The sequence below is a fragment of the Theropithecus gelada genome, chromosome 19 (genome assembly GCF_003255815.1).
Source record: "Theropithecus gelada isolate Dixy chromosome 19, Tgel_1.0, whole genome shotgun sequence".
In the NCBI taxonomy this organism is placed as follows: Eukaryota; Metazoa; Chordata; class Mammalia; order Primates; family Cercopithecidae; genus Theropithecus; species Theropithecus gelada.
In genome coordinates, this window is record NC_037687.1 from 25,443,352 (window position 1) to 25,512,268 (window position 68,917).

At 51.6% G+C, this 68,917-nt stretch overlaps 4 protein-coding genes across 14 annotated transcripts in view; 2 read left to right on the forward strand and 2 right to left on the reverse strand.

The window, feature by feature from the left end:
* Positions 1-7,778, forward strand: part of ZNF114 (zinc finger protein 114) — a 22,414-nt gene extending 14,636 nt beyond the window's left edge. For 2 of the 3 annotated variants that reach the window (XM_025368310.1, XM_025368311.1), the window contains 2 exons: positions 2,115-2,241; positions 5,927-7,778. In XM_025368310.1, coding sequence (XP_025224095.1) covers positions 2,115-2,241; positions 5,927-7,044 — 1,245 coding nt within the window. In that variant the 3' untranslated portion in view covers positions 7,045-7,778. Of the gene's footprint in view, positions 1-1,282; positions 1,421-2,114; positions 2,242-5,926 lie in introns of all 3 variants that reach the window. The other variant, XM_025368309.1, reaches the window with a different exon arrangement.
* An 8,631-nt stretch (positions 7,779-16,409) lies between these two features.
* CCDC114 (coiled-coil domain containing 114) lies at positions 16,410-42,329 on the reverse strand. Of its 4 annotated transcripts, none has more exons than XM_025367918.1 (16): positions 41,981-42,274; positions 40,948-40,987; positions 40,476-40,568; positions 38,891-38,990; positions 38,542-38,731; positions 33,283-33,405; positions 32,842-32,955; positions 26,533-26,600; positions 24,202-24,389; positions 23,899-24,033; positions 23,262-23,344; positions 22,939-23,107; positions 18,138-18,301; positions 17,961-18,058; positions 17,548-17,626; positions 16,410-17,476 (listed from the first exon to the last, which is right to left on the reverse strand). In XM_025367918.1, the coding sequence occupies exons 3-16, from the start codon at positions 40,543-40,545 to the stop codon at positions 16,934-16,936; spliced, it is 2,124 nt and encodes a 707-aa protein (XP_025223703.1). In that variant the 5' UTR covers positions 40,546-40,568; positions 40,948-40,987; positions 41,981-42,274; the 3' UTR covers positions 16,410-16,933. The 4 variants fall into 4 exon arrangements, with proteins under 4 accessions (XP_025223703.1, XP_025223706.1, XP_025223705.1 ...); XM_025367920.1 differs by having other exon boundaries at positions 16,422-17,476; positions 40,931-40,987; positions 41,981-42,329; XM_025367921.1 differs by lacking the exons at positions 40,476-40,568; positions 40,948-40,987; positions 41,981-42,274 and adding an exon at positions 39,608-39,672.
* A 3,146-nt stretch (positions 42,330-45,475) lies between these two features.
* Positions 45,476-51,488, forward strand: EMP3 (epithelial membrane protein 3). 3 transcript variants are annotated; one of them, XM_025369021.1, is made up of 5 exons: positions 45,476-45,569; positions 47,085-47,177; positions 48,094-48,196; positions 49,959-50,099; positions 51,233-51,488. In XM_025369021.1, the coding sequence occupies exons 2-5, from the start codon at positions 47,100-47,102 to the stop codon at positions 51,400-51,402; spliced, it is 492 nt and encodes a 163-aa protein (XP_025224806.1). In that variant the 5' UTR covers positions 45,476-45,569; positions 47,085-47,099; the 3' UTR covers positions 51,403-51,488. The 3 variants fall into 3 exon arrangements, with proteins under 3 accessions (XP_025224806.1, XP_025224805.1, XP_025224807.1); XM_025369020.1 differs by lacking the exon at positions 45,476-45,569 and adding an exon at positions 45,606-45,859; XM_025369022.1 differs by lacking the exon at positions 45,476-45,569 and adding an exon at positions 46,245-46,301.
* Positions 51,489-53,281: 1,793 nt separating this feature from the next.
* TMEM143 (transmembrane protein 143) overlaps positions 53,282-68,917 on the reverse strand; it is a 26,259-nt gene continuing 10,623 nt past the window's right edge. For 2 of the 4 annotated variants that reach the window (XM_025368587.1, XM_025368585.1), the window contains 5 exons: positions 60,496-60,690; positions 58,693-58,823; positions 57,895-58,174; positions 54,929-55,118; positions 53,282-54,353 (listed from right to left, as the gene is read on the reverse strand). In XM_025368587.1, the coding sequence (XP_025224372.1) occupies positions 54,139-54,353; positions 54,929-55,118; positions 57,895-58,174; positions 58,693-58,823; positions 60,496-60,690 (1,011 nt within the window). In that variant the 3' untranslated portion in view covers positions 53,282-54,138. The remainder of the gene's footprint in view (positions 54,354-54,928; positions 55,119-57,894; positions 58,175-58,692; positions 58,824-60,495; positions 60,691-68,917) is intronic. The other 2 variants (XM_025368589.1, XM_025368588.1) reach the window with 1 other exon arrangement.

Genomic DNA, 68,917 nt, shown 5'->3' on the forward strand with positions numbered 1-68,917 from the left:
CAGTTGCCCAGGCTGGAGTTGGGTGGCGCCATCTCGGCTCACTGCAAGCTCTGCCTCCTGGGTTCATGCCATTCTCCTGCCTCAGCCTCCCGAGTAGCGGGGACTAGAGGCATCCACCACCACGCCCAGCTAATTGTTTGTTATTTTCAGTAGAGACGGGGTTTCACCATGTTATCCAGGATGGTCTCGACCTCCTAACCTCGTGATCCTCCCGCCTCAGCCTCCCAAAGTGCTGGGATTACAGGCGTGAGCCACCACGCCCGGCCTACCCCACTCCAAAAATTTTTTTTTTTTTTTTTTTTGAGACAGTTTCTCTTGTTGCCCAGGCTGGAGTGCAATGGCGTGATCTCGGCTCACTGCAACCTCCGCCTTCCAAGTTCAAGTGATTCTCCTGCCTTAGCCTCCCGAGTAGCTGGGATTACAGGCGCCTGCCATCACGCCTGGCTAATTTTTGTATTTTTAGTTGAGATGGGCTTTCTCCACGTTGGCCAGGCTGGTTTTGAACTCCTGACCTCAGGTGATCCGCCCGCCTCGGCCTCCCAAAGTGCTGGGATTACAGACATGAGCCACCACACCTGGCCAGGGTTTAAGGATTTTTAAGCCACCCCTCTGTGATCGTTTGTTATGACAGCCTGAACAGGCTAATGCATCAGAAAGACACACAGCCGGTCAACTGGTGGAGACTGAAGTCCAGTCGTGGGACTCAGGTACTCTTTTTCCTGAGACGGGGCCAAAAACGATGGTGTGTGCCGGTTGTCCCAGCCACTTGGGAGGCTGAGGTGGGAGGATCACTTGAGCCCAGCAGTTAGAGGCTGCCGTGAGCTGCGTTTGCACCACCGCACGCCAGCCTGTGTGACAGCTCAAGACCCTGTCTCAGAAGAAAGAGCACCTGAGTCATACGACCGGACGTCAGTCTCTACCAATTGAGCGTATGCTCTTCCCGTTGCATTAGGCTCTTCAGGCTGCCGTAACTATCACAGATGGGGTAGCTTAAGCAACAGACATTGATTTTCTCACAATTCTGCAGGCTGGAAGTCCAAGATCAAAATGGCGGCAGGGTTGGTTCCTTCTGGAGGCTCCAAGAAAGAATTTGTTCCATGTTCTTACCTAGCTGCCGGTAGTCACTGGCATCCTTGGCATTCCCTGGCTTGTGGACCCATCACTCCAGTCTCTGCCTCCCTCACCAAATGGCATTCTTTCCTCTGTGTCCCTCCCTCTGTCCACATTTCCCCTTCTTTTATATATATATATATATTTTGTTTGTTTGTTTGTTTTGAGACAGGGTCTTGCTCTGTTGCCCAGGCTGGACTGCAGTGGCAGGATCATAGCTCATTGCAACCTCCACCTCCCAGGCTCAGGCAATCCTCCCTCCTCAGCCTCCCGGGTAGCTGGGACTATAGGTGCCCACCCACATTCACGGGTAATGGTTATTTTTTGTAGAGACGGGTTATCACTTTGTTGCCCAGGCTGGACTTGAACTCCTGGCCTCAAGCAATTGTCCCGCCTCAAACTCCCAAAGTGCTGGGATTACAGGTGTAAGCCACCGCACCTGGCCAGATTTCCTCTTCTTATAAGGACACCAGTCATTGGATTAGGGCCCACCCAACCCCAGTACAACGTCACCTTTTTTTTTTTTTTTCTTTTTTCTTTTTTTTATTTTTGAGACAGAGTCTCACTTTGTAGCCCAGGCTGGAGTGCAGTGGCATGATCTCGGCTCACTACAACCTCCACCTCCTGGGTTCAAGCAGTTCTCTGCCTCAGCCTCCTGAGTAGCTGGGACTACAGGCACCTGCCACCATGCCTGGCTAATTTTTTGTATTTTTAGTAGAGATGGGGTTTCACCATGTTGGCCAGGCTGGTCTCGAACTCCTGACCTTGTGATCCACCTGCCTCAACCTCCCAAAGTGCTGGGATTACAGGTGTGAGCCACTGCGCCCGGCCACAGCCTCATCTTAATTCATTGACATCTGCAAAGACTCTAGTTCTCAAATCAGGTCACCTTTGCAGGTACCAAGGGTTAAGACCTCAATGTACCTTTTTTTGTGGAGAACGGGGTCACAGTTCAAACTGATAACAGGACACCCCACTGAGCCAAACTGCATGTGCTGTTTTAGGACTCAGTGACCTTCGCAGACGTGGCTGTGAACTTCACCAAAGAGGAGTGGACCCTGCTGGACCCAGCTCAGAGGAATCTCTACAGAGACGTGATGCTGGAGAACTCTAGGAACCTGGCATTCATAGGTAAGGAGGCCCCCTTCCTGCACTTAGTCAGTGATGGGACCAGTGCTACTTTGGAACCGTGTTCTGGGAAGTGCATTGGAAAATGGGAACTGGGTTAAATTCCAGAGACAGAACTGTTGTCCCCCAGGTAGTAGATGTAGGGTTCACCATGAAACTGGAAATAGTTTGTTGCATTATTTTATTTTATTTTATTTTATTTTTTGAGACAGGGTCTCACTCTATCTCCCAGGCTGGAGTGCAGTGGCATCATCTCAGCTCACTGCAACTTCTGCCTCCTGGGTTCACACAATTCTCTTGCCTTAGCCTCTCTAGTAGCTGGGAATACAGGTGCACACCACCACACCTGGCTAATTTTTGTTTGTATTTTTAGTAGAGGCAGATTTCACCACGTTGGCTGGGCTGGTCTTGAACTCCTGACCTCAAGTGATCCTCCCACCTTGACCTCCCGAAGTGCTGGGATTACAGGCATGAGCCACCACACCCAACCTTTATTTTTCTTTTCATGAAGATGGGGTCTCACCCTGTCACCCAGGCTGGAGTGAAGTGGCACCATCACGACTCACTGCAACCTCCGCCTCCTGGGCTCAAGCAATTCTCCTGCCTCAGCCTCCTGAGTATCTGGGATTACAGGCATGCTCTACCATGCCCAACTAATGCATTACATTTTTATTCTCTTGGTGATCGAACAGACTTTGGGGGATCCTTATGTAGGTGAACATGGTACACAGGAAAAGGGTCGTTCTGAGCCCTTTTGGCAGAGTTTTAGTGCATTGATGAGAAAAGTAGAGGGACCACTGTTGCTCTTCTATTCACACATCGTCAGCTTCGGAACCCCCAGCAAACCACAGCTTGTGTCCCATTTCACAGAAAGTCTTGGCATAGTTCCTTTACACCACGTGCTTGCCCAGTGAACGGGATCTCCACTAGGCAAACCCAGTCTGCCCTCTCATTTGGAGCAAGAAGTGGTCTGAAAACAGTGCAGGGCAGTTTTGTCCAGGCATTCATGCATCTCAGTGCCAGGCAGATGTGAACATTACAGGACTGACAGGTTTGTAAACCAGCAGCATAGTAACAGAGCAACAGGCTCATGCCACTGAGACAGCAAGGTTTGCAACAGAGAAAGTTTCATGATTATCTGGTGCCGACCGAGGAGATGGGAGGAGATGCTCAAATTCTTCTCCCTGAGGGGTTTTGGGGTTCTTGTTTTTTTGTTTTTTGAGACTGTGTTTCACTCTTGTTGCCCAGGCTGGAGTGCAATGGTGCGATCTCCGCTCACTGCAACCTCTGCCTCCCGGGTTCAAGCAATTCTCCTGCCTCAGCCTCCCGAGTAGCTGGGACTACAGGCACACACCACCATACCCGGCTAATTTTTGTATTTTTAGTAGAGATGGGGTTTCATCACGTTGGCAAGGCTGGTCTCGATCTCCTGACCTCAAGAGATCCGCCCACCTTGGCCTCCCAAAATGTTGGCACTACAGGCGTGAGCCACTGCTCTCGTTTTCAAGGGGATCATGAAGGGCAAGGGACCGGAGAATTGGAGATGTTGATTGGTCAGAGGAAGGGGGATGAAATCGTCGGGATGAGGAAAGTACATTCTTTGGTGCGTCAGTTTCTCACGGCATTCCTCAGACCAGTTGGCATAGTCATTTCATCAGAATGCAGGACCTGAAGGAATATCTCAAAGTGGAAACTTAATGCTTTATAATTTTCAAGTTGTTATCTACAGAGCAGCTAAGGAGACCTATAGGCCAGGCACAGTGGTTCACACCTATAATCCTAGCACTTTGGGAGGCTGAGGCAGGAGGAGGATTACTTGAGGCCAGGAGGTCGAGACCACCCCAGCCAACATGGCAAAACCCTGTTCTTTTTTGTCTTAAAAAAGTTTTTTTAATTTAAAAAGAAAGAAAAAAACAGGTACCCTCTTGCCCAGGCTGGAGTGCAGTGGTGCGATCTCCGCTCACTGTAATCTCTGCCTCCTGGGTTCAAGTGATTCTCCTGCCTCAGCCTCCCAAGTAGCTGGAATTACAGGCACACACCACAATGCCCGGCTTATTTTTGTATTTTTAGTAGAGATGGGGCTTCACCATGTTGGTCAGGCTGGTCTCAAACTCCTGACCTCCGGTGATCCACCCACCTCAGCCTCTCAAAGTGCTGGGATTACAGGCGTGAGCCACTGCGCCTGGCTGAGCTTATGTTTTTTGACTTTTATCCATCCTCTCATATATTCATTTTTCCCAGAGAAAGGCCTGTTCCTTTTCTCCTTAAAACTGCACATGGAGGCCGGGCACAATGGCTCAAGCCTGTAATCCCAGCACTTTGGGAGGCCAAGACGGGCGGATGACGAGGTCTGGAGATCGAGACCATCCTGGCTAACACGGTGAAACCCCGTCTCTACTAAAAAATACAAAAAACTAGCTGGGCGAGGTGGCAAGAGCCTGTAGTCCCAGCTACTCAGGAGGCTGAGGCAGGAGAATGGTGTAAAGCCAGGAGGCGGAGCTTGCAGTGAGCTGAGATCCGGCCACTGCACTCCAGCCTGGACAACAGAGCGAGACTCCGTCTCAAAAAAAAAAAAAAAAAATTGCACATGGAGCCAGCTACTCGGGAGACTGAGGCAAGAGGATCACTTGACCCCAAGAGCTCAAGGCTACAGTGTGTTATGATTAAGCCTATGAATAGCCACTGCGCCCAGTGCCTGGGCAACCTAGTGAGACCCTCATCTCAAAAAAATAAAAATTTCACATGGACTTTCTGTACAATTCTCTTCCACTTAAAATTCCTGATCGTTTCCTTGATCTCTGCAGAACCATTCCTCAGTAACATGACGCTCTCCATGTTGAACCCCTGACCTTACCATCCTCACATTCCTGACACTGCGGAATCCCTGAGGTCTTTCTCTGCTTCCTTCCTCTTGCTTTCTTCCCCTTCACGTTTTTATCATATATGTTGGGGGAACATCTAGAAAGAAATCCACACAGAGGCCGGGCGCGTTGGCTCACGCCTGTAATCCCAACACTTTGGGAGGCTGAGGCAGGTGGATCACATGAGGCCAGGAATTCAAGACCAGCCTGGCCAACATGGCGAAACCCCATCTCAACTGAAAATACAAAAACTAGCCAGGCATGCTGGCACACACTTGTAATCTCAGATACTCGGGAAGCTGAGGCCAGAGAATTGCTTGAACCTGGGAGGCAGAGGTTGTAATAAGCAAAGATCATGCCACTGTACTCCAGCCTGGGCCACACAGCAAGACTCTGTTGAAAGAAAAGAGAGAAAGAAAGAGAATGAGAGAGAGAGAGAGGAAGGAAGGAAGGAAGGAAGGAAGGAGAAGGAAGAAAGAAGGAAGGAAAGGAAGGAAGGAAGAAAGAAAGAAAGAAAAGAAAAGGAAGGAAGGAAGGACAGAAAAAAGTAAGGACAGGAAGGAAGGAAGGGGAAGGAAGAAAGGAAGCAGAGGAAGGAGGAAGGAAGGAAGGAAAAGAAAGAAGAAAGGAAGGAAGGAAGGGGAAGGAAGAAAGGAAGCAGAGGAAGGAAGAAGAAAGGAAGGGAGGGAAGAAAGGAAGGAAGGAAGGAAGGAAAGAAGGAAGGGGGAAAGAAAGAAAGAAATCCGCACAGACATTGCCTATGTTATCATCTCTAACCCACCTTTACTTTCAACAAAGAATTTAACTTTTGTGCCACTGTATTTCAGACTGGGCGACTCCGTGCAAAACCAAAGATGCAACCCCTCAGCCGGATATTCTTCCTAAAAGAACATTTCCTGAAGCCAACAGAGTGTGTCTCACAAGCATCAGTTCCCAGCTCTCCACATTGAGAGAAGACTGGAGATGCCCCAAAACAGAGGGACCACACAGGCAGGGGGTGAATAATGTGAAGCCACCTGCAGTTGCCCCTGAGAAAGATGAATCTTCTGTTAGCGTCTGTGAAGATCACGAAATGAGGAACCGCTCTAAACCTACCTGCAGGCGTGTGCCTTCACAGGGAGATTCCACAAGACGATGTATCCTGACATGTGACTCAAGTATTTTCAAGTATAATCCTTTCTTAAACGATAGTCAAAAAACACATGAAAACAACGGACACGATGAAGTCTTGGGGCAGAACATTCAGTGGGTTCCGTGTGGGAGAAAAACAGAGCTGAAATCAAGCACATGGACTGGCAGTCAGAACGCCGTGCATCATATACGTGATGAAATTGATACGGGAGCAAACAGGCACCAACAGAATCCATTTGGAAAAGCTTTCCATGAAGACGGATCCCTTAGGGCACACAACACTCGTGTTCGAGAGAAAATGTATGATTTTACTCAGGGCGAGAACACTTCCAGAAATAACTCAGTTCATGCCGTGCAGATGCAGTCGTATACCTCAGAGACAAATAAGAAGGATTGTCAGACTGGAGCAACCTCTGCCAACGCCCCAAAGTCCGGTTCACACAGGAGTCACTGCACTGGAGAGAAAAGCCACAAATGTCCCGAATGTGGGAGAGCCTTTTTTTATCAGTCATTCCTTATGAGACATATGAAAATTCACACTGGAGAGAAACCGTACGAATGTGGGAAATGTGGAAAAGCCTTCAGATATTCCTTACACCTTCATAAGCATTTAAGAAAGCACGTCGTGCAGAAGAAGCCCTACGAATGTGAAGAATGTGGGAAAGTCATCAGGGAGTCCTCAAAATACACACATCTAAGGAGCCACACTGGAGAGAAACCCTATAAATGTAAGACATGTGGCAAAGACTTTACAAAGTCGTCAGGACTTAAAAAACATCTGAAGACTCACAATGATGAGAAGCGCTGTGAATGAAAGGAAGGTGGGAAAATCTTCATCAATTTTCGAACTGTACTGAACATGGGAGGAGGACATATTGGAAGGGAGCTCAAGGGGCTAGCATGCATGAGAACATCTTCCCTGAACTCTCCTATCTTACAGAAATGTGAAAAAAAAAAAAAAAAAAAAAAAACCCTGCCAAGGTAAAGTCTAGGGAAAGCCTTTCCTCTTCATTCATCTTGAGTAGACATTTGTTCTCACCCTGGAGAGAAACTGTGAATCTAAAAGGAACATGACAAAACCTTCAGCGTGGTCTCAAATTCATGGTTCATACAAGAACTCACACTGCAGAGCCTCCTTACGGAAGTAAAAACTGTAGGAAAGACCTGCTGGGCGCGGTGGCTCACCTGTAATCCCAGCACTTTGGGAGGACGAGGCGGGTGGATCATGAGGTCAGGAGATCGAGACCATCCTGACTAATATGGTGAAACTCTGTCTCTACTAAAAATGCAAAAAATTAGCCAGGCATGGTGGCGGGAGCCTGTAGTCCCAGCTACTCTGAAGGCTGAGGCAGGAGAATGGCATGAACCTGGGAGGCAGAGCTTGCAGTGAGCCGAGATTGCACCACTGCACTCCAGCCTGGGCAACAGAGCGAGACTCCATTTCAAAAAAAAAAATGTGGGAAAGTCCCCTTTAAACACTTACCACTCATGTTACATGTGAATCCACATCCTGGAGGGAGGCTACAATTGGAATAAAAATAAAGCTTTCAAGGCCGGGTGCGGTAACTCACACCTGTAATTCTAGCACTTTGGGAGGCCAAGGTGGGAGGATTGCTTGAGTCCAGGAGTTTGAGACCAGCCTGGGCAACATGGAGAAACCCCATCTCAACAACAACAACAACAAAATGCAAAAATTAACCAGGCATGGTAGCACATGCCTGTAGTCCCAGCTACCTGGGGAGCTGAGGCAGGAGGATCGTTTGAGCCTGGGAGCCTGAGGCAGCAGTGAGCTATGTTTGCACCACTGCACTCCGGCCTGGGTGACAAAGTGAAGGAAGGAAGGAAGGAAGGAAGGAAGGAAGGAGGGAGGGAGGGAGGGAGGGAGGGAAGAAAAGAAGAAAAAAGGAAAGGAAAGGAAAGGAAAGGAAAGGGGAGAGGGAAGGGAAGGGGAAGGGAAGGGGAAGGAAAGGGGAAGGAAAGGAAAGGCGAAAGGCAAGGCCAGGCGAGGCAACTTGCGGGTCCAGCTCTTCACTTAGGCACAATGACTGCACAGTAGGACTGAAACACTGTAAATGTTAATGATTTTCCAGTTTTTCCGTTCTAAAAAAAAAAATGCTACAAGATGAAGGATATCCCTCTTTGCACCCTCCCAGCTCTGCCACATAAATGTTGATATATAGCAGGTTCATTACAACTCACTCACATACACATGTTCTCATTTTCAATGTGAAGCCTTCTTTGAGCCTCATTCAGTTTAGACTTGGGATTCATATGCTCCATGAGACCATTTTTGTCTTATCGGTCACTGCGCAACTGCATTATGGTCAGAGTATGTAGTCTTTTTGGTACCAACTTGGGGTACTTGTTATGACTTTGTCAGTCTGATGTGTCATATTCTGTCAGTTTCCCTGCCATCTCCATTCTTCTCATCTTCTTTACTAAGGGCACATAGATTCACTTTCCACAATGAGCACTGTTTAATGTCTTCTTTTTATGTTTACTTTATTTATTTATGTATTTATTTTGAGACAAGAGTCTTGCTCTATCATCCAGGCTGGAGAGCAGTGGGGCAATCTCGGCTCACTGCAACCTCCGCCTCCCAGGCTCAAGTGGTTCTCCTGCCTCACCCTCCCGAGTAGCTGGGACTACAGACATCCACCACCACACCCAGCTAATTTTTGTATTTTTAGTAGAGACGAGGTTTCACCATGTTGGCCAGGCTGGTCGCAAACTCCTGACCTCAAGTGACCTGCCTGCCTTGGCTTCTCAAAGTGCCAGGATTACAGGCATGAGCCACTGTGCCCGGCCTCTTTTTAATTTTTTAAAAGTTGGGAAATGACCAGGCATGTTGGCTCACGCCTGTAACCCCAGCACTTTGGGAGGCCAAAGTGGGCAGAATGCCTGAGGTCAGGAGTTCGAGACCAGCCTGACCAACATGGAGAAACCCTGTCACTACTAAAAATATATAATTAGGTATGGTGGCTCATGCATATAATCCCAACTACTCAGGAGGCTGAGGCAGGAAAATTGCTTGAATCCGGGAGGCAGAGGTTGCGGTGAGCTGAAATTGTGCCATTGCACTCCAGCCTGGGCAACAAGAGTGAAACTCCACCTCAAAAAACAAATAAAAATAAATAAAAGTTGGGAAATATGACTACCTGAAAATGTATGAAAATGTACACATACATTTTTTTTTTTTTGAGATGCAGTTTTGCTCTTGTTGCCTGGGTAGGAGTGCAGTGGTGCGATCTCAGCTCACTGCAACCTCTGCCTCCCAGGTTCAAGTGATTCTCCTACCTCAGCCTCCTGAGTAGCTGGGATTACAGGCACCTGACACCACAACATTTCAAAGTTAATAAAGTGATTGCCCTTATACCCACAATCCAAGCCCATAAACAGCTCATCATTAAACACCAGGCAATTCATGTCTGTGCCTCACAGATATCTCCAGCCCCCAGAGGAAACCACTGTGGTTCATTTTGTTATCATTCGCCCCCCTCCCTCATCTTTACATTTGCACCTATGCAGAAATCCCCAAATACCCTGTTTTCTAGTTTTGCTGATGTTTATGCTACATATGATGGCATGGCATAGAATATTTCTTTGTGCCTTCTTTCAGGAAAAGAAAGGCTAAGCAGGTAGGGTGCAGGTGGCATTCATTCTTTCTTAATTATATTCATTCCAGAGACCTTGGTTCTGTATCTCACTTTAGAGATTAGAAACACGGCTGCTGATATCAATTTTGCAAAGCCCTCCCAATGAGCATTTTACAAAAGTCATTGTTGGCTGGGTGCGGTGGCTCACGCCTGTAATCCCAGCACTTTGGGAGGCCGAGGCGGGTGGATCACTTGAGGTCAGGAGTTCAAGACCAGCCTCGCCAACGTGGTGAAACCCCATCTCTAATAAAAATACAAAAATTAGTCAGGCATGGTGGCATGCACCTGTAGTCCCAGCTACTCGGGAGGCTGAGGCAGGAGAATTACTTGAGCCCAGGAGGCGGAGGTTGCAGTGAGCTGAGATCGCACCACTGCACTCCAGTCTGGGCGACAGAACAAGACTCGGTCACAAAAAAAAAAAAAAAAAAAAAAAAGAAAACGGGAGAGAGAAAAGAGAAATGCCACTGGTAAGAGCAGAGGTCCTCCTAGGCGCCCATTCTGCATGACCCAGCGCTGCTAAGTTCACCTTTCAGTGTTTGGGGAGGGCCCGCAGGTCGGGGACCCCCACTGTGACTGAGCAGGCTCCAGCTTGGCCCTTTCTCCCGGACCCCTGCTGCCTGCATTTCCCAGGAATCTGCCGCTTTATCATAGAATCTGGATGACTCGTGGCCCTCCCCATCCTGGAAGGAATAAAGAGGAGGAGGGGAGGCTGCTCCGCCAGGGCAGCCCCAGACCTTGCCAAGGGGCCTGGGTCCACTCCCACCCCCAGGGAGCGCTGTCAGGAGGAGGACTATGACTGAAATCAGAATGCCTGGATTCAGCTGGGGGTGGAGGGGGCCGGCGCGGGAGGCGGGAAACTATCTGTAGGTGAGGGAACACCCCTCCCGCCTCCAGTCGCTGAGGCTGAACTTAGCCGACTTTGGGGGTTCCCCACCCCCACCCCCAACTGGTCCTCAGTTCTCACAGATGTAAATTGAGAATTTTCAACAATCGGTTTAGCAAATATACGCCAGACCCCCTTCTGAGCCCTTTGCATCTATTAACTCATGTAACGCCTGCAACCCTATGAAGTGGCTGCTGTTATCACTATCACTACAGTGGGGGAAACCAAGGCAGAGCGAGGCCAAGCACGATGCCCAAGATCCCACAGCCAGCAGGTGGCCGGGAGGGGCTCGACCCCGTGCTGTCAGGCACGAGAGACTCGGCTCTTCAGCCCCAGGCCGGAGCCTCCCTGCACTGACGGGGTCGCGAATGGGGGCAGGAGGGTTCGTGTGTGTCCTTACCCCTGGGACGCCAGCTTCGGGGACGGGGACCTCGTCTGGCGTGGGAGGCATTTAATGAGCGCCGTGGACCGAAGCCAGGACGGTCTTAGGAGAGCCACTTCCCTTCTTGGCCGCCTGAAACCCCCTGCAGGGTTCTGCTTCTGGAACTGCATTCGAGGTCAGAGCTTCTGAACGAGTAAAGCGGATCCTCCGGAAGAGACCCGAACAGAAGGAAATCACTGTCTTGGAAGATCTAAGTCCGGGATGGGACAAAACCCACTCCGGGCGGGGGGCGCGCGCCACCTGGCGGCGGATCCTGCTAAGGCGGCGCCGCCGGGAGACCAGAAACGTTCGATTTTGGCAGTGGGGCGAGGTGGTTGGAATTGACGAATAGGCAGTTGTCTGAAAATCATTGTGTGAAACTAAGGACCGTCTACCAGTGGCTTCCAAAATTCTGACACCCAGTAAGAAATCATTTTGTATCAGCACTTTTTTTTTTTTTTTTTTTTTTTTTTTTGAGACAAGGTCTTGCTCTGTTGCCCGGGTTGGAATGCAGTGGCACGATCTGGGCTCACAGAAACCTCCGCTTCCAGGATTCAAGCAATTCTCCTGCCTCAGGCTCCTGAGTAGCTGAGATTACAGGCGCCCGCCACCGCGCCTGGCTAATTTTTTATTTTTAGTAGAGATGGGGCTTTACCATGTCAGCCAGGCTGGTCTCGAATTCCCGGCCTCAAGTGATCCGCCCGAAGTGCTGAGATTGCGGGCATGAGCCACCGCGCCCGGTCGCATCAGCACACTGTTACAAAAGAATACCACCCTCTATAGTCAACAATAATGGATTGTATACTTCAGAATAGCTAGAACATTTTGCATGTTCTCACCACAAAGATATAACAAGCGTCTGGGATGATGGATTTGCTAATAACCTTGATTTGATCACTACATAATTTATATATGTATCGAAACATCACACCGCATCCCATAAATATGTACAATTAAAAACAAAATTTAGGCCAGCCACAGTGGCTCACGCCTGTAATCCCAGCACTTTGGGAGGCCGAGGCGGGTGGATCACGAGGTCAGGAGTTCCAGACCAGCCTGGCCAAGATGGTGAACCCCATCTCTACTAAAAATACAAAAAAAAAAAACAAAAAAAAAAAAACCGGGTGTGGTGGTGGGCACCTGTAATCCAAGCTACTAAGGAGGCTGAGGCAGAGAATTGCTTTAACCCGGGGGGCAGAGGTTACAGTGAGCTGAGATCACGCCACTGCACTCCAGCCTGAGTAACAGGGTGAGACTCTGTCTAAAAAAAAAAAAAGTTTTAAAAATACCACCCTGTATTACACGATGCTTTATATTCCACTCTTTTTTTTTTTTTTAAGACAAGAGTGTCACTGTCACCCAGGCATGATCTTGGCTCACTGCAACCTCTCTCCCCCAAAGTTCAAGCGATCCCCCTGCCTCAGCCTCCTGAGTACCTGGGATTACAGTCATGCACCACCACGCCCAGCTAATTTTTGTATTTTTAGTAAAGATGGGGTTTCATCATGTTGGCCAGTCTGGTCTTGAACTCCTGACCTCAGGTGATCCACCCGCCTCAGCTCCCCAAGGTGCTGCGATTACAGGCGTGAGCCACCTTTCCTGGCTCACTCCTATTTTTAAATGCTGGTCAGTTTCCCTTAAAATGGTTTCCTAACTCTCTAAGGAGCTGGGATATGGTTTTCCACTGTTCTAGACTATCCCCATGTTTTTTCACTTGACAGAGATTATGATGAAGAACAGGTTCACACCCACACTTGCCTCCCAGTGAGCCTTCCTCACCACACAAAGCTGCGTCTGGGATTCACTGCCAGCTCTGGTTTCAGGATGAGTCACAGCTCAGAGTGCTGAAGACACTGGCCCAAGACCACGCAGCCTGGATGTGGCAGTGCCCATTTCTGCCTCACTCCTGGAGGAGGAAAATGATTAAATATCCCTAATTTTACTGCTATTGAGTACAATTTAATTCAGTCCTTCCTCCACTTTTGCTGATAAGATTGAGCTGCACTCACCTGCTATTCTCTTAGACTATACCACATAAATTAAAGGCATTCCAGAGGTCAAACTTTAAAATGTCTTTTTCACTTTGGGAGGCCAAGGCGGGAGGATCACTTGAGGCCAGGAGTTCCAGACCAGCCTGGCCAACATGGGGAAACCTCCATCTCTACGAAAAATACAAAAATTAGCCGGGCGTGGTGGCACACACCTGTAGTCCCAGCTGCTCAGGAGGTTGAGGCATGAGAATCACTTGAACCTGGGAGGTGGAGGCTGGAGCAAGCCGAGATTGCACCACTGCACTCCAGCCTGGGCATCAGAGCAAGACCCTGTCTCAAAAAAACAAAAAGTAAAAAATCTAGGTTGAATTCTCAGGCGTCTCTAAAGTGGCCTTCGATGTATTCGGAGCTGGGTGCTGCAGGGTTGACCATCTATAAGTGGCGAGCCCAGCCCCGGTCCACGGGAAGGTAGAGGAGGTGAACCTGCTCGGTGTAGGACTAGGATCCTTGAGATGACAGACAGCTGTGGTTAGCCTGAGTCGGTCAAACTGTGGTGGTCTATGAGGCCGTTTTGCATGGGGAGCAAATCAGAAGCCTCAGTCTGCTGTGCTGGCTCTGCTGTCTTTGGAAGGAAAGAGGAGGAAATCGCTCCGAAATGGTAGTTAGGGCTGGTGGTCACGGACTCAGCTCCACACCAAGATGAGACTTTCTGGGCCCCCAGGGAGGAAGAACAGCAGCTCCACTGCCAGGAGCCACGGCTCAGAGGAGCTCCTTTCCACCTCCCTCCTGAAATGCCATTTTCAACTTTCTCCTTTACTCTCCCATCCCCAGAACCTAGTACGATATATGGCACACAGTACATGCTCAATAAATATTTATCAAATGAACAAGGAAAGCTGTGTGGATGTCCCCTCCTGTGCAGCTGTAAGCGGAGAAATCGAGTCTTTTTTTTAAAAAAAAACTTTCCTACACCAGTTTTATTTAAAACACAAAAATAAGTATTTCTCTTTCTGTAAGGAAAACTGGCTCAAATATTGCTGAACACAGGCCAGACTCAGTGGCTCACGCCTGTATTCTGAGCACTTTGAGAGGCTGAGATGGGAGCATCACTTGAGGTCAGGGGTTTGAGACCAGCCTGGCCAACATGGTAAAACTCCCTCTTAAATACAAAAAAAAAAAAAAATTAGCCAGGCATAGTGGCAGGTGCCTGTAATCCCAGCTACTTGGGAGGCTGAGGCAGGAGAATTGCTTGAACCTGGGAGGCAGAGGTTACAGTGAACCGAGATTACACCACTGCACTCCAGCCTGGGTGACAGAGTGAGACTCAAAAATGAATGAATGAATAAATAAATAAATAGAAAACACTACACTTTCATCTTTATCACTGTTCTACTAATAGTCACATATATTTCTGAGCTTTTACTACATGCCAGGTACTGTTCTAAGGCTGTGTATCAGTTCATTTTATTCTCACACAAAACAGTATGTACTATTATCAAGACAATTTATTTTTATTTATTGATTTATTTTTTGAGATGGAGTTTCACTCTTGTCGCCCAGGCTGGAGTGCAGTATCACGGTCTCGGCTCCCTGCAACCTCCGCCTCCCGGGTTCAAGTGATTCTCCTGCCTCAGCCTCCCAAGTAGTTGAGGTTACAGGCATGTGCCACCACACCTGGCTAATTTTTATATTTTCAGTAGAGACAGGGTTTCACCATGTTGGCCAGGCCGATCTCAAACTCCCAACCTCAGATGATCTGCCCACCTCAGCCTCCCAAAGTGCTGGGATTCCAGGTGTGAGCCACCGCGCCCAGCCACTGTTCTAAGGCTGTGTGTATAAATTCATTGTATTCTCACACAAAAAAGGATGTACTATTATCAAGCCATTTTAAGGGGAGGCTCAGGGTGCTACATTCCTGGATTAGGAAGGCGGATGATGGATTATCTGTTTGGATTTGAACTTTTTTTTTTTTTTTTTTTTTTTTTTTGAGACAGTCTCACTCTATTACCCAGGCTGGAGTGCAGTACTGTGATCTCAGCTCACTGCAACCTCCGCTTCCCAGATTCAAGCAATTCTCATGCCTCAGCCTCCGGAGTAGTTTGGAAGACAGGTGCACATCACCATGCTCTGCTAATTTTTGTATTTTCAGTCAAGGCAGGGTTTCACATGTTCACCAGGCTGGTCTTGAACTCCTGGGCTCGAGTGATCCACCCACCTCAGCCTCCCAAAGTGCTGGGATTACAGGCGTGAGCCACCACGCCCAGCCTGATTTTTTAAAAAAGTTTTTATATAGCTTTGATACCAACGGATTAAATTTTGACAGGGAATTTGGCATGACTCAACCACAGGAAAGAGTTACCATGGTGTTGTAAGCCCTCTCACTCCTACACCCACCCCCGCTGCAGGAAAGGGTCAAGGTCAGCTTTTTCTCTGTGACCCTGCGACTGGAGTTAGGGCTGTCCATAAACAATCCTTCCTTTCTCTCCTTCCAGACACATGAAAAGACTACGCTTCCCGGTGCCCCTGTGAAGTTCGGGGTGACCAGGGGACCCACTCTGGCTGAGTGTAAGCTAAGAAGACAGGTGTCATATCAGGTCCAAGCCTCGCAAGTCACTGCCTGCTGTGCCATCCTCTCTTCTTCCCGTGCCAAAGGACTGGCAGCATTCCAGATGATGGCTGTGCCATGGGCCTGGGGGACACGGGTGATATGGAGGACAGCGCTTGGCTGGCCCACAAAGGAGAGAAACCTCTGCTGCCTGAGGACCACGGAGAATCTGCAGCTGTGACTGCCCTGACCAACACAGCTCCAGGAGAGGTCTCAGAAAACTGGATGAACAGGCCCGGCGCGGTGGCTCAAGCCTGTAATCCCAGCATTTTGGGAGGCTGAAGTGGGCAGATCACCTGAGGTCAGGAGTTCAAGACCAGCCTGCCCAACATGGTGAAACCCCATCTCTACTAAAAATACAAAAATTAGCCAGGCGTGGTGGTGGGCACCTGTAATCCCAGCTACTTGGCAGGCTGAGGCAGGAGAATGGCGTGAACCTGGGAGGCAGAGGTTGCAGTGAGCTGAGATCGTGACACTGCACTCCAGCCTGGGCAACAAGAGGGAAACTTCATCTCAATAAATAAATAAGAATGCTGAATAAGTGAGTGAATGAATGAATGGCAGGGAATTGGGACAGGGTCACAGATTACCCCCAGGCCGGAGGTAGAGGAAGCAGCCATGCCTGAAGCCGGCTCTCCACACATAGGCTTTATTTCCACAGTCCCATTTTCCCATGCTGAACCTGGCATCTTCGCCCTGACTTTTCCCATGCCCGTCAGCACTAGAGGGCTCTTGGGGAGTGAGGAGCTGCAGAGAGAGGGACACAGGATGTATGCAGAGCCTGGGAGATGGAGACGAAGAGAGAGAGCCAGCAACAGAAGGTGGGGAATCCACAGGGGGTCAGGGCTCAGCAGACAGGGAAGGGGCAGATATGGAGACAAGAAGGACGGACACTGACTGGGAAGCCGAGAGAACAGGAGATCGGGAGGCAGAGGGAAAAGCAGGGTCAGGAGCAGAGAGAAAGGAACCAGGAGACAGAGGTGAGGCGGTGATGAAGGGCAGATGAAAACAGTTAGAGGGGCAAAAAGACAGAGGCCTGGGACTGGGAGAAAAAGACAGGGACCCACAAGGCAAACAGGGAAGTAGAGACAAAAAAAAAGACCCCTACAGAAAGCCAGGGCAGGGTGGGGGCTGCAGGCCCCTCGTGTTAGCCTCGGGAGTCTTTGCTGGTGGAGGAGCCGGGGCCAGTGCTGGAGGCAGGGCCGGTGCTGGAGACGTGGCCTCTGCTGGACCCGGGGCCTCCGCTGGAATCAGACGCTGTGCCTCCGCTCTCCACACCACCCTCTGTGTTTTCTCCGCCCCTGCTGGACCCCACGTATCCAGTGGAGCCCAGGTAGCTGCTGGTGCTGACAGGTCTGAAGGTCACGTGGCCCCCACTCGAGGCACTGGTGGAGCCAAAGGTCACGTGGCCAGTGTTGGGGTCACCGTGCGTGACGTGACTGGGCAAATGCCCCGGGCTGGATTTGAGGGGACCAAAAGTGACGCGGCCAAGAGAGCCACGGTCTCTGCTAGTCTTGTGGCTCAAGATGGACCCGGGGATGGTACGGGGTTGCCTGGTGGGCACCAGGACGGTACTGGAGCCAGCCCTCTGGGTGCTGGCCAGGTCCGCGCTCAGGGTGCCGTCCAGCGTCGCGGCGGCGTCGGCCAGGTCCTTCTGTTGCTGCGCCTCCGCCTGCTCCTGGAGCTGCACCTGCAGGGAAGGTGAGCTGGGCCCCGACGCACACTGAGGCCTGGCCCCACCCCCGAGGGCCCCAATCTCACCAGCTTCTCCACTTGGCTCAGCAGCTCCTCCCTGCTCATGGGGTAGTCATCGCTGGCCTCAAAACCTGGGGGGTCTTCTCTGGGGAGGGGAAGGAAAACCGGAAAAGACTAGACTCCCAGCCCTCAAAAAGGCCAGTGGCCCTTCCTGCTCAACCCCAGGAACCTCAGTCATTCTCCCACCAGCCCTGAGTGCCCTCCCCTTCTGGGGTACCCGGGGCCCCGTCTTCCCACACAAAGGTGCCAAGCCCCTACTCCTTCTGGCTGCCTCAAAGCACACACCTCATATTCTAAACCCCCAGGGCCACATCCACCAGCCAGTCCCCAAAAGCCCCCCAAAACCCTCTATCCTGTGTGTTCCCTCTGCCCCCATGGAAGCCCCGCCCCCCCTGCGTCCCTCCTGCCCTGCGCCTCACAGATTGTCAGGGGGCTGAAGTGGGGCCATCTTCTTCGGAAGGTCCTCCAGGCTCTGGCCCAGCGCCAGGAGGGCAGCGTCGGCCAGGGAGGTGAGGCTCTGGAGGGTGTGGAAGCCTGTGGTCAGCTGGGCCACCCCTGAGACCTGCCTCCCATCCCGGCTCCCTGCCGCCTCCCACCTGGGCATCCAGGAAGGCCTGCACTGTCAGGAGCTCCACCAGCCGCTTCTCGATGAGGCTCAGGAAGAGGCCCATGTCCCGGTCCGCCATGCCGGTCTTGACCCCAAGGAGGTCATCGATCATGCTGCCGTCGCAATGGGCCTTGGTGAAGAGGAGCTGGATGTCTGCGTCATGGAGGGCCAGCTGTCAGGGATCTGGCACCGCCAGCTGGGTGCTAGCCCTCTCCCCACTCAGGTCCTCACTGCCCCATTCTACAGAGACTGCGATCAAGGCTCAGAGACCAAAAGGGAGTCACCTGAGCTCAGCCAGCCAGGCAGGGAGAGGGCACTGCTGTGCATCCCTCTCTCCCTGGCTTGTCCTTCAAAATCAGCCTCAAGTATCACTGCCTCCAGGAAGCCTTCCCAGTGACCCCAGCAGAGCTGGCTTGGTGAGTGTGAGACTCAGACGGTGGTGAGGGGCCTGCACTTGGCTTGACACACTGCTGCTCTTCCTATCTTGAAAGTCTTGGCAATTTTTCAATAAGGGGCCCCTCATTCCGCACTGGGCCCCACAAATTATGGTCTTGCACCGCAGACTGAGTTAGGGCCTCCTCTTGCCCCCAGAGCCTGGGCGTCCTCCATCCTAGCCCCTGAACGATGAGCGCCCAGTACTCAGGTCAGTCCCCTCCAGGGCCTCTCCCCACTCTGCCCACATCACCTAGCACAGGGCTAGGCTCAGCCGTCACGACAGCGGGAAGGAGGACCTGCCCATATTTGAGCTCCTACGGTGTGCCCCGAGGGGGCTCTCCAGATCGCTCCCCACCACCCCCCACCTTTCTCTCCATCTGTCATCCCTTCTAATTCTCATGACAACCCTGCAAAGAAGGCACTGCCATCCCCATTCCCAGAGGGGCTCACAAGGAGGAAGCCACACACCAAGGTTCGTAATTGGTGGAGCTGAGATTCAAACCCAGGACAGGCTGGATGCAGTGGCTCACGCCTGTAATCCCAGCATTTTGGGAAGCCAAGGCAGGCAGATCATTTGAGGTCAAGAGTTTGAGACCACCCTGGCCACCATGGTGAAACCCTGTTTCTACTAAAAATACAAAAAAACTAGCCAGGCGTGGTAGTGCATGCCTGTAATCCCAGTCACTGGAGAGGTTGAGGCAGGAGAATCGCTTGAACCCGGGAGACGGACATTGCAATGAGCCGAGATCACACCACTGCACTCCAGCCTGGCTGACAGAGTGAGATTCCGTCTCAAATAAGTAAATAAATAAATAAATAAATAAATAATAAAAGCTAACAATAAATGTTAAAAAAAAAAAAACAAAACAACAAAAAAAAACAAAAAACAGGACAGCCTGACTCCTGAGTGCTCTGCACGGCTACTTCCTGAAAAATAAGAAAGATGAGGCCAGGTGTGGTGGCTCACGCCTGTAATCCCAGCACTTTGGGAGACCGAGGCGGGTGGATCACCTGAGGTCAGGAGTTTGAGACCAGCCTGGCCAACATGGCAAAACCCGCTCTCCACTAAAAATACAAAAATTAGCTGGGCGTGGTGGTGCGCGCCTGTAATCCCAGCTACTGGGAGGCTAAGGCAGGAGAATCACTTGAACTCAGCAGGGGGAGGTTGCAGTGAATGGAGATCGTGCCACTGCACTCCAACCTGGGGGACAGAGCGAGACTATCTCTCAAATTAAAAATAATAATAATAATAATAATAGAAAAAAAGAGAAAGATGGGAGGATGCACAGGTGGATGCAACTGATACCCACGGAAAGGATAAAAAAAAAAAAGGCCGGGCATGGTGGCTCAAGCCTGTAATCCCAGCACTTTGGGAGGCCGAGATGGGCGGATCACAAGGTCAGGAGATCAAGACCATCCTGGCTAACCCAGTGAAACCCTGTCTCTACTAAAAAAAATACAAAAAATTAGCCGGGCGAGGTGGCGGGTGCCTGTAGTCCCAGCTACTTGGGAGGCTGAGGCAGGAGAATGGCGTGAACCCGGGAGGCAGAGCTTGCAGTGAGCCAAGATCCGGCCACTGCACTCCAGTCTGGGTGACAGAGCGAGACTCCGTCTCAAAAAAAAAAAAAAAAAAACTCGGCCAGGTGTGGTGGCTCATGCCTGTAATCCCAGCACTTTGGGAGTCCAAGACAGGAGAAGCACTTGAATCCAGGAGTTCAAGACTAGCCTGGACAACATAGTAAGATCCCATCTCTAAAAAAAAAAAAAGGGAGGGGCCAGGTGCAGTGGCTCATACATGTAATCCCAGCACTTTGGAAGGCCGAGGTGGGTGGATCACCTGAGGTCAGGAGTTTGAGACCAGCCTGGCCAACATGGCGAAACCCCATCTCTACTAAAAATACCAAAATTAGCTGGGTGTGGTGGCGGGCACCTATAATCCCAGCTACTCGGGAGGCTGAGGCAGAATTGCTTGAACCTGGGTGGCAGAGGTTGCAGTGAGCCAAGATTGCGCCACTGCACTCCAGCCTGGGCAAAAGAGCAAAATTCCTCTCAAAAAAATACATAAATGAAAAAAATCTAAAAATTTTTTTAAAAAGGAAACTCTAGACCCCTACCTCATACCATACATGCAAATCAATTTGGCATAAGTCACAGACTTCAATGTGGGAGCTCAAACAATGAAACTTCTAGGAGAAAACACAGCACAATGCCTTTGTAAACTCAGGACAGGCAAAAATTTCTCAGGCAGGCCACAAAGTCACTAACTACAAAAAGAAAATTTCATAAATTAGATCTCAAAACTAAGAAACTTCAGTTCATCACCAAAAAAAGTGAAAAGGCAAGCTACAGTATAGGAGAAAATATTTACCAGAAGTCTAGTGTCTAGAATATACAAAGAACTCCTACAACTCAGTTATAGCAAGAAAACCCAACTTTTAAAAAAACGAGTGCACAAGATTGAACAGGAACTTCACAAAGATATCCGAATGGCCAATACGATGCTCAATATTATTAGTCACTAGGGAAATGCCAATTAAATTAATAGAGATAGTACTGCACAAACGTTAGATGGCTAATATTAAAATGGCCAATGGCCGGGCGCAGTGGCTCACGCCTGTAATCCCAGCACTTTGGGAGGCTGAGGCGGGCAGATCACGAGGTCAAGGGATCGAGACCATCCTAGCCAACATGGTGAAACCCTGACTCTACTAAAAATACAAAAATTAGCTGGGCGTGGTGGCACACACCTGTAGTCCCAGCTACTCGAGAGGCTGAGGCAGGAGAATCGCTTGAACCCAGGAGGTGAAGGTTGCAGTGAGCCGAGATCACACCATTGCACTCCAGCCTGGTGAGAGAGCAAGACTCCATCTCAAAAATAAAATAAAATAAAAAATGGCTGCCACTAGGAAACGGTGGAGAGGGTGTGGAACATCTGGGACCCCCATATGCTCACATAGGTGAGGGCATAAAATCTTGCGACCAGTTTGGAAAACTGTTTGGCATTTTCCAATAAATATCAACATATACCTACCCTAAGACCCGTCAGTCCCATTGCTAGGCATTTATAGACAGACAGATGTACACGGATGATCCATGGATGAATACTGGATAGATGAATGGATGGGTGGATGATGGATATGGGACAGTGGGAGGGACAGCATCTGTTTTTCAGTGTTTTGTGAAACAAGTGGAATAATGCCTAAGTGCCTAGCAGAGTGAATGACACATAATAAACATTGCTATTATATTTTATCATCATTTTCTTTACAAATAATAACATTTTTGGTAACTAAGACTAAGAAGAAATTTGGTAACTAAGACTAAGACTAGGAAGACAAAAGTCAAATGTCATTGCAGATAAATGGATGAACAGATGGATGTGGGGCTGTTGGAGGCAGACGGACGGATAGACAATGGATGGAGGGAGGGAGGGATGGATGGATGGATGGATGGATGGATGGATGGACGGACATGGGACAGTTGGAGGGATAGACCCTGCATGGATGGATGGACATGGGACAGTTGGAGGAACAGATCCTGGATGGATGGATGGATGGATGGATGGATGGATGGATGGATGGATGGACAGACAGATGGATATAGGACAGATGGAGGGATAGATCCTGGATGGATAGATAGATATGGGACAGATGAAGGAATAGATCCTGGATGAATGATGGATATGAAACAGATGGAGGGATAGACCCTGGATAGATAGATAGATATGGGACAGATGAAGGAATAGATCCTGGATGAATGATGGATAAGGACAGTTGGAGGCATAGACCCTGGGTGGATGGATGGATGGATGGATATAGGACAGATGGAGGGGTAGATCCTGGATGGATAGATAGATATAGAACAGATGAAGGCACAGAGCCTGGATAGATAGATGGATATGGGACAGATAGAGGGATAGACCCTGGATGGAGAGATAGATATAGGACAGATGATGGAATAAATTCTGGATGGATGATGGATATAGGACAGTTGGAGGGACAGTCTCTGGATGGATGGATGGATGGATGGATGGATATGGGACAGCTGGAGAGATCAACCCTAGATGGATGGATGGATGCACTGATGGATGGGTGGGTGGATGGATGGATGGATGCACTGATGGATGGGTGGATGGATGGATGGATGGATGGGTGTAGGACAGCTGGAGGGACAGATGCTGGATGGATAGATGGACATGAGACAGTTGGAGGGATAGACCCTGGTTGGAAAGATGGACAGATATGGAGCAACCAATAAGCAAGTGAACCAGGTTGTCCATGCAATGCCTCCAAGCCTAATGGTGTCCTTCCAAGTGGAGAAGCCAGGCTTGGGAGGGGGCGCCCGTGGGTGCTCACCAGCCTTGAGCTTCTCCACCTGTCCCCGCACATCCTGGAAGCGGGCCTCAAGGCGCTCAGCCTCCAAGCGCACCTTGTCCATGCGCTGCTGCAACGCATTCAGCTGCTGCTCCTGCAGCAAATGCCGGTCATCCTTGCTGGTACGTGCACTCACCAATGCCTCCTGCATCTGTGGGCACAGGGCTGAATGTTGGGCCAGATGGCAGCCTCGGGAGCTGGGGGGTGTGGAGCTGGGAAGAAGAGGCAGGAGGGGGGCTGAGGGAGGGGAGGGGGCAGGGAGGCAGGGAGAAGAGGAGGAGATGGAGAGGGCAGGCCTCACTCACCTCCTTGATCTCTTCCTGCACATGCTCCAGCTCCAAGTTCTGCTCATTGATGAAGTTGAACTCAGCAAAGTTGCGCTCCTCGACTGGGAAAGTTGGGCAAGGCGGGGCCCAGAGAGAGGAAGACAGAGATACAGATACAGAGAGAAGAGAGACAGAGAGGCACACAGAAGGCCAGAGAAAGTGAGGATGAGGAAGGCCACACAGAGACCAAGGCAGAGAGATGAACAGAGAGGAATCACAGAGACCAAGAGGCGTGGGAAGATACGGCAGGGGCGACACAGAAACACATACCAAGGCAGAGGGAAAGCCAGAGAGACTCGGTAACAGCAAGGGAGATGGGGAGATGCAGGCAGGGAGAAAGGTAGATATGGGTAAGGAGAGAAACAGAGAGGGACGGGGTTGAGGGAAGGATGTGGAGAGTGACCCCAGGCCCAGGAGTGAGGAGGGGATGGGGAGAGGCAGAGACAGGGCCACAGTAAGACGCCAGTGGACATGGGTGGCGGGTCCCAGGCCTGACACCTTGCTCCTCCAGTGCAGGTGGAGGAGTCCCCAGAGCCAGAGCTGAAGCCAGCCAGCACTGGACTCAGGGGGTGCTGGGGCCCCTGGGCCTCCTCCCCCCACCCAGGGCCCCACTCACTCTCCAGATACTTCTGCACCAACAGGTCGGGGTCGCTCTCCCCCATCAGCTGGGACAGTTTATTCAGGGCGTCCTCGTAGCGAAGCACTAGCCTCTCCTGGGAGGTCTTCCGGACGCCCTCGGCCACCTCCCGGGCTGGGGGAAGAAAGAACAGCAAGTCGGCCTCCTGGGTGGCCTCCAGCACAGAGACCTCCTGGGCGAGGGTGAGCAAAGCGTGGTCCTGCCCGGGGCACCAAGGAGCGCTGCAGGTGCCCCAGGGGCAGCCAGGCCCTCGAGATGCAAAGGCGGCAGCCCCTGCCTCACCCTGCTTTTCACGCTTCTCCAGGACATCGGAATCTGGCTGCCTGTCATTGTTTTTGAGCTTGAGGAAACGGTGCAGCTGCTCCAGGTGTGAGATCTGCCGCTGCAGCACCTGCGCCTCCGTCTCACTCTGGGCCTCCTCCTTCTCCGCGCGCTCCCGCAGCAAGCCCATCTTGGCCTTTGCCTCCTCCCTGGGGGGGTCAGCCGGGGTCAGGATGACTGGAGGCTGGGCTGGGGTCGGCCTGGGATCCTGGGGATGGGTGGGGTCAGCCAGAGGTTGTGGGGGTGGGGTGGAGTCAGCTGGTGTCCCAGATGGGCAGGGCCAGCCTGGGGTCACAGGAATGGGGCTGAATCAGGTTGCAGTTATCCTGTGGTCACAAAAAGCAGAGAACTGGCTGGGCACGGTGGCTCAGTCTGTAATCCCAGCATTCTGGGAGGCAGGAGGATCACCTGCGGTCAGGAGTTTGAGACCAGCCTGGCCAACATGGTGAAACCCCATCTCTACTAAAAATACAAAAATTAGCCAGACCTGGTGGTGCATGCCTGTAATCCCAACTACTCGGGAGGCTGAAGCAAGAGAATCGCTTGAACCTGGGAGGTGAAGATTGCAGTGAGCCGAGATCGCACTACTGCACTCTAGCTTGGGTGGCAAGAGCGAAACTCTGTCTCAAAAAAAAAAAAAAGACGGAGGCAAGAACTTCAAAAGAGTCCAACATCATATTAAAAACCCAACACAAAACTCTCAGTGTGCTGCTGGCTCACGTTCTTTCAGCAGCCTGCTCTCCTCATCCTTCAGAGTGTACTCTCTCTCTATGTAAACTCTCTGTTCTCTATTTGCCTTCAGTAAATTCTCTTTGTTGATTAAATCAGTCTCTAGGCAGAATTCTTTCTCCCAAGTAAGACTAAGAAGCGAGGATTCCTGCATTTCCCGGTGGCAGGTACAGTTTCCTTTTGGAGTGATGGAAATATTTCAGATCTAGACAGAAGTGGTGCAGTTGCACGACCCTGTGAATGGACTAAATGCTGCTAAATTCTGTACTTGAAAATGGTGAATTTTGCCATGTTTATTATTTTAACAGAGAGAGAGAAAGAGAGAAATCACAGAGACCCTAAGGCAGACCCAGGCCACAACTGATGTCGATCAGGGACCGTGAGAAAACAGAAGCCAGAGAAGAACTCAGTAGAAGGTAAGGAAGCGTTTGGAGCAAGAGGAGAAGAGGGCGAAGCTGAGAAAGAGGCAGGGATGGAGTTAGAGAGAGAGCCTGGAGCTCATGAGAGCCCCAGAGAAGGAGAGAGAAGCCAGCACCTAAAGCAGCTTCAGCTCTTCAACTCCTTACAGCGTGTCTCTATCTGAAGGTGGCCCAAGAGAATCTCTGTCCCTTGCAACCAATGCTGACAAATAACAAATTCGCCAGATGCTTCCAGGAACCCTGCTGCACTATATATGTGCTAGATGCACTTTTTTTTTTTTTTTTCTTTCTGAGACAGAGTCTTACTCTGTTGCCAAGGCTGGAATGCAGTGGTGCAGTCTTGGCTCACTGCAACCTCTGCCCCCAGGCCTCAAGCAATCCTCCCACCTCAGCCTCCCAAGTAGCTGGGACCACAGACACTCGCCACCGCCACCATGCCCAGCTAAGTTTTTATATTTTTGGTAGAGATGGGATTTCACCATGTTGGCCAGGCTGGTCTTGAACTCCTGAGCTCAAGCAATCTGCCTGCCTTGGCCTCCCACAGTGTGGGGATTACAGGCGTGAGCCACCGCGTCCGGCCACTAGATGCATTCTTATGTGCTAGATGGGGTCAGTAGAGGTTAATTTACATGCCCAAGGAAGAGAACAGGACCAGTGGGGTGCAATGGCTCATGCCTGTAATCCCAGCACCTTGGGAGGCAGAGGCGGGTAGATCGTGAGCTCAGGAGTTCAAGACCCGCCTGGCCAAGATGGTGAAACCCCGTCTCTACTAAAAATACAAAAATCAGCCAGGCGTAGTGCCGAGCACCTGTAATCCAAGCTACTCGGGAGGCTGAGGCAGGAGAATCGCTTGAACCCGGGAGGTGGAGGTTGCAGTGAGCCGAGATCACACCACTGCACTATAGCCTGGGTGACAGAGCCAGACACTGTCTCAAAAAAAAAAAAAAAAGAAAAAAGGAACAGGACCAGGAGGGGGGAGGTGGGGAACTGGTGGGGGAGAGAGAGAAAAGGGGGATATTATGGGGGGAAAAAATAGCTTCTGACGTCTGTTTCATGAGCCCTGAACCTTCCCACCACTGCTTTATGGAAAGGTATGTCCTGAGTCATCTGGGTCCCACAACCCCAGGATACCCGCAGTCCCTACCTGACGGCGTAGGCAGAGGTGGAGGAGAGGATAAGGGAGCTGACCAGGTGCCGCAGGTGGTGGATCTCCTGTGGGGGGAGGAGAAAAAAATCAGTGCCACTTCTTACAACCTCATTGCTCAGAGTCTTTCCTTTTGGCCCCATGCTTCTCCAATAAAGAGCAAAGCTCTTGAGCCTTCCAAATGTGGACCCTCCTCATTAGTGACTGCCCATGAAAGGGATTTTAAAGAGGTATGAGACAAACTGATAAGCTGGATCAAAAGGCTCTTTCTGTAGATAACCACAAACTAAGAAAATATTTAGTAACCTATGGGGGCTGGGTGGAAATGAGGTGGGGGAGATGGAGAGGAAATGACGTTTCTCTAGGCAACCTTTTAGAACAGTTTTGATTTGAGAACCTTGTTAATGTTTTACATATTCATAAAGGAAATTAAATCAATAAAGAGAGGACAGAAAACTAAAACTGAATGCAAATGGAAGCAAGTGAACTTAACTGTATTTAAAAATACTAACAGGGCCAGGCGCGGTGGCTCACGCCCATAATCCCAGCACTTTGGGAGGACGAGGCAGGCAGATCACCTGAGGTCAGGAGTTCGAGACCAGCCTGGCCAACATAGAGAAACTCCATCTCTATTAAAAATACAAAATTAGCCGGGCGTGGTGGCGCATGCCTGTAATCCCAGCTACTCGGGAGGCTGAGGCAGGAGAATCGCTTGAACTCTGGAGGCGGAGGTTGCAGTGAGCCGAGATCGTGCCATCACACTCCAGCCTGGGCAACAAGAGCAAAACTCCAACTCAAAAAATAATTATTATTATTATTATTATATTAATAACCACACAGAAGGTCAAAAGAAAAGGAACTAATCCAAATAACTTCTGAATAGAATAATTTGAAAAGATAGGCTGACGCTCATGCCTGTAATCCCAGCACTTTGGGAGGCTGAGGCAGGCGGATCACCCAAGGTCAGTTTAAGACCAGCGTGGGCAACATGGTGAAACTCCATCTCTACTAAAAATACAAAAATTAGCTGGGTGTGATTATGCATGCCTGTAATCCCAGCTCCTTGGGAGGCTCAGGCAGGAGAATCACTTGAACCCAGGAGACAGAGGTTGCAGTAAGCCAAGGTCATGGCCACTGCCCTCCAGCCTGGACGACAGAAAGAAACTCCATCTCGGAAAAAAAGAAAAGAAAAAAAGAAAAGATATATAAATACTCATATTCTCAGAAGACAAAACAAACTGCAAACAAATCCTGAACCCTATTCATCAGGTTTGGGGGTGGTGGTATGGCTGCGGCAATCCTGTAACTCTTATGTATGTATCATATGACTCAGCAAATGAGTAAGTATGTTGATGTGGTTGGGAACTGGTGTTCCCGCTGTAGGAGAAGAGAGCCAGAAAGATGAAATGAAGAGGCCAGGCGCAGTGGCTCATACGTGTAATCCCAGCACTTTGGGAGGCCAAGGCAGGCGGATCACCTGAGGTTGGGAGTTCGAGACCAGCCTCAACAACATGGAGAAACCCCGTCTCTACTAAAAATCCAAAAACTTAGCCAGGCGTGGTGGCGCATGCCTGTAATCCCAGCTACTCGGGAGGCTGAGGCAGGAGAATCGCTTGAACTCAGTAGGCGGAGGTTACAGTGAGCCAAGATCGCGCCATTGCACTCTAGCCTGGGCAACAAGAGCAAGACTCCATCTCAAAAAAGAAAGAGGGCCGGGCGCGGTGGCTCAAGCCTGTAATCCCAGCACTTTGGGAGGCCGAGACGGGCGGATCATGAGGTCAGGAGATCGAGACCATCCTGGCTAACACGGTGAAACCCCGTCTCTACTGAAAAATACAAAAAACTAGCCGGGCGAAGTGGTGGGTGCCTGTAGTCCCAGCTACTTGGGAGGCTGAGGCAGGAGAATGGCGTGAACCCGAGAGGAGGAGCTTGCAGTGAGCTGAGATCCGGCCACTGCACTCCAGCCTGGGTGACAGAGTAAGACTCCATCTCAAAANTGAGGCAGGAGAATGGCGTGAACCCGAGAGGAGGAGCTTGCAGTGAGCTGAGATCCGGCCACTGCACTCCAGCCTGGGTGACAGAGCAAGACTCCGTCTCAAAAAAAAAAAAAAAAAAGAAAGAGGAAATGAAGAATGCTCAGGAAAAACCTGGTGGTACCGGAATGGAATCAGAGGTATCAACGTGAACTCACTATTGTAAAATATGTCAGCCAGGCGCAGTGGCTCATGCCTGTAATCCCAACACTTTGTGAGGCCAAGGCAGGGGAATCACTTTAGCCCAAGAGTTTGAGAGCAGTCTGGACAACACAGTAAGACCCCATCTCTACAAAAACTAAATAGAATTTTAAAACATATAAAATATGTGTGCTTCCTAGCTCTCTCCAGAGAAAGGGCCTCAAAGCAATGACACCCAAGTAGCAACGAAGTCTCTTAGTGCCTCCACACCTACTCTTCCCTAGAAAGAATCGGGACTCCTCAGAACAATGGCCAACCCCAGGGATGGGGCAGAACAAGGTCCAGATTACCTAGGCTATCTTCCTGTGCCAGAAAGTGAGGAAGTACTCCCGAAAAGTGATGGGGTGTGTCCAAAGGCCACAGAAGCCAGCTTGAAGGGGCCCCCCCAACCATATCTGGGGCAATTTGAACACTAAAACGAATGGCAGTTACAGATTGTCATCTATAAAGTCAGAATACACTCATGCTCACTGACAAGGAGAAAGAGAAGTTTTTTTCCTTTTTTTTTTTTTTTTTTCCCAATGAGACGGAGTTTCACTCTTATTGCCCAAGCTGGAGTGCAATGGCGCAATCTTGGCTCGCTGCAACCTCCGGCTCCCTGGTTCAAGTGATCTCCTGCCTCAGCCTCCCAAGTAGCTGGGATTACAGGTGCACGCCACCACACCCAGCTACTTTTTTGTATTTTTAGTAGAAATGGGGTTTCACCATGTTAGCCAGACTGGTCTCAAACTCCTGACTTCAGGTGATCTGCCTGCCTCAGCCTCCCAAAGTGCTGGAATTACAGGCGTGAGCCACCGCCCCCGGCTGAGAAATGTTTCCTTAAGGAAAGTGCCATCTTATAAATGTGGGAGAAATGATAGAGTTTTTTAAAATCACCCTTTTGCAGCCATTACAGTAATAACCGTTCAGGGAAGAATCATTCATGGATGCTAAAATTGATGGCAGTAGCTGCTGGCTGGGGCTGCACACTCCATGCAGCCGGTGGGAGCCCTGCCCCTTCTGAGTTGGGGTGGGAGCTCCCCGGATGCAGCTGTAGCCATCTGAACCACAGTTGCAGACCCAGGCCTTCTGCTCCACGGAGCAGGCAGGATCCCCGCCCTCCTGGGCAGGGCAACAGCTGCCCAAACTGCTGCTGTGGATCTGAGCCTCTCTGTGCTCCTGCAGGGGGTCAGGAGCAGGCAGGGTCTGCCCTCCTGGGTGCAGTTGCAGCCACCCAACCCGCAGCTACAGACCCAGGCCTCCCACTCCAGGGAGCAGGCAGCAGCCAGGCACAAGCGAGGGTCCTGCCTCTTCCGAGTTGGCAGGGTGGGAGCTCCCGGAGCGCCGCTGCGGCCACCCTCCCAACCACAGGACCTAGGCATCTCTGAAGTTCTCTGCAGCCTGCACCCTCAGGAGCCCAGGAAAGCACCCCCCGATCCCTGCAGGCTCAGGGGTGTCTGCTCCTGCTGCTTGGCCTCTCTCCTCTCTTGCACCCACTCTGATCTCAGAGAGGGGTTGGGGTCCAGCCCAGTGCCATGAATGGCAGCAGGAGGCAGACACATTCCTGGGCAGAAGAGGGCAGGTCCCCGGTAAGGTCCCTCCTTTAGGCCAGGGAGGGCCAGGTTGCCAGTACTGCAAAACGAGTGGGGACTTGCAGCACCTCCTCCAGGCCTGCCCGTGGCCACCCATGGAGCTACCCTCTCTGCTGAGAGCTTCAGAGGCCTGCAGACATCTGAACAACCTGCCTGCAAAGAGGAACCACCCTCTCCAGGGCCTCCTCACGGCTGATAGCTGAACACTAGACGAGACCACCTGCCTACAGAGGAGCTGCCCCCTACAGGTCTCCCCTGAGCTGTCTTAACACTCGATAAAGCTCCTCTTCATCTTGCTCCTCTCCACTTGTCTGCCTACCTCCTTCTTCCTGGACACAGGACAAGAACTCGGGCAAAGGCACCACTGGCCAAGGAGGTTTCCAGCGAGAAAAGTGACGCCCGAAAGATCCCGTAACAAAATGATTGAGTGAAGGTGTGTCAGGGGACAAGATATGTATACAGTCTCAGAGAATCTCCCCACGGACCACACATTCACTACGAAAAGGAAAACTCTCCATTGCAAAAACCTGGCTAGCCAAGTGACCAAAGACAACACCACTAGTCATGGGACAAGCTGACATCAGGTGCCTCCTGAGATCCTGCACAGGAAGGACACACTATCACTGCTGTGACATTCCCCCCAAAGTGCAGACACCAAGTCTAATCATGAAGAAATATCAGAGAAACCGGCCGGGCGCAGTGACTCACGCCTGTAATCCCGGAACTCTGGGAGGCTGAGGCGGGCTTATCACCTGAGGTCAGGAGTTCGAGACCAGCCTGACCAACATGGAGAAACCCTGTCTCTACTAAAAATACAAAATTAGCCAGGCGTGGTGGTGCATGCCTGTAATCCCAGCTACTCAGGAGGCTGAGGCAGGAGAATCACTTGAACCCGGGAGGTGGAGGTTGTAGTGAGCCAAGATTGCACCATTGCACTCCAGCCTGGGCGACAAGAGTAAAACTTCGTCTCAAAAAAAAAAAAAAAAAAGACCAGATAAACCCGTGTCAGGGGACATTGCACAACACAACCGGCCTGGATGCTTCCAAAATGTCAACGTCATGGAGAAAAAAAAGCCCAAGGGACTGACCCAGATGAACAGAGCCAGAACAACCAAATGCAACGTGGCATTCTGGACCGGAGCCTAGAGTAGGAAAATCAAGTTCACTGTAAAGGACATCACTGGGACAATCAGTGCCTTGAAATATGGACTATTTAGAATTCTAACAATGCTAATGTCCCTGACTTGGATAACAGCACTAAGTAAATGGCGTTGTTCTTAGGAAATGCTCACTAAAATACTTAGGAGCATAATGTCGACAACATATTGTCAAACAGTTCAGCAATCAGGATAATAACTTATTTTCAGCAAAACAATAATTACACACACAAATAGTAAGAGTTGGGGAGAAAGAGAATAAATGTGGCAAATTATCAAACTTGGTGAAAGATATATAGGAGTTATTTGTACAATTCTCGCACCTTTTCTGTAACTTGAAATTATTTCAAAATGAAAGTCAAGACCAGACGCAGTGGCTCATGCCTCTAATCCCAGCACTTTGGGAGGCTGAGGCAGGCGAACTACCTGAGCTCCAGAGCTCAAGACCAGCCTGGGCAACATGGTGAAACCCTGTCCCTACCAAAAAAAAAAATCGGCCAGGTGCGGTGGCTCACACCTCTAATCCCAGCACTTTGGGAGGCCAAGGCAGGCAGATCATGAGGTCAGGAGATCGAGACCATCCTGGCTAACACGGTGAAACCCTGTCTCTACTAAAAATACAAAAAATTAGCCAGGCGCGGTGGCAGGCACCTGTAGTCCCAGCTACTCAGGAGGCTGAGGCAGGAGAATGGCATGAACCCGGGAGGCAGAGCTTGCAGTGAGCCAAGATCGCACCACTGCACTCCAGCCTGTGTAACAGAGTGAGACTCCGTCTCAAAAAAAAAAAAAGAAAAATCGTTTTAATTAGCTAGGCGTGGTGGTGCACGCCTGTAGTCCCAGGTCCTCAGGAGGCTGGTGCACGAGAATTGCTTGAATCTGGGAGGCACAGGCTGCAGTGAGCCCAGATTACCTCACTGTGCTCCAGTCTGGGTGACAGAGTAAGACTCCAACAAAACGAAAGAAAAGAGAAGAGAAAGAGAAAGAGAGAGAGAAAGAAAGAAAGACAGAAAGAAAGAAAGTCAAAAGAGAGGGGACAGGGCTGGTTCTTCAAAAGATCCCCGTGGAATGTATAATAAATGGTCTTGCAATAGTCAGGCAATAGATTCCCCTGGGTGATACTATTCAGAATGACACTCTGCTTTCTACAACTATAAATGAGGCCACTTTTTTGTTGGAAGTGTCCTCCAACATTTCCCAGGCTTCCATGCCTTCTGGACTAAAGCAAGCCTACAGCTCTAGTCAATTCCATACTTGAGGCCTGAGTGCTAGAGCAGGAAGGGCAAACAGCTGTGGGGAGGACCGGGGCAGAGGTCCCTCTCTCCTCCCCTGGATTTCAGGGCCACTGACCTTCTTCAGCTTGCGGTCCACGTTCAGACAGCGGTTCCTGTCGATCCGCAGCAGATCCAGCTCCTCCCGCAGGGCTGCGTTCCGCACCAGCTGGTTGTCAAAGTGACAGGTGACCTGGGAGTAGAAAGGCGGATGGAAGAGTGGGTCTGAGGCCAGGCCTGCCTGCCTCCTCCAAGCTCAGCCAAGGAGGAGATGCTTATCAGAGGTGGGGCCGGCCTGTTTCCTGAGAAACATCAGTTTTTTGGGGTTCCTGAAATCAATGTCCACTCCCCTGTAAGGACCCATCAGTCTCCTTTCCTTGGGAACCTCCATCCCTCCAGAATCCTGTGTCCTGACACACATGTGCACACACTGTCCACCATTTCCAGAGCCCAACGACCATGCCCCGTTCTTCCCATAACCCCACAATTCAGGTCGAGGGACCAGGAGGCTGACCCTCACCCTGTCCAACTGGTCTTCTAGGATCCTGATCCTTCGCCTGATCTTGACCTTCTGATCCAGGACGAATCCCGAGGACCTGACATTCTTACTGTGGGTAAAGATCCGTGTCTCCCACTCCTGGATCTAGAAGAAAGAGGACAGTACCTGTTTATGGTTGCCTGAATGTGGGAGAGATTGAATGGCTGAGGGAAAATGAGTCGCTAAGCATGGCAGACATCTGCTGTCCCTGTAGCCCCAGAATAACATCTACCCTTCTGCTGACACTATCCAGCCCTCCATGTGGTTCTGGTGGGCCTTCCACCCACAGTGTGTCACCCTGTCAGCCACAGGACCCGGGTCTGGACACTCACAGGGACTGGCCTAGAGATGGGAATGTGACCCCATGGAGCCAGCCTGACTCGTTTCCTTTTTTTTTTTTTTTTTTTTTTTTTAATGAGACAGAGTCTTGCTCTGTCGCCCAGGCTGGAGTGTGCAGTGGCGTGATCTTGGCTCACTGCAACCTCCACCTCCCAGGCTCAAGCAATTCTCGTGCCTCAACCTCCCGAGTAGCTGGGATTACAGGCACGTACATCACACCCAGCTAATTTTTGTATTTTTAGTAGAGATGGGGTTTCATCATGTTGGCCGGGCTGGTCTCGAACTCCTGACCTCAAGTGATCCACCCGCCTTGGCCTCCCAAAGTACTGGGATTACAGGCAAGAGCCACAGCGCCCGGCTCTGACTCGTTTCCTGATAGTCAGGGGAAGCACATGAGAAGGGTGGGATTCCAGGACTTCTCCTGTCATAGCCCCACCACAGGGAGGATCCTGGGAGGATGAGGCCAGTGGACAGAAGTGGAGATGAGAGTTGGAGAGATGGTGAGAACGAACCCAATGACATTAGTATCCCTGGGTCTGCTTATGCCTAAAACCAGCTTCCAATCTGTCCTCATTTCTGTATTCATCGGTACTTATTGGGGTGTGCTGTGTGTCTCCAAGCAAACTGGGGGTTCCATGAGGACAGAGAGTCTTGTGTTTTCTCCGTGTCTGAGACAAAGAAGGTATTCAACATAACATGCGGACTAAACAGACAAATGAATTGCTTAACACTTCAATTTGTGTTCTGCTATGGGTTTAATCATGTCCCGTAAAAACTCATATGTTGGCCGGGCGCGGTGGCTCACGCCTGTAATCCCAGCACTTTGGGAGGCCGAGGCGAGTGGATCACCTGAGGTCAGGAGTTCAAGACCAGTTTGGCCAACATGGTGAAACCTCGTCTCTACTAAAAATACAAAACTTAGCTGGGCGTAATGGCATGTGCCTGTAATCCCAGCTACTCGGGTGGCTGAGGCACGACAATCACTTGAGCCTGGCCTGGGAGGTGGAGACTGCAAAGAGCCGAGATTGCACCACTGCACTCCAACTTGGGTGACTGAGCAAGACTCCACCTCGAAAAAGAAATACCCAAAATGTTGACACTGGGGGAAAATGCGGCAAAGTGTACAAGGGATATCTCTGCATTTTTTCAACTGCACATGAATCCCAACAAAATTTTCTTCCTTTTTTTTCTTTTTTTTTTTAGAGACAGGGTCTCACTCTGTCACCCAGGCTGAGTACAGTGGTACCATCACAGCTCACTGCAGCCTCCACCTCCCAGGCCAGACTCAAGCAATCCTCCTGTCTCAATAATTGCTTTATTAAAGAATAGATGACATACGGTAAAACTGCACATATTTAGTGTACAATTTGGGCTGGGCACGGTGGCTCACACCTGTAATCCCAGCACTTTGGGAGGCCGAGGTGGGCAGATCACCTGAGGTCAGGAGTTCAAGACCAGCCTGGCCAACATGGCAAAACCCTGTCTCTACTAAAAATATGAAATCAGCCAGGCACGGTGGCAGGCACCTGTAGTCCCAACTACCCGGGAGGCTGAGGCAGAAGAATTGCTTGAACCTGGGAGGTGGAGATTGCAGTGAGCTGAGATTGCGCCACTGCACTCCAGCCTGGGTGACAGAGCGAGACTCCATCTCTAAATAAATAAATAAACAAACAAACAAACTGTATAATTTGATATGTTTTGACATAAAATAGTGAAAATATCCATCACCCCTAAAAGTTTCCTCGTGCCCTTTTGTAGTTCCTCACCTCATTCTCTTCCTGCAGTCCAGTCTCCCCCAGCAATCACTCATCTGTTTTCCGTCACTATAGATTGGTTTGCATTTTCCAGAAAATTTTTTTTTTTTTTTTTTTTTTTTTTTTTTGAGACGGAGTCTCACTTTGTCGCCCAGGCTGCAGTGTAGTGGCGCGATCTCAGCTCACTGCAAGCTCCGCCCCCCGGGTTGACGCCATTCTCCTGCCTCAGCCTCCCGGCTGGGCAGTAGCTGAGACTACAGGCACCCGCCACCACGCCTGGCTAATATATATATATTTGTATTTTTAGTAGAGACGGGGTTTCACTGTGTTAGCCAGGATGGTCTTGATCTCCCGACCTCGTGATCCACCCACCTCGGCCTCCCAAAGTGCTGGGATTACAGGCGTGAGCCATCTCACCTGGCCTAGAATTTTATATTAATGGAATTGTATAGTATGGACTCTTTTGGGGATCAAAGGGGTATCTGGTTTCTTTCACTCAGAATAGTTATTTTGAGATCCACCCATGTTGTGTGTATCAATAGCCGGGTTCCTTTTATTCATGAGTCACATTCCATTGCATGTATAGACCACAATTTGCTCGTCCACTCGCCCACCGACGGACATTTGGGTTGTTTCAGTTTTCGATTTTACAAATCAAGTTGGGTTATTACGAATATTCACGTAAAATTCGTTATATGGACATGGGCTTTCTTTCCTCTTGGGTAAACAACTGAATGTGGAATGTCTGAATTGTGGAATGTCTGAATCATATCGTCAAGTATACGTTTTGGTTTTTGGCAACTGCCAAACTGGGCCAGGCGTGGTGGCCCACGTCTGTAATCTCAGCACTTTGGAAGGCCAAGGAGGGTGGATCACTTGAGGGCAGGAGTTCAAGACCAGCCTGGCCAACATGGTGAAACCCCCCGCTCTCTACTAAAAATATAAAGCAGGGCGCGGTGGCTCACGCCTGTAATCCCAGCACTTTGGGAGGCCGAGGTGGGCAGATCACGAGGTCAGGAGATCAAGACCTTCCTAGCTAACACGGTGAAACCCCATCTCTACTAAAAATACAAAAAAAAATTAGCCAGGCGTCGTGGCGGGCGCCTGTAGTCCCAGCTACTCAGGAGGCTGAGGCAGGAGAATGGCCTGAACCCGGGAGGCAGAGCTTGCAGTGAGCCAAGATCTCACCACTGCACTCCAGCCTGGGCGACAGAGCGAGACTCAGTCTCAAAACAAAAAAAAATAAATGAAATGAAAAAATAAAAATAAAAATACAAAAATTAGCTGGGAGTGGTGGCACACACCTGTAATCTCAGCTACTCGGGAGGCTGAGACAGAAGAATGTTTGAACCCAGGAGACAGAGGTTGTAGTGAGTTGACATTGTGCCATTGCACTCCAGCCTGAGTGGCAGAGTGAGACTTCGTCTAAGAAAAAAAAAAAAAAAAACCTGCCAAACTGTGTACGAAGAGTAGTGTGCCATTCCACATTCCCACCAGTGGAGTATGAGAGTTCTAATTCCTCCTCATCCTTACCAACACTTGGTATGGTCCGTCTTTTTAATGGAGTTTCGGCAAGTTCTTAATATATTCTGGACACAAGTTCTCTATCAGATGCATGCTTTGCAGATACTTTCTCCCAGTCTGAGAGAAACTTGTCTTTCCATTCCTTGCCTTTGCCAGTTTCTGCAGGTGGGATTCCTTGACTTGCAGATGCCTTACCTGTGGCCACACCGCTGTTTTTTGTTTTTGAAAGGGGGTCTGGGCCAGGCACAATGGCTCACGCTTATCATCCCAACACTTTGGGAGGTCAAGGTGAGTGGATCACCTGAGGCCACGAATTTGAAACCAGCCTGGCCAACATGGCGAAACCCCGTCTCTACCAAAAATACAAAAATTAGCTGGGCTTGGTAGCACGTGCCTGTAGTCCCAGTTACTCAGGAGGCTGAGGCAGGAGGATGGCTTGACCTGGGAGGCGGAGGTTGCAGTGAGCCAAGATCCTGCCACTGCACTCCAGCCTGGGTGATAGAGCAAGACTTTGTCTCAAAAATAAATAAATAAATAAAAGTAAAAGAAAAGGAAAGTGGGTCTCTCTCTGTTGCCCAGGCTGGAGTGCAGTGGGGCACTCATAACTCATTGAAGCCTCAAACTCCTGGGCTCAAGTAATCCTGCCCCCTCAGCCTCAAGACACGCACCACTGTGCCCAACTCACAAACTGGTTTTTTAAATGAAGGGTAGACCAGAATTTAGCAGAATGAATTCCACATAAAAAAAATATATATATATATATATATATATTATTTGCTAAAACTTCTGTTTCAGATATATTAATATATGTGTGTGTGTTTACATCTGTATGCATCTTGGTGTGTATGAGCTACACCTCATGAGTCACGGTCATAAAAACTTGACAGATCACTGGCCTAGAAAAATCACATTGTTCGCAAGGTCAAATAGCAAGGTCCTGAAACAGATGGGATTCGCAACCTGTCTAGACTGCGGCATTACCACCATCCTCGTTTGCAGATGAAGAAACTAGGCCCCAGAGAGGTGAAAACCTGCCCGCCCGGGGTCACAGAGCTCCGATGGCAGGGCCAGGACTCTAATGCAGGTTTTGGGGACTCTACCACACGACTCTTTCCTGCTTAACCTCACCAGTCCTGTTTGCGAATGCCTGGGACTGTGCTAAAGCAGCAAACATCTATATTTCCACTGAACACAACTCTACCAGATGGATGCTTTCAATAGCCCTTATTTTTTTATTTTTTTATTTTTTTTAGACAGTCTTGCTCTGTTGCCCAGGCTGGAGTGCAGTGGCACAATCTTGGTTCACTGAAACCTCTGCCCCCCGGGTTTAAACGATTCTCCTGCCTCAGCCTCCCTAGTAGCTGGGATTACAGGCATGTGCCACCATGCCTGGCTAATTTTTGTTTTTTTTGTAGAGACGGGGTTTCACCACGTTTGCCAGGCTGGTCTCAAACTCCTGACCTCAAGTGATCTGCCTGCCTCAGCCTCCCAAAGTGCTGGGATTACAGGCATGAGCCACTACACCTGGCCCAATAACCCCAATTTCACATGAGGACGCTAAGGCTCAGAGAGGTTACAACACTTGCCTGTGAGCAGGATCTGCAGAACCCCATCTCGAACCCACCTGCTTGTCCAGGGCCCTGGTCTGCTCCTGCAGCTCCTCGATCTCCGCCTGCACCTGGTCCCGGGCCTTCAGCAGGCGGTCCATGTTCTCCAGCCGCTCACTGTCCCGAAGCCGCTTGACCTGGTTCTGGGCTGCGCTGATCTGCACCTGGAGATTGCCCTGTACCTCCTCCAAGCACCGGATCTCCTCGCTACCCAGGAAGGGAGGTAGCGGGCCAGTAAGGGGGCAGAACTCAGCATTGCTAAAGGCAGGACACACTGCTCCTGCGCTCCCCCTCAGACCCAGGAGTCTAGCTTCCAGCCCCTCTGACCCCCTCCTCCCCAGCTCAGGGCCCAGGCACCCAGCTCACAGTTGCTTGTTGATGCGCTGGTGGACTTCCTTGCTGTAGGCCCGCCTCTCCCCTTCCATCACCTTGCATTGGCGCTGCAGCCTACTCAGCTCCCAATCCACTGAGAACAGGGCCGGCCAAGGGACTCAGTAGGGATCCTGGCCACCAGCTCCTTCCAACCCAGGACCTAGGAATTCTGCTCCCTTTGGGGTCTCACAAACTGCAACTGAACTGCAGATCCAGCCCCCAACATCCCTCTAGGAATGCACCTCAGTTCCAGGATCCCTCGAGCTTCCTCATCCCTCCATACCCAAAACTGAACTCAGGGTTTTTTCCCCTAAAACCCACTCCCATCCCACCAGGGGCACTTCTGGAAGGCCTCTGGGTCTTCTGGGACCTGGGCACACCACCCGGAACTGGGAAGGCTCTTGCTCCCTCCCTCCTTTTCTCCCCACCATCAGCAGCCCTCAGCCCCATCCTCTTCCCTCCTCCCTCTCTCAACCCATTCCTGGGCTCGGCCTCATCCTCTCCTACCTGGACCATCAGCTCAACCTTTCTCTCAATTTCCAGCCTTCCTGCACAGTCCCAGAGGGTCTCTCTACACCCACAGCCGGCCCTACCCCACCCATAGCAGACCCTACCCCTCACAGGCCTCCCATGATGCCCCAGCACCTGCAGGATAAAGTCTCAGCACCTCAGCCTGGGATCCAAGACGCCAAATGACCTGACCTTACCCACCTCTCCAGTCTTGCCCACATGCTCCCCACCTCCAAAGGCCCAGTAATTTTCAATTGGGGGTGATTCTGCCTTCCAAAAACATTTGCAGTGTCTGGAGACTTATTTTTTCTAGACAGGGTCTCATTCTGTCCCTCAGGCTGGAGCGCAGTGACAGTCTCAGCTCACTGCAGCCTCCACCTCGCAGGCTCAGGTGATCCTCCCACCTCAGCCTCCCGGGTAGCTGGGATTACAGGTGCACACCATCAGACCTGGCTAATTTTATTTATTTATTTTTTTTGTAGAGATGAGGTCTCACTGTATTGCTCAGGCTGGTCTTGAACTCCCGGGCTCAAGTGATCCTCCTTCTTCAGCTTCCCAAAGTGCTGGGATTCCAGGCATGAGCCAGCACGCCCAGCCTGGAGACATTTGTCATTACCATGACTTGTGGGGAAGGGAGGGGCTACTGGTATCCAGTGAGTAGAGGCCATGCACACTGCTTGGCATCCTACAACACACAGGACTGCCGCCACAACAAAGAATTATCCCACCCAAGAGTCAACAGTACTGAGGCTGAGAAAGTCTCCTCTAGCCACATTCTATCACCTCTGCAGAAACACCCTTCCTTCCTTCCTTCTCCCCTTGGCAATTCCCACGGGGAGTTCTGGGCCCCACTCAAACTTCTGCTGCCTGAAGTCTCCAGCCTGCCCCACCGCCCAGGCTTGGCCCACCCACGGTGGTGCCCGCCCCACCTCCGTCAGGGCGCATGTCTCTTCCCACCAGAGGGCGCTCCTGGACAGACACGCTCTCTCCCTCCCTACAGGACCTGGAACTGGGGAAAGCTGGGGGCTGGAAAAGAATGGGTGAGTGATATCAACAATGAATGAATTACCCATTCCCTCCAGAAAGGCTTCGCTTCCCTCCTCGGAGCGGGCGCTCCCTGACAAGCGTCCCAAAGGCATCCTGGCCAAAGAAGGTGGGGCTCCTGTAGGGATGGACATACAAGACCCTTCAGACAGCAGGCGAGCCAGAGTCCAGAGGAGGGTGGGCAATGAACCGAGAGCGACTGGGAATTGAAAGGGGGTGACCCTAGAACCACGCTGGCCTCATTCCTCCAAGAGGGGTTGGAGGGGGACCTCTCTCAGGCCTCGCCACACCTCTCCCGCCCTCCCACTTCTCACACTCTGGGTCTTGCGTCTCGGCTCTGATTCTGGCGCGGGTTTGGCAGGGGACAGGTCTCCTGGGCTCTCAGGATATCCGAGGCCAGGCTGTTTGGTCGCAGGGGAGAGGGAAACCCCGGCCTGCTGTAGGGGGGTTGGGCAGGGTCGGGGGAGTCCTGGGCCCTACCTGCCGACGGGCCTGACCTGTTCTTGGTGCTCCAAGCTCAGTGTTGTGGTCTGGTTACTGGGGAGATAAGGGACCAATGAGGACTGAGGACAGTGGCCAGGGAGGGACCGAGGCCGCGGGAGAAACTATGGAAGGGCGGAGAAGGATGCGAGGCGTAGACCTGCAGGGTTCCCACAGACTTAGAACTGATGGGCGAGGCCAGGCGCGGTGGCTCACGCCTGTAATCCCAGCACTTTGGGAGGCCGAGGCGGATGCATCACTTGAGGTCAGGAGTTCGAGACCAGCCTGGCCAACATGGTGAAACCCGTCTCTACTAAAAGTACAAAAATTAGCTGGACGTGGCGACTCGTGCCTGTAGTCCCAGCTAGCTACTCTGGAGACTGAGGCAGGAGAATCGCTTGAACCTGGGAGGCAGAGATTGCAGTGAGCCGAGATCGCGCCACTGCACTCCAGCCTTGGCGACAGCGAGACTCCTTCTCAATAAACAAACAAACAAAATTGATGGGCGGGGAGGTCTTGCGAGGGGCGGAGCCAGGAGGGCCTGTGGACGGGGGCTGCGGAGCCCTGCGCGGGGGAGGGGCGTGTGAGGCCTGAGAGGGGCGTGCCGTAGGGAGCTGTGATGGGCGGAGCTAAGACCTGTGAAGAGAGTGGGAGGAACTTCAGGGGCGGGGCTTCGGAGCCTGCGAGGGTAAGGGCACGGCCACCTGTTCAGGACGGGCTTCGGAGACGGCGAGGGAGGGGGCACGAACACTGTACAGGGCCGGGCTTCGGAACTGGCGAGGGGAGGGGCACGGGCACTTGTAAAGGGCGGGGCTTCTGAGCTGACTAGGCGAGTGGCACGGGCACCCGTAAAGGGCGGGACCTCGGGGCTGGCGAGGGAAGGGGCTTCCCCGTAAGAGGCGGGCTGCGCGGGTCGCGTTTGGAAGGCCAAACGAGGGGCCTGGTGGGAGGCAGGTGAAGGGCGGGCTAATCGGGAGGCGCTCAGGCCTGGAAGGCCTGCGGGAGGTCGGAACGGTCCTGGGGAGCTCGAGGCTGAGGTCTCGGTAGTACCGCGGGCCTGGAAGCGGCGGGAGCTGAAAGAGCCTGCGGGGACCTGTATGGAAGCCCTCCAGGCCGGGCCGAGGTCCTACAAGACGGGGCCGAAGAGGTGCATGTCTTAAGATGACTATGACCACATTAAATTAAGGATTCATAGGAAGGAAGGCGGTGCCGAAGCCGCCAGTTGCTGGGAGAAGGAGCGCTCACCACAGCCTCAGCGATTCACTACGCAACCGCGACCAACGGCTTCCCGGGAAGCCGCCAAAAACCCTTGGCCCCCTACCACGTCCGCGCGCTGGAAGGCGGAAGCGGGCGGGGCCTCGGGCACTCCGTACCGCCCCCGCTTTCCGGCCACGCCCCCGCTGGTTACACCCACTCGTTCTGTAAGGCACGCCCCCTCCGCGGAGGTTGCTGCCCACGTGGGCCTCCCCGGGCGGGCGGGCAGTGGGCGCCTCTCCCTGCAGGCTGGGTGTGCCCGACGCCTGCGGTTTCCTGTGGGAGGAAGCGGCCTGCGTACGCTCAGCTCAGCTCAGCTCAAAGTCTCGGAGGCCCAGGATGGGGGGATCCCGCCGCCACCTTCAGATCCCCTGATTCTTCCCCTTCTACATAGCCGTAGTGTGGGGACCCCCCTAATAGCCCCATGGTACCCAAGCCTGGCGCCGATTCCACTCAGAGAACTTGATTCTGAGTCCTAGACTCGTGTTTTTCACCTTCCCGGCTCAAGTTTCCATCTTCCTAGCCCCTAGCTCCCCCTAGTCGCCTCAAGAAGATGGAGCCCTCTTTTCCTGCACCCCAAAAGGAACACATGTCTCCCCAGCCCCTAATTTTTCCTTCAGTGACTCAGACTTTACAACTTCCGTAGGGATCTGAGTGCAGACCCCAGTTTCTGTCCCTCTCGGGCACTTAAGTTTGAAACTATTTATTCTCCTCCCCCAGGGACCCTCATTTTCGATTCCCAACTTTAGCCTTGAGACCCAGTGGACCCAAGAATTTGCCCCTTCCCCAACTCCTAGAGACCCTGAATCAGGGTCCCCCAGTACTGACTCCACTCAGAGCCCCAATGCCTGATATGACTAGCACTACCCTAAGAACTGCCCTATAATGTATTTACTATTATCTATTTTTCAGATGAAGAAACTGAGGCATAGAGAAGTTATTAGTAACTTGCCAAAAATTACACAGCCAATTAGTAAAACAGCTTGGATTTTGAGTCCAACCAGTGTGGCTCTACAGTCTGTACTATACTGGTATCCCAGCTTCCAGGTCTCGGGGTACCCAGCCAGGCACTGAACTGTCCATCCCTCAAATCACCAACAGCTATCCCAAACCCAGCTCTGGCCCATCAGATACCCAAACATCCCATCATCCAGTTCCTTTCCCTGGATCCAGGATTTGAATTCCCCTGCTCTCAATTTATCAGAGTCTTGGACACCTGGTCCCCTCCCCAGAGACTCGTGTACATAGTAATCATCACCCCCATCCTAATTTAATATCCCCAAAATGAATAATAATAATTAACATTAAACCTTTGAGGCTGGGCACGGTGGCTCACACCTGTAATCCCATCACGTTGGGAGGCCAAGGCGGGCAGATCACGAGGTCAGGAGTTCGAGGCCAGCCTGGCCAATATGGAGAAACCCCGTCTCTACTAAAAATACAAAAATTGGCCGGGCATGGTAGCAGGCACCTGCAATCCCAGCTACTCAGGAGGCTGAGGCAGGAGAATTGCTTGAACCCAGGAGGTGGAGGTTGCAGTGAGCTGAGATCATGCCACTGCACTCCAGCCTGGATGACAGAGCGAGACTTCATTTCAAAAAAAAAAAAATCTTTGGTACTACACTCCGTTAAAACCTAATGGCTTCCCACTGCACTTAGAATGAAATCCAAGCCCCTCCCCTAGTCTTCAAGGGCACCCTTTGATTTCCCTTCTTACCATTCCCTGTGTCTCCCTATGTGCCAGCCACACTGGCCCTTCTGTCTGCTCCCTGAACAACCTGAGCTTGTTCTCAAAAGCTTTAAGAGCTTTTGCACTTCCTCTTCCCCCTACTTCCCCCCACCGCTCCCCGACCCCAGCGTTCAAATGACTCCTGTCTTCAGCTCAAATTTTACCTCCTCCAAGACGCCTTCCCTGATTCTGTTTCAAGTAGTCTCCCCTGCACTCCGTCATTATCTCCATCACTCTGTTTGATTTATTATTTATTTCTTTTTCTTTCTTTTTTTGAGATGGAGTCTTGCTCTGTCACCCAGGCTGGAGTGCAGTAGCATGATTTCAGCTCACTGCAACCTCTGCCTCCCAGGTTCAAGCAATTCTCCTGTCTCAGCCTCCCGAGTAGCTTGGATTACAGGCGCCCACTACCACGCCCAGCTAGTTTTTGTATTTTTAGTAGAGACAGGGTTTCACCATGTTGGCCAGGCTGGTCTTGAACTCCTGACCTCAGGTGATCCTCCAGCCTCGGCCTCCCAAAGTGCTGAGATTACAGGCAGGAGCCACCGCGTCCAGCCTATTGTATTTGTTTTGCAAGGCAGTTATCCCTAGCTGAGATTTATCTTCATCATTGATGTTTTCTCTTGTCTGTCTTCCTCTACTAGAAGACAAACTCCATAATACCAGCAGGGGTCGTGTCTGTTTTCATTATTAACTCCTAGATCAGAGTACATGTTCAATAAATGTTTGATGAAGGAACAGCTTAGGTGTGTGAGTGTACCAGTATTACTTTATTTATTCAGCATAAGTATCAGAATTATTATTATCAGTATTAGTATTTTGTCAGTATTATTATACTCTTGACATAGACTAAGATACTGGAGCCCAGGTGGGTGAAATAATTGGCTCAGTCACTGAGCCAGGAAATGATGGCGCTGGGATTCTTAACTTCTGTCTCCTCCTCCCCGCCTTCCAGAGTTTCACGCATTTCTTTTTTTTTTTTTTTCTTTTTTTTGTTTTTTTTTTTGGCCACAGAGTCTCACTTTGTCGCCCAGGCTGGAGGGCAGTGGTGCAAACTCAGCTCACTGCAGCCTACACCTCTCGCGTTCAAGCGATTCTTGTGGCTCAGCCTCCCGAGTAGCTGGGATTACAGTCGCCCGCCACCACGCCCGGCTCATTTTTGTATTTTTGATAGAGACGGGTTTCCACCATGTTGGCCAGGCTGGTCTCGAGCTCCTGACCTCAGATGATCTGCCCGTCTCGGCCTCCCAAAAGTGCTGGGATTACAGGCGTGAGCCACAATGCCCTGCCGGGTTTCACAAACTTCATCTCCCATCCTCTAACCCCCACCACGGGGCCAACTTCATCAGCCCAATCTCAATGCATGCCACAGAAATCTGGCCTCCTTTCCCAGACTCCTGTCCAGCCCCAAGCTCCATCAGGGAAAGCAGACATCCGGTCCCAAGACAAGACCTCAAAACCCAAGGGTCCTGAGAATCGGGCCCTCCCACCCCTGACGCTTGCCCCTCCCCAGAGCCCCATTCCAAGAGTTTCTCCTCTCAACTCTGGGAGGGAGCCCCAGATGATGTCTGTCTGAGGGGATTGGGTGGGGGCCCAAAGAAAGAGGAACCGGAGTGCCTGGGCCCTCCCACTGGCGGCGGACCTCAGCTGGGCGCGGTGAGAGTGGGTTTATAAAAGGGTCAGTATATATTGCGAGGAGGAGAGAAAGAGAAACGGGAGCAAGAGAGAAGGCGGCCCAGACAGTGAGGGCAGGAGGAAGAGAGGAGAGGCAGAAGGAGAGCGAGCGAGAGAGAAAGGGTTCCGGATTGGAGGGGAGAGCAAGGGAGGAAGGCGGTGAGAGAGGCGGGGGCCTCGGGAGGGTGAAAGGAGGGAGGAGAAGGGCGGGGCACGGAGGCCCGAGCGAGGGACGAGACCGACTCCAGCTCTGACTTTTTTCGCAGCTCTCGGTAAGTTTCCAGTCCGTTATTCAGGGCTGGGACTTCTTAATTTACTTGGGAATGTAGCAGTTTGGGAAGGACACCCCCAGGCTGGGAGAGACGCCCCTTACTCTTGGAAATCCTTGTCATTTAATAAGTGATCTCTTAGCACTTGAGGTGGGGATATGGGAAGGGGTGGGGCCCAGCAAAGTTTTGGGGTCCCAGCAGAACCCTCCACCGAAAACTTGCTGCAGTTTTTTCCTCAGCGGTGTCCACTGTCCTCTGAGGGCCCTGAGATCAGGGCATTGCATGAGAACACCCCAAATCTGGGAGACCTCTAGGTCCCCTGTTCCTGGGCACCAAAGGGTCCTGGGAGGCTAACTCCTTCTCAGGCCTCTCTTCCCCGCAACGCGAATCCCATCCATTTCCTCCAGAAGATGTCCAGCAGTCACCAGTCTGGCAGCAGGGTGGGGTGAGGACCTCGTGGACATAGCCAGAGGCTGGGGTTTCCCTGGTGCTTAGAGATGGGGGGGAGCAGGAATGAGTCACCAGATGACTCACCAGGTCCCCCTCCTCCCCTCACCCCAGGAGAGGAGTGGTGTGAGTCAAGGATGCCTGTCGCTGGGGACAGCTCCTCCATCCTGATACATCAGGGTTTGGGGCGGGGGTCTCAACTTGAATTTTCACCATCTGGCCTGTATGTAACCCAGAGACAGGGTTCTGGGGAGAAAGGAGCCACATTGTGAGTCCTCCTCATTCAAGGACCCCAAGAATCCACCTCTGGCCCTCTCCACCCCTCCAGCCAATGGGGAACTCAGGAATCCAGGCCCCAGCGGCCTCCTCCCTGAGAGACCCAGGAGTCTGCACCCAAGCCCTTCCTCCATCAGGAGACATCTCACCTGCCTTTGTGCCTTTTTTTTTTTTTTTTTTTTGAGACAGTCTTGCTCTGTCACCCAGGCTGGAGTGCAATGGCACGATCTCAGCTCATTGCAACCTTCGCCTCCCGGATTCCAGTGACTTTCCTGTCTCAGCCTCCTGAGTAGCTGGGATTACAGGCGTGCACCACCACACCCAGCTAATTTTGTATTTTTAGTAGAGATGGGGTTTCACCATGTTGGCCAGGCTGGTCTCGATCTCCTGACCTCAAGTGATCCACCTGCCTCGGCCTCCCAAAGTGCTGGGATTATAGGCATGAGCCACTGTGCCTGGGCTGTGCAAACCTCTTGAGACTCCGTCCCCTGCTCCCCCTCCCCAGGCTTCCACCGCAGCCATGTCACTCCTCTTGCTGGTGGTCTCAGCCCTTCACATCCTCATTCTCATCCTGCTTTTTGTGGCCACTTTGGACAAGGTAAGCCTACTTGGAGCTCAGGGCCCTTCTGCTCCCCTTTGGAATCTTGCCACACCCCTCCTCTAAAGGCACTCTGGCCCCGCCCCCTTTACCTAGTATTTATTTTATATTTTATTTTTCATTTATTTATTTATTTATTTATTTTTTTTTTTGAGACGGAGTCTGGCTCTGTTGCCCAGGCTGGAGTGCAGTGGCCGGATCTCAGCTCACTGCAAGCTCCGCCTCCCGGGTTTACGCCATTCTCCTGCCTCAGCCTCCCGAGTAGCTGGGACTACAGACATCCGCCACCTCGCCCGGCTAGTTTTTTGTATTTTTTTAGTAGAGACGGGGTTTCACCATGTTAGCCAGGATGGTCTCGATCTCCTGACCTTGTGATCTGCCCATCTCGGCCTCCCAAAGTGCTGCGATTACAGGCTTGAGCCACCGTGCTCGGCCTTTATTTTATTTATTTTGAGACAGGGTCTCACTCTGTCCCCCAGGCTGGAGTGCAGTGGTGCAATCTTGGCTCACTGCAACCTTAGCCTCCCGGTTCAAGCGATTCTCCAGCCCCATGAGCACTGAGATTAGAGGCACCTGCCACCACGCCCGGCTAATTTTTTTTTATTTTGGTAGAGACGGGGTTTCACCATGTTGCCCAGGCTGGTCTCGAACCCCTGGCCTCAAGTGATCCGCCTGCCTCAGCCTCCCACAGTGCTGGGATTATAGGCGTGAACCACCAGGTTAACCCTTGTAGCTCTACCTCCGATGCCTCCTCCCTATCCTGACCCTACCCCCTCTCATATTAAATCCTAGCTCTCCCCAGTTCTGCCCCATCCCAGATACCCCACCCTTTTCCCAGCCCTTCCCACAGTCTCCCTGACCCTGTGCCCTCCCCTTTCCTAACCCTGCCCCTTGTTTCATTCTCTGTCCATCTCAGTCCTGGTGGACTCTCCCCGGGAAAGAGTCCCTGAATCTCTGGTACGACTGCACGTGGAACAATGACACCAAAACGTGGGCCTGCAGTAACGTCAGCGAGAATGGTGAGGGGTGAGGGCGGCGGAACTGGTCTTCAAAGGGGAAGGGAAACCCTTAGTGTCCTCAGGGAACCAAGATTGGGAACCCTCCCCCAACAAAGTTGGAGTGGGCGGGGTCCAGGCCTGAGTTGCTGAGTGCCTAGGGCTAATGCATGTCCCGCCTGTCTGGATGTACCTACGTCTTGGTTTTTTTTCTTTTTTTTTTTTTTTTTTTTGAGACGGAGTTTTCCTCTTGTTGCCCAGGCTGGAGTGCAGTGGCGCAATCTCGGCTCACTGCAACCTCTGCCTCCCAGTTCCGAGCAATTATCCTGCCTCAGCCTCCCGAGTAGCTGGGACTGCAAGTGTGTGCCACCATGCCTGACTAATTTTGTATTTTTAGTAGAGACAGGGTTTCACCATGTTGGCCAGGCTGGTCTTAAACTTCTGACTTCAGGTGATCCACCTGCCTCGGCCTTCCAAAGTGCTAAGATTACAGACATGAGCCACCGCGTCCAGCCAGTACCTCCTGTTCTGAAGAGGCCATATAGATAAAAGCCTCCTTCTCTGACTCAGAAAGGGTGAGACGGCATGCTATAGGTTTAAAGAATAGAGAGGGGAGGCCAAGGCGGGTGGATCATGAGGCCAGGAGTTTGAGACCAGCCTGGCCAAGATGATGAATTCCCGTCTCTACTAAAAATACAAAAAAATTAGCCGGGCATGGTGTCATACGCCTGTAGTCCCAGCTACTCGGGAGACTGAGGCAGGAGAATCTCTTGAACCGGGAGGTGGAAGTTGCAGTGAGCTGAGATTGCAGTACTGCACTCCAGCCTGGGCGACAGAGTAAGACTCCATCTTAAAAAAAAAAAAAAAAAGAATAGAGAAAAACCTCCCAAGATTCTGATCCCAAGAGTATTTTTCAAAAGCCTTAAGGAGATGGGGCTGGTGCTCTGAATGGATGCCTGGGACCATTTCATCCAAGTTCCAAGGGAATGGGGCTGAAACCACTTAAGGTGCTAAAGGGGCGGGGCCAGGTGCATTGGAGTGCTAAAGAAATAGAGCTGCATCTATCTAAAGTTCTATGTGAAAGATTTAATGCAAAACTAAGATTAAAGGAAGTGGTCTGCTCTTACCACTTCTATTCAACGTTTTACTGGAGTAGCCAATGCAAGAAGGCAAGAAAAATAAATAAAAGGCATGGGAAATAAATTAGGAAAAAGTGTCTCTATTCCCAGTAAACATGTTGTAGAAAATCCATTAAAATTCTGCAAAGTGGACAGGCACAGTGGCTCGCACCTGTAATCCCAGCACCTTGGGAGGCTGAGGAGGAAGGATCACTTGAGCCCAGGAGTTCAAGACCAGCCTGGACAACATAGGGAAACGCTGTCTCTACAAGAAATTTAAAAATTACCCAGGTGTGGTGGCTTGTGCCTGTGACCCCAGCTACTCAGGAGCAGGGGTGAGAGAATTTCTTGAACCCTGGAGGACAAGGCTGCAGTGAGCCATGATTGCACCACTGAACTCCAGCTTGGGCAACAGAGCAAGACCTGGTCTCAAAAAATAAATAAATAAATAAATAAAATAAAAATCTGCAAAGCAACTACTAGAACTGAGACAGGAATTTAGCAAGGTAACAGGGCTCAAGGTCAACATAAGCAATAATCTAAGTGAGCTTGTATGGGTCTAAACAGGAGCAGGGATGGGGCAGAGAAGGGTCACATGGTAAGCAATCAGGTGGAGCTGGCACTCTGGACCCACCGTGATGTCCCCTTCTGTGTCCTCCTGACTGCAGGCTGGCTGAAGGCGGTGCAGGTCCTCATGGTGCTCTCCCTCATTCTCTGCTGTCTGTCCTTCATCCTGTTCATGTTCCAGCTCTACACAATGCGACGAGGAGGTCTCTTCTATGCCACCGGCCTCTGCCAGCTTTGCACCAGTAAGCACTGCCCCTCCCCACCCCTAATCCCCCAAGAATTGAGCAGAAGGGAAGTGGGGTGCGTCAAGATGCTGGGGACCCTGAGAATGGGCCTCTCGCAGAAGAAAACAATTTTCAACACCCCAAGAGCCACGAGAGGTGCCTCCGTGGGCTACCTCTCTGCCCCCAGGGATTGCTGGGACTTGTAGTTTTCAGTGGCTAATGATAGTTGTGGCCTGTGCCTATGAGTCATCAGGGAACTTAGAGCTTCAGGGAGCCGGGGCTGGGGAAGGAGGTATAGGTAAATAGTTTTGGTCCCAGGGATTGGGGGTGACGTTGGGGGATAAGCTAATTAGTACCTCAGTAGAGAGCCCTGAATCATAATAGTAATAATATTTATGTCAGTCAACTGCTGTTTCTCGCGTGCCTATTGTGCATCAGACACTTCAAGGAGTTTTGCTTACTTTTTAATTTTTTGACTTAAGGTGCAAAGGGCTAACTTAATCATAGTCCTCAGTTTGGGGAACATTATTTTTCTAGGTTCTTGCAAAGCCTCTCTCTTGCTTTATTAATTTACTACTGCATGTTTGTCTTATAGAAACACATTCAAAAGTATTCCTTGGGGCCGGGCGCGGTGGCTCAAGCCTGTAATCCCAGCACTTTGGGAGGCCGAGACGGGCGGATCACGAGGTCAGGAGATCGAGACCATCCTGGCTAGCACGGTGAAACCCCGTCTCTACTAAAAAATACAAAAAACTAGCCGGGCGAGGTGGCGGGCGCCTGTAGTCCCAGCTACTCGGGAGGCTGAGACAGGAGAATGGCGTAAACCCGGGAGGCGGAGCTTGCAGTGAGCTGAGATCCGGCCACTGCACTCCAGCCTGGGTGACAGAGCAAGACTCCGTCTCAAATTAAAAAAAAAAAAAAAAAAAAAAAAGTATTCCTTGGATGGATAGATATTATCGGACCTAGAGAGATTAAATCGGTTACCTAAGGCCGCGCTGCAGTTGCACGGCGCTGGGGAGAGAGAACCACAACTCCCAGCAGGCAATGGCGCTGCCCACTCGCCCTCCGGCGTTTCTTTGCCCCCATGGGATATTGGGAAATGTAGTCTTCTTGAGGGGCACTGCGTGACGCGTGATTTTCGTCTTCCGCAGGCGTGGCGGTGTTTACTGGGGCCTTGATCTATGCCATTCATGCCGAGGAGATCCTAGCGAAGCACCCGCGAGGCGGCAGCTTCGGATACTGCTTCGCCCTGGCCTGGGTGGCCTTCCCCCTCGCCCTGGTCAGCGGCATCATCTACATCCACCTGCGGAAGCGGGAGTGAGCGCCCCGCCTCGCCCGGCGGCCCCCGCCCGCTCCCGGCCCCCGTCGCCGCGCGTCCTCCAGAAAATAAAACTGTTTTACCGCGGGCTCTGCCTTGATCGCCTTCCTTCCTTCCTTCCTTCCGCCTCCAGGGCCCCAGGCTGCGCACGCTTGACCTCTCCTGAACCTAATAGGGTTCCCACCACCAGCTGCTCAGCCCTCAGAATGCCCATCTCCCAGCCCCCTATCCCTTCTTCCCGAGGACACAGGAGCCAGGACCCCAGTCACCGTTTCCCTCCCACAGACCCAAGAGCCTGGGCCTTCCCCTCTCAAGGCCCAAGAGACCTCTGAGAGGCACCTGAATCTAGACCTTCTGACACTTCTGGGAAGAACCTGGATTCTGGGTCCCAGCAAACCCTCTTAGGATAGGAAGCCTGCAGTGACCAGTCAGTCCTGTCTCTTTGCCCAAGCTTCTGTCACTCTGTTGCTCTCTCTCAGAGCCCCGGGCATAGTGTGTGTTTCTAGATTGTTGGACTCTTTTCTTTTTGTCCAGGCTGGAGTGCAGTGGTGCGATCTCGGCTCACTGCAACCTCCGCCTCCCGGTTCAAGCGATTCTCCTGCCTCAGCCTCCCGAGTAGCTGGGACTACAGGCACGAGCCACCACACCTGGCTAACTTTGGACTCTTTATTCTTTCTACTAACTTTCCATTTGGGAAGAGAGCTTTCTTTTTCCCTCTAGGAAACCAGTCTCTCTCTTCTTTTTGAGACGGAGTTCTCGTTCTGTCACCCAGGCTGGAGTGCAGTGGCGTGATCTTCACTCACTGCTACCTCCGCCTCCCGGGTTCAAGCAATTCTCCTGCCTCAGCCTCCTGAGCAGCTGGGATTACAGGCGCCCACCACCATGCCTGGCTAATTTTTGTATCTTTAGTAGAGACGGGGTTTCACCATGTTGGCCAGGCTGGTCTCGAACTCCTGACCTCAGGTGATCCACCCACCTCAGCCTCCCAGAGTGCTGGGATTATAGGCGTGAGCCACCACGCCTGGCCCAGTCTCCCTCTCTAGGGACTGAACATTTGGGGTCCTAGAGAGGGAGACTTCCCCTCTCTCCAAAGGCTGGCTCTAGCCCATATGACACGTTAGCAAAAATTAGAAGGCACCCCTTCTTCTTGCTGACCCAGCCCCACACCAGGACACATGCAGGGGTATGAGCTGGATCTTACAGCCACCCAGTCGTGGCTGTGTTCCTTTGTGCAGTTAACAATCTGCACAGACCGGGTTTGGTGGCTCACACCTGTAATCCCAGCACTTTGGAAGGCTGAGGTGGGTGGATCACCTGAGGTCAGGAGTTCGAGACCAGCCTGGCCAACATGGTGAAACCCCATCTCTACTGAAAATACAAAAAATCAGCCAGGCATGGTGGCAGGCGCCTGTAATCCCAGCTACTCGGGAGGCTGAGGCAGGAGAATCACTTGAATCCAGGAGATGGAGGTTGCAGTGAGCCAAGATCACACCATTGCATTCCAGCCTGGGCAACAAGAGTGAAACTCCGTCTCAAAAAAAAAAAAAAAAAATCTGCAAATCTGCATAATCGCACATGGCTACCCTATCTCCTCTGTTCATCAGGCCCTGGGACTCCTCAGGAATCAGATTCTTCTAAGATCCTCTTCTATGACTGTCTGTTTCACCAACCATGAACCCAGCCTCTTTTTAGGACTACAGCTTTCTCTGTCTGGGACCCCAAGATCTAGCTAGAGTCCCTCCCTTCTTTCCAGGATTCAATTGCTTTCCTTCCCTCCAACTCCTGCAGCCATTCTACTCATCCAGATTTCTTAAAATAATTTTTTAACTGCTCCTACACAGCAAGGTTACCCTAAAGGCAGTGTGTTGAGAGTAGCCTCATCCAGACTTATTAAACATGATTTATTACTTTGGGACAGGAGACCGGGGAGAAATTGATAGACTAATAAATATTGCACAGGCTGCTGGTGGTGGGGAGATCCAGACCGAGGTAGTTTCTGTAGAAAGGGTGAAGGACCTGGGCGAGGAAGGCACCTGAGATTGCTGGGAGCCAGGTTGGGAGCGAGTCTTGGTGGCGAGGGTGGTTTCTGGTTCACCTACCTAGCACAAGGTCTCCAACTCCTTCAGCCTAGACACCCTGATCAGCAGCTGACCAGCTGGCCTGCCATTTAAGCAGCAGCAATTGATAGCAAGATCAGGTTTCCTTTCGAAATTCTTATTGGTGGCTTCCCTGCAGCGACAACCGGCTGCCCAAGGTTGATGGAACCCAGCAGCTGTCACTAGCCGTTTGCCAGGAGGCAGGGCTAAACGGCCTTGGTGCACATGATGGGCAGTTTGCCTGGAGCGGGCTAAAAAAGACAATGATATATAGTCTCGGGAGGGCGCAGCTTTAACTCTACCTGGCGGTTTACAGAAGCCAGAGCTGAGCAGCTGTGATTGGCAGACACCCCCAGCTCCTCGGTCAAACCACACTTGGATGTTTATGGTGAAGGTGGGACTAAGAAATGGAACAGAAACCGAGCTAAATCGCTTTGATTGGCTGTTCATAGAAGGGGCGGGGGGGACTTAGCAACTGCTGGCTACTTTGATTGGCTGCTTTGCTCAAGCACACAGTGTAGCAAAAATAATTACCTGTCATTGGAAGTTGGAGTCAAAAAGTATAACAGCTATTGACAGCCTGTCGTGAACAAGGCGGGGCTTAGTTCCTAGTCTGCTGACTGGGCAGGAAGGTAGGTTCTACTCAGGGGGTGTTACTGCTGGGCGTGGCCTGCGGGAGCTCGGAAGTGATTGGAGTCATTGGGTCTAGTTTGGGGAAACCCGGGGGTGGGTACAATCCCATGCTGGGGGTCAGGGCCTGCAAATGCGCCAGGGCCCGAGTTCCGTTGAAGGCCACCTCACAGCCTGACTTGGCTAGGAGCCAGTTCTCCACCTCCGACCGGAGCCACCTGGAGGTCTCTGCAAGGGGAGAGGCAGGTGTTCTGAGGTCACACTGAGATCGGGGAAGATTTGGGGGACCAGCAAGGAGGGGCGCAGGGCAAAGAACAGGAAGGGTCTGGGTTTGGGAGAAGCGTAGGAGTGATCTTGAGGCTTGGAAGGGAACGGAACAAGGCCCAGGAGGCTTGAGAGGGCCAGAAGGCCCAGCTCTGGGACTCTCGTCTGGGGATCAGTCAGGGGCTCCTGCGCAGGGAAGGTGGGGGCTCCTGTAGGGAAGGGGACCACCTGGGGCCTACACAAGGAGCGCACAGGGTCTCTTGTAGGGAGAGTGTCAGCTCAGGTAGAGGAAAAGAGTGACAGGAGGGGTCCGTGCCATGGAGCCAAGACTCCCAACCAGGCTGAGGTTAGGAAAGGGCAGTCACATCAGGGACCAAGATCGGAGGCTGGATTCGGAGGTCCTGTCTGTTGAGGGTCGGGGTCTCTTCGCAAATCCGTCAGGTCCACCCGTGGGAACTGGGGGTGGGGACGTGTCGCGCTGGGGCGGGGCCTCGCGGGGGTGTGGCCCCCGGGGGCAGGGTCCCAGGGTCACGTCCTACCTTCGGGCGAGCCTTGAGTGCCCCCTGGCCGCCGGGCCAGGAAGCTGTGAGCCAGCAGCGCCTCCTTGGTGTGCTCGTCCTGCGCGCGCAGGGCCAGGGCGCTGAGCAGCTCCGAGTTGTTGGACGTACTGCGGTAGTAGAGCATGTGCGCCAGCTCCAGCGCCTGCGCGCTGCGTCGCTGCCCGAACATCTGCAGGCGGGACAGCGCCCCGTGGGCTCAGTTCGGGGTGCGCCCCCACCCATACACAGCCACCGGGGTCACCCACGCTGGGTGTTTTTTTTTTTTTTCTGACACGGTCTTGCTCTATAGCCCAGTCTGGAGTTCAGTGGCTATTCACAGGCGAACTCATAACGCACCGAAGCCTTGAACTCTTGGGTTCAAGCCATCCTCCCGCCTTGGCCTCCTAAGTAGCTGGGACTACAGTTGTGTGCCACCAAGCCCGGTATTTTTTGTAGAGACAGGGTTCTCCCTGTGTTGCCCAGGCTGGTCTCAAACTCCCAGCCTGGAGCGATCCTAGCTCCTCAACCTCCCATGGTGCTGGGGTTTCACCATGTTGGCCAGGCTGATTTTGAACTCCTGACCTCAAGTGATCTGCCCATCTTGGCCTCCCAAAGTGCTAGAATTACAGGCATGAGCCACCGTGCCAGGTCTAATTTTTGCATTTTTAGTAGAGATGGGATTTCACCATGTTGCCTAGGCTGGTCTCGAACTCCTAACTTTAAGTGATCACCATCTTAGCCAGTCTGGTCTTGAACTCCTGACCTCGTGATCTACCCGCCTCGGCCTCCCAAAGTGCTGGGATTACAGGTGTGAGCCACCACACCCGGCTGGGCTTTTTTATTGTTATTTTTTGATTTGGGGTTTCACTATGTTGCCCAGGCTGGACTCCAACTCCAGGGCTCAAGCGATCCTCCCAACTTGGCCTCCTGAGTAGCTAGGGCTACAGGCATGTGCCACCATGCCTGGTGTGAATTGGGTTTGAAATAGGGTCTTTCAGAGCCTGACAGGCTCCACAAACCCCCTGAGGCCAGAGATGGGTAGGGCGGATGGTCACCAAGGGCTGGGACTCAGAGTCTTCTCCCCAGAGGCACCCACCTCCCTGACTCTCATCTCGCCCCTCCCCTCTGCCCTCCAGGGTCGCAGCTGTCCCTCCATGCTTACAACCCTTCCACAGTTCCCTGCAATTCTCAGGATAAGACCTAGGGTGCCACTCTGGGTATTCGAGGCCCTCACCACCCTCTGGGGCCTCCTCTCTCTACCCTGCTCACTGGATCCAGCCCCATGAGATACGCCAGGCTGAGCTCATGGGCTCTTTCTCCACCAGGCTCAATCCCCATCTTCCAGAGCTTTCTTCAGATCCTACCTGAGCCCTGGTCCCAAGCAGAAATTGCTCCCTCCCCAGCCCCTCTGTTGGCCCGAGTATCCCAGCACCATTTCAGGCTGTGCAGCCTGGCTATTATCTGCGGGATTTATTACCGGCCTTCCTAAGAACCTGTCAGCATGGCTGAAAACAGCTTGAAAACCAATGAGCCATCAGGTGAATGATCGGGTACGACAGATGCTTCACACCAGTCTACACTCCTGGGGCCGGTGCCAACCCTGGGGAGAATCAGTAAAAGGCAACTCCCCTCTGGGCTGACTCAGCCTCGAGACAGGACACGCATTTTGGCAAGTGGAGCACACGTTGGGGGTCAGCCTCCACCTGGCCCCTGGGCCACGGATCCTTGGATGGTGAACAACCCGTGCAACTGTTCAAGGCAGCCCAGCACTCACATGGAGCAGAATCAAAAGGGAGCTTGTTAAAAATATAGTTCCCTGGGCCCCAGTCCCAGAGTTTCCAATTCAGTCCACTAGGACTGGAGCCCAGGAGGCTGCATTTGTCAGCCAGCTCCCCCAATGATAATGATCCCCAGTCAGGATGGGGACTTGGAACAAACAGCCCAATTAGTGATGCTAACAACCATCATCCTGGCACTAGTGAACTCTCACATAGTACTTCCTGTGCCATGTGGGAGGTTCTGTTCTCCGCACTGTGCATGTTAATTCATTTAATCCCCACAACATCCCTCTGAGTTAGGTCCCACCATCATCCCCACTTTGCAGATTTTGGAGCTGAGGCACAGAGAGGTTCAAGATTACACAGTGAGAAGACAGTAGAGCCAGATTCAAATCCAGGAAGTCCGGTTCCAGAACACACCCCCTTCACCACATCACTAAAGCGCCCATAAAGCCGGCGCTCAGTGAGCAGCTGTCAACTCTTATGTAGCCCCTACCACGAGCCGAGCACTGCCCAGTGCTTCTCACAGACTCACTCACTTCATGCTCACAACCCTACAAGGCAGATCTCGCTATCATCCCCATTTTCCAGATGAGAAAACTGAGGCTCAGAGAGATTAAGAAACCCACCCAAGGGGTGTTAAGTAAATGAAGTAGGGAAGGGAAGGGGAACGGAGGGGAAGGGAGGGGAGGGGAGGAGAGGGCAGGAAGGGAGGGAAGGGAGAAAGGGAAGGGAGGGAGGAAGGAGGTGGGGAGAAGGAGGGAAGGGAAGGAAAAGGAACAGGAAGGAAAGAAGGGAAGAAGGGGAAGGGGAAGGGGAAAGGGGAGGGGAGAGGAGGAGAGGGGGAAGGAAGGGGAAGAAGGGAAGGGAAAGGGGAAAAGGAAGGGGAGGAGAGAGAGGGAGGAAGGGAGGAAAGGGGGAGGGAGGAAGGGAGGAAGGGGGAGGGGGAGGGAGGAAGGAAGGAAGGAAGGAAGGAAGGACAAGGAGGGAAGGGAAGGGAAAGAAAAGAGGAAGAATGGGAAGGAAAAAAGGAAGGAAGGAAGGAAGGAAAGAAGGAAGGGAGGGAGGAAGGGAGGGAGGGAGAAGAACATGATGCAGGAACAATTCATGAAACAGAGACAACTATAGGTGGCCTGACCTGGTCCCCACAGCGCAGGGCCACAGGAGGTGTGGCAGGCGCATGCTCACCTTGGAGGCCCGCAGGCCCATGAAGATGGCAAAGAGCAGCAGCAGCAGGGAGGTGGCCACCTTGAGGTCGGTGAGCACCACCATGCCTACGTTGACGAAGATTGCCACGCCGGAGACCACCAGCATGAGGTTGAGCAGGGCGCGCTGCAGGGTGGGCGTGCGCACCTTCAGCTCCGGCAGCAGCTGCTCCAGGCCCTCCAGTGGCGTGTCCTTGAAACTCTTCAGTACCAGGTGTCCCCGTTTGGTCCGCGCTGCCAGCACCACCCGCTTAAAGTATCTCCTGAGGGACAGGGACAGAGACAGAGGCAGGAGCAGGATCGGGACTGCACTGCCCCGGGGAGCCCCCTCTAATCCCAGGACACTCGCTCTGGCTCTACAGTCGCACAACCATCTTAAAAGCGACTCAGTAACCATGGGGAAGAAACCAGAGATCAGCTGTGTCCAACCACAGCGGATCGGTTCAGTCACACCATCGATCCCTGGTGTTGGACTTGCAGGTTGTTTGTCGGAATCCTGGCCGCGCTGCATCTTCAGAATGTGGACCTCCCTCTCCAAGACTTAGTTTTCCTTATTGGAAAATGGGGAGAACTGTCCCCATCCTTTCTCTTCCCCTGGGAATCGAGTGTAGTACTCACTTTCCCTTGGGAAGAAAAGACAGCGTTTGGATGAGTCACGCCTCCCGTTTCTCAACTTCCCGCCCAGGGCCCAGACACCCAAACCAGACACTGACCTGTCAGTCCCCTCTTGACTCTAACCTTGCTCCCTCTTGCTGCAGCTGGGGAACAAGAGCCGCCTCACCTCTCTGCAGGGGGCAGCCTGGTGAAGAAGCCACGCCTGGAGCCCACGCTGGACTTCCGGGGCATCTGCCCGACTCGCTGGCCCAGGGCCCAGAAGTGGATGTAGATATACTGATCCAAATTTACTGTCACCTGCCGGGGGGATGAAGGAAGCAGTGGCGGGTGAACATGGGCAGGGATGTTGAGGGCAGGATACCAGAATCAGATGCCCCACCCCTAAATAATTCCCCCGTTTCCCATTTATCACCATTCACTGTCTAGGCAGGGCCATCACATATGGTTGTCCATGTAGTATACTGCACAAGGGTTCATCATCTAACATGGTGCCATTCACGTCGAAGTCATCTTTATTATCGTATTTCCTAGAATCTAAGGTGCCACAGACTCTGCCCGATTACTTTATGAAGCAACTAAAAACTAAATATGCTGCCGATTAAATGATGTCACAGCACCACCTGTAATTCACATCCCAATTTCAGAGACAACAAAACATAACTTTGGAAAAACTACAGTTTAAAATCACTAAAATGTGGAACTTTGGGAGATTTTACTGTTTTTTATTTTGTTTTTATTTTTATTTCTATTTTGAGATATTGTCTCACTCTGTCACCCAGGCTGGAGTGCAATGGCACAGTCTCAGCTCACTGCAGCCTCCGCCTCCTGGGTTCAAGTGATCCTCGTGCCTCAGCCTCCCAAGTAGCTGGGACTACAGGTGCCCGCCACCATGCCTGGCTAATTTTTGTATTTTTAGTAGAGAGAGGGTTTTACCATGTTGGCCAGGTTGGTCTCAAACTCCTGACCTCAAGTGATATGCCACTTCGGCCTCCCAAAGTGCTGGGATTACAGGTGTAAGCCACTGCACCCAGCTGATTTTAGTATTTCTTATAATTTTGTTAGCATTTTGCGTGCTTTTTGGGGTTTGGGTTTGTATGTGTGTGTGTGCTTTGTTTTGTTTTTTTGAGACAGGGTCTCACTTTGTCATCCAGGCTGGAGTACAGTGGCAAGATCATGGCTCACAGCTCACTGCAGCCTTAAACTCCTGGGATCCAATGATCCTCCCACCTCCTCAGCCTCCCGAGTAGCTGGGACTACAGGCCCGCACCACCATATTCAACTAATGTTTGTATTTTCTGTAGAGACAGGGTCTCCCTGTGTTGCCTAGATGAGTCCGGAACTCCCGGGCTCGAGCAATCCTCCTACCTCAGCCTCCCGAATGCTGGGATTACAGGAATGAGCCACTGAATCTGGCCTTGTATTATATTATTTATTATTACAATTTTGGCAGATGGTGCTAAGTCTCTTGCCGTAAGAGAGCCATATCATATGATACTTTTCCAATAGATGGCAGTGAAGTGACCTGAGAAAGCAGCACCTCCTTTTTTTTCTTATTGCCCAGGCTAGAGTGCAATGGCAAGATCTCGGCTCACTGCAACCTCCGGCTCCCGGGTTCAAGAGATTCTCCTGCCTTAGCCTCCCCAGCAGCTGGGATTATAGGTACCCGCCACCACACCCGGATAATTTTTTATATTTTTAGTAGATATGGGGTTTCACCATGTTGGCCAGACTGGTCTTGAACTCCTGACCTCAGGTGATCCGCCCGCCTTGGACTCCCAAAGTGCTGAGATTACAGGCTTGAGTCACTGCACCCCGCCAAAAGTAGCACCTTCTTTGAGTTCACCAAGCGCGCCACATGGGCGGGAGTCCCAGGCTCAGGACTACAACTCCCAGCAGCCCCTGCCTCCCAGAGGCTCTGCCCCACCCTAGAGGCCTCTAGGTAGTTTCGTTCTCCTGGGAAGCCAGGTACCTGGACCTCATCCTGAGGGTGGTGGACCACCAGCGCGTAGGCCAGGGTGTCCTCGGACAGCGGGGAGAAGTTGGCCTGGGCCAGCAGGGGCTGCAGAGCCCGAAGCACCTCCTGCTCATTGGACAGACGCTGGGGGTCCGTTAGTGATGCCTCCTCGAGGGTCTCCCTGTCAGGGTTGATGGGGTCATACAAGGCCTAAGAGGAGAGTCGGAGAGAAAAAGATGGGTTAGGTCACTGCATGAAGGATTCTGGGGACACCTAAGGACGTCCCTTTCCAGATACTTCCATTTATTTACTTATTTATTTATTTAATTTGAGACAGAGTCTCGCTCTGTCACCCAGGCTGGAGTGCAGTGGCACTTTCTCAGCTCACTGCAACCTCCGCCTCCCGGGTTCCAGCAATTCTCCTGCCTCAGCCTCACAAGTAGCTGGGATTACAGGTGCATGCGCCGCCGCACGGCTATTTTTTTTTGTATTTTAGTAGAGAGGGGGATTCACTATGTTGCCCAGGCTGGTCTTGAACTCCTGAGCTCAGGCAATCTGCCCGCCTTGGCCTCCCAAAGTTTTAGGATTACAGGCGTGAGCCACCGCGCCTGGCCTGTGTTTCTTTTTTTTTTTTTTTTTTTCTTTTTTGAGACAGAGTCTTGTTCTGTTGCCCAGGCTGGAGTGCAGTGGTGCAATCTCAGCTCACTGCCACCTCCACCTCCTGGGTTCAAGCGATTCTCCTGTCTCAGTCTCCCGAGTAGCTGGGATTACAGATGCACACCACCACGCCTGGCTAATTTTTATATTTTTAGTAGGGAAGGGGTTTTACCATGTTGGTCAGGCTGGTCTTGAACTCCTGACATGTGACCTGCCCACCTCAGCCTCCCAAAGTGCTGGGATTACAGGCGTGAGCCACCTTGCTCAGCCCTTTTTTCTTTTTCTTTCTCTCTTTTTTTTTTTTTTTTTTTTTGAGATGGAGTCTCGCTCTGTCACCCAGGCTGGAGTGCAGTGATGCAATCTCAGCTCACTGCAACCTCCACCTCCCAGGTTCAAGCAGTTCTCCTGCCTCAGCCTCCTGAGTAGCTGGGATTACAGGCACACGCCACCACACTCAGCTAATTTTTATATTTTTAGTAGAGACAGGGTTTCACTATGTTGGCCAGGCTGGACTCGAACTCCTGACCTCAAGTGATGCAACCACCTCGGCCTCCCAAAGTGAGATTAAAGGCATGAGCCACTGTGCCTGGCAGATTCTTTTCTTATCACCCCCATATCCAATCCTTTGGCAAGTTCACTTACTAAAGCCCTTAATCTTCTTAAATCCATCCTCCTCTTTATTTCCTTTGCTGCTATCTTCTCACTGAAGTCACCTTCATCTCTCACTTAAACAATTACCTAGGGCTTCTGTTCCCCAACTTTTACTCTTGCTACTTTCTTTGTATTTATCTGTTTTGTTTTTGTTTTTGTTTTTGTTTTTGAGATGGAGTCTCACTCTGTTGCCCAGGCTGGAATGCAATGGCACGATCTCAGCTCACTGCAACCTCTGCCTCCCAGGTTCAAGTGATTCTTCCACCTCAGCCTCCCGAGTAGTGAGACTACAGGTGCCCACCACCACGCCCGGCTAATTTTTGTATTTTTAGTGGAGACGGGGATTCACCATGTTGGCCAGGCTGGTCTCGAACTCCTGACATCAAGGGATCCCCCCCATCTCAGGCTCCCAAAGTGGTGGGATTACAGGTGTGAGCCATCGCACCTGGCCTACTCTTGCTACTTTTGAACCAGTATCCACATGGCCATTGGGAAGAACTTACTGAGGCTGTAAACGGCTCCCACGATCCACCCCTCCAACGGCTTCCCACTGTATTTAGAATAAAATCTAGAAGCTTTCCATGACCTTCAAGGTACCTCACAACTGGCATCTACCCTGCCCGCCTCATCTTATGTTCCTACACATCCGCCCTAAAACAGTCTTAAAATGAATGTCGAGTGAGTTTCCAGCTGCCTAGCCTATTTTGCTCACGGAGAGACTGAGTCTCAGGATGACATGTAACTTGTCCCAGACTACAGGAGCCTCCAAGGAAATTACCCCTGTAGAACACCAGGCCATAAACCTAACCCTCCATGTGTCTCTTGGGGGCAGGTGCCCTATGAAACAGCTTGTTCAGGCCAGGTGCGATTCTGAATTAATGGAAGGAGAGACGGCGGGTCCTCCAAGTGGGAAGAATGGCCTAGGCGAAGGTTTGGTGGTGGGGAAGCCCAGGGCCTCAGAAACAACTGAGCAAAGAGACTGGGATGCAGAAGAGATTCAGAGGCCGGCACAGTGGCTCATGCCTGTAATCCCAACACTTTGGGAAGCCAAGGTGGGAGGATCACTTGAATCCAGGAGTTTGAGACCAGCCTGAGCAACATGGTGAAATCCTGTCTCTGCAAAACTTTTGTTGTTGTTGTTGTTGTTACAAAGTCTCGTTGTCACCCAGGCGGGAATGCAGTGGCGCAATCCCAACTTACTGCAACCTCCGCCTCCCAGGTTCAAGCAATTCTCCTGCCTCTGCCTCCCGAGTAGCTGGGACTACAGGCTCACGTCACTACGCCCAGCTAATTTTTTGTATTTTTAGTCGAGACAGGGTTTCACCATATTGGTCAGGCTTGTCTCGAACTCCTGATCTCGTGATCCGCCTGCCTTGGCCTCCCAAAGTGCTGGGATTACAGGTGTGAGCCACCGCGCCCAGTATTTATTTATTTTTTTTAATTAGCCAGGCACGATAGTGCATGCCTGTGGTCCCAGCTACTTGGGAGGTTGAGGTTGGAGGATCACTTGAGCCCAGGAGGTTGAGGCTGCGGTGAATCATGATCATGCCACTCCACTCCAGCCTGGGCGACAGAGCGAGACCCTGTCCCAAAAAAAAAGAAAAAGAGAAAGAGTCAAGTTAAGAAAATCCTCCTCTGAAGTAAGCCCTAGGGCTGTGCCCGAATCCTCCAGCCTAGACTCGTTGAGCAGTTCTGGGACTTACAGAGTAACCTTGAGAAATTCCATTCCCAGGCTGAGCTGCAGTTTGAAAGCTGGAGGAGAAAGAAATCTGCATCGATCAAATGTCCACTGTGAACCAGATTCTCTTCTGGAAACTTCACATCCTCCCAGGGCTTTGGGCCAAAATCCTGGACGTTGCACGTGATCCCTGCTGCTCCCTTCCCTGTCACAATAAATCCTGCTGATTCCACCTCCAAGCAGACCGGCACTTCACCCAGCTCTCTCCTCCCCACCAGCCCTGTCCCAGTCCGTGCCAGCCACCACCATCTCATCCTGCCTGGGTGAGCCCAACAGCCTTCTCAATGGTCTCCCCAAATCCTGTAACGCACCCCATCCCCTGCCAATCAGTTCTGTGCACAGCTTCCAGCGAGATCTTGTCAAATAATAACAACAACCATCATCAATGATAATGGTGCGTATTTACATAGCACTTACTGTGTGCCAGGCGCAGACTGAAGTATGTTACACGCACATTCTCACAGTGTGAAACTCCTCAGTTACAGATGTGGAAACTGAGGCACAGAGAGGTTAAGTAATTGCTCGAGGTCACATGACCAGGAGGTAGTGTAACCAGAATGACACATCTGACCATGTCAATCTCCTGCTGAAACCCTTCCAAGGCTTCTACTGCCCTCGGGAATCAGGATCATGCTTCATAGCAGGGCCTGCAAGGCCTCACAGGACCACAAACCCCCTCGGTCACTCCATACCATCCAGACTGTCTTTAGGTTGCCTGGGTGCAATCGCTTATGCCTGTAATCCCAGTAGTTTGGGAGGCCAAGGCAGGAGGATTGCTTGAGCCCAGGAGTTCAAAGCCAGCCTGGGCAACATAGCAAGACCCCATCTCTACCAAAAAAAAAAAATATATATATATATATATTTTTACACACACACACACACACATATATATATAAATTAGCCAGGCATGGTGGTGCACACCTGTGGGGCTACTCAGGAGGCTGAGGCAGGTGGATTGCCCAGAAGATTGAGTCTATGGTGAGCCATGATCACAGTTTGGCACTCCAGCCTGGGCAACAGAGAAGACCCTGTCTCAAAACAGCAACAACAACAACAAACCAGATTGGTTTTAGTTCCTCCAGCCACAGAGACTTTGCACATGCTGTTGGAAGACTCTTCCTACCCCTTCCTGCCTTCTTCCCTTTTCACTATTGAAGTCTTACTCTCTCTCATATTCTAGCTCCATTATCACTATCAAAAAGCCTCAGAGAGGGGCAGTGGCTCATGCCTATAATGCCAACGCCTTGGGAGAACAAGGCAGAAAGACTGCTTGAGGCCGGGAGTTCAAGACCAGCCTGGGGAATGTGGTGAAACCCTGTTGCTACTAAAAATACAAAAAAGTTAGTTGGGCATGGTGGCAGGCACCTGTAATCCCAGCTACTCTGGAGGCTGAGGCATGGGAATCACTTGAACCCCGGAGGTGGAGGTTGCAGTAAGCTGAGATCGTGCCAACTGCACTCCAGCCTGGGCAACAGAGTATGTCCCTGTGTGAGGCTCTGTCTCAAAAAAAAAAAAAAAAGAAGAAGAAGAAGGAGGAGGAGGAGGAGAAGGGAGGAGGAGAAGGGAGGAGGAGGAAGGAGGAGGAGGAGGGAGGAGGAGGAGGGAGGAGGGAGAAGGAGGAAGAGAAGGGAGAAGGGAGACGGAAGAAGGAAGAAGGAAAAGGAAGAAGGAAGAAGCCTTCCTCTACTTATCAAACTGAACAGGGCCACCCTGTGTGGTTGGGCAGGATGTGCACTGCACAAAGGTACCAGATCTAAGGGCAGACTTGTCCATTTATCATGATAGCCACCCTTCAGATGGAAATAAAGGAACAGAACAGCACCATCCACTAGAACTCCCTGCAGTGAGGAAAATGTTCTAGATCTGCACTGTCCAATAAGGTCGACACTGGCCATAGGTGGCTACTGAGCACTGAAACACGATCAGTATGCTGAGAAACAAAATGTTTAATTTTGTTTTAGTTATGTTAAATTTTAACAGCTAGTGTCTACATTTAATTTTTTTTTTTTTTTTTTTTTTTTTAAGACAGAGTCTTGCTCTGTCACCCAGGCTGGAGTGCAATGGCACAATTTTGACTCACTGCAACCTCTGCCTCCCGGGTTCAAGGGATTCTCCTGCCTCAGCCTCCAGAGTAGCTGGGATTACAGGAGCCTGCTACCATGCCAGCTAATTTTTTTTTTTTGTACTTTTTTTAGTAGAGACAGGGTTTCACGATGTTGGCCAGGCTGGTCTCAAACTCCTGACCTCGTGATCCACCTGCCTCGGCCTCCCAAAGTGCTGGGATTACAGGCGTGAGCCACTGCACCCAGGCTACATGTAAATTTAACGAAGTTCGTGGCTACTATAACGGACAGTGCCAGGCTACAGAAAGAGGCAGCTTTTTCTAATTTGCACATGGACCCCAGTATAGCAACCGAGGTCCACTCTGTTATCCGCCTGCAGGGCACCATGCCCATTGCCCTCATGGTCTGAACTTAACCATCACTGGGGAGAGCATCTGATTCATGACCGTCCCCACCATCCACGTTCAGCTCCCAGAGCGCATGATGCAGGCCCAATTTCACTCCTCAATGAAGACCCAGCACCTGGCACCCGGCCTCGCACAAACATCTGCTACAAGAATGACTTAACTGGAGCCGGCGCAGTGGCTCACGCCTGTAATCCCAGCACTTTGGGAGGCTGAGGCGGGCGGATCACTTGAGGTCAAGAGTTCGAGACCAGCCTGGCCAACATGGTGACACCCCGTCTCTACTGAAAATACAAAAATTAGCCAGGCGTGGTGGTGCACGCCTGTAGTCCCAGCTACTTGGGAGACTGAGGCAGGAGAATTGCTTGTACTCAGGAGGCAGAGGTTGCAGAGGTTGCAGTGAGCCAACACAGTGTCACTGACTCCAGCCTGGGAGACAGTGAGACTCCGTCTCAAAAAAAAAAAAAAAAAAAGAAAAAAAGAAAAAAAAGAATGACTTAACTGGGTCTTCGTGGCAATTGCTGCTGCCATTTTCCACCATCAAGCATTCCCTTGTGGCTGTCACATGCCATCTGTCTACTGAGGACTCCCAGATTTCCATCTGCAGTCCAGATATCTCGCTTGAGCTCCAGATCCACACGGCTGGGCGTCTACTCAGTACTTCCACACAGATGCCCCGTGGGTCTCTCAACGCCTCTGCAAGGGCATCCTCTTAAACCCACGATGCCCCAAACCTGCTTCTCTCACCGTCGTCCCCATCTCAAAAGATGTAACTCCATCCTTCCAGGTGCTCAGGCCCAAAGCCTGGGGGTCATCCTGGAGTCCTCCCTTTCTCACACATCCAACCCATTGGCAAATCCTGATGGCACCACATTCAAAACAGATGCAAAATCTGACCGCTTCTCACCCCTCGGTCTCAGCCACCCTCCTCCCTGGCCTGGGAGCCGCATCCCCATCCCCAGTGTGTTCCCCAAGCAGCCACCAGAGGGTGCCCGTTGGCACCTACAGCAATTCCGCTCTTTGCTTAGAACATTCCGCTTAGCCACCTGCTTACTCAGTCAAAGCAAAGTCCTCACCACCACCCAGGGGGCCCTGCAGGATCTGGCCTCAGGTCCCCTCCCTCTGCCCTCACCTCCTGCTCTCTTCCCCTGGTTCGCCGGGCTCTGGCCCCGCAGGCCTCCTGGCTGTTCCTCTACATACCATGCACACTCCTGCCCCAGGGCCTTTGCACGTAGGGTTCCCTCAGATATCCAGAGGGCTTGCTCCCGCCTCCTTCAGGTCTCTGTCTCTGCTCAAATGTGCTCTGCTCAGTGAGGCCTTCCTACCACCTTACCTGAAACTGCAAAACACACCCTCCCATGCGTTCCTTTTCTCCTTATTAGGTTTTGAAAAAAAGAAAAATACAGCCATCCCTTGGTATCCACAGGAGATCAGTTCCAGGATGTCCCATGGATACCCAAACCTATGGATGCTCAAGCCCCTGATATAAAATGACATGTCTGCAGCCAGGCGCGGTAGCTCACGCCTGTAATCCCAGCACTTTGGGAGGCCGAGGTGGGCGGATCACGAGGTCAGGAGATGGAGACCATCCTGGCTAACACGGTGAAACCCCGTCTCTACTAAAAATACAAAAAATTAGCCAGTCGCGGTGGCGGGCGCCTGTAGTCCCAGCTACTCGGGAGGCTGAGGCAGGAGAATGGCGTGACCCCAGCGGGAGGAGCTTGCAGTGAGCCGAGATCACTGCACTCCAGCCTGGGCGACGGAGCGAGACTGTGTCTCAAAAAAAAAAAAAAAAGATATGTCTGCATATAACCTCTGCACATCCCCTCATATACTTTATTTTTATTTTTCTAGAGACAGGGTCTAGCTCTGTCCCCCAGGCTGGAATGCCGTGCTGCAATCATGACTCACTGCAGCTTCGACCTCCCAGGCTCAAGCAATCCTCCTGCCTCAGCCTCCTGAGTAGCTGGGACCACAGGTGTGTGCCACCACACACAGCTAATTAAAAAAAAAAAAAAAATGTGAAGGCCGGGCACAGTGGCTCACACCTGTAATCCCAGCACTTTGGGGGGCCGAGGCGGGTGGATCACTTGAGGCCAGGAGTTCCAGACCAGCCTGGCCAACATGGTGAAACCCCGTCTCTACTAAAAATACAAAACCTAGCCACGCATGGTGGTGCACACCTGTAGTCCCAGCTACTCGGGAGGCTGAAGCAGGAGAATCACTCGAACCCAGGAGGTAGAGATTGCAGTGAGCCAAGATCACGCCACTGCACTCCAACCTGGGGAACAGAGTGAAAATCTGTCTCAGAAAAAAAAAGGAAAAAAAAATTTGTGGAGACGGAGCCCTACTATGTTGTCCAAGCTGGTCTCAAACTCCTGTCCTCAAATGATCCTCCCGCCTCAGCCTCCCAAAGTGTTAGCGTTACAGGCATGAGCCACTGTGCCTGGCCATGTGTCCTTTAAATAATCATCTCTCTCTAGATTACTTATAACACCAAATACAATGAAAATGTTATGTAAATAATTGTAATGCTACATTGTTCAGAGAATAGTGACAAGGAAAAAAAAAAGTCTGTACACGTTCACTACTGATACAATTTTTTTCCCAAATAATTTTTATCCACGAGTTGGTTGAATCCACAGATGCAGAACCCATGGATATGAAGGGCTGACTGTGCAGGACACCAGTAACATCTGAATTCAGATCAACGACAAGCAATTTTTTTTTTTCAGACGGGGTCTCACTCTGTTGCCCAGGCTGGAGTGCAGAGGCGTGACTCTGCAACCTCCGCCTCGGCTCACTGCAACCTCCGCCTCCAGGGTTCAAGCAATTCTCCTGCCTCAGCCTCCATAGTAGCTAGGATTTCAGGCGTGCGCCACACCCAGCTAATTTGTTTTTTGTATTTTAGTAGAGACAGGCTG

What these genes read in the sequence shown, in the direction of transcription:
- CCDC114 (XM_025367917.1), bottom strand. Translation starts at nt 40,584, where the DNA reads ATGTCCATCCCTACAGGAGCCCCACCTTCTTTGGCCAGGATGCCTTTG. An exon ending in GGAGAAGCGTGAAAAGCAGG is followed by an intron (nt 24,034 to 24,201) that starts GTGAGGCAGGGG and finishes TTCTTCCCCCAG; the next exon opens with CCCGGGAGGTGGCCGAGGGC. An exon ending in GGTGCAGAAGTATCTGGAGA is followed by an intron (nt 23,345 to 23,898) that starts GTGAGTGGGGCC and finishes CAACTTTCCCAG; the next exon opens with TCGAGGAGCGCAACTTTGCT.
- EMP3 (XM_025369021.1), top strand. Translation starts at nt 47,100, where the DNA reads ATGTCACTCCTCTTGCTGGTGGTCTCAGCCCTTCACATCCTCATTCTC. An exon ending in TTGTGGCCACTTTGGACAAG is followed by an intron (nt 47,178 to 48,093) that starts GTAAGCCTACTT and finishes TGTCCATCTCAG; the next exon opens with TCCTGGTGGACTCTCCCCGG. An exon ending in CCTCTGCCAGCTTTGCACCA is followed by an intron (nt 50,100 to 51,232) that starts GTAAGCACTGCC and finishes CGTCTTCCGCAG; the next exon opens with GCGTGGCGGTGTTTACTGGG.